At 32.6% G+C, this 55282-nt stretch overlaps 2 protein-coding genes across 2 annotated transcripts; one reads left to right on the top strand and one right to left on the bottom strand.

Moving 5' to 3' along the window:
- Positions 1–1606: 1606 nt before the first annotated feature.
- On the bottom strand, positions 1607–33095 carry LOC139489304 (uncharacterized). The gene is made up of 6 exons (XM_071275588.1): positions 32776–33095; positions 30214–30551; positions 27262–27497; positions 25144–25696; positions 8417–8443; positions 1607–6942 (listed from the first exon to the last, which is right to left on the bottom strand). The coding sequence occupies exons 2-6, from the start codon at positions 30413–30415 to the stop codon at positions 3977–3979; spliced, it is 3984 nt and encodes a 1327-aa protein (XP_071131689.1). The 5' UTR covers positions 30416–30551; positions 32776–33095; the 3' UTR covers positions 1607–3976.
- Positions 33096–39297: 6202 nt separating this feature from the next.
- Positions 39298–54859, top strand: LOC139489303 (BUB3-interacting and GLEBS motif-containing protein ZNF207-like). The gene is made up of 9 exons (XM_071275587.1): positions 39298–39405; positions 45397–45523; positions 46150–46276; positions 46795–47028; positions 47617–47632; positions 51668–51815; positions 52389–52637; positions 53727–53796; positions 54410–54859. The coding sequence occupies exons 1-9, from the start codon at positions 39365–39367 to the stop codon at positions 54487–54489; spliced, it is 1092 nt and encodes a 363-aa protein (XP_071131688.1). The 5' UTR covers positions 39298–39364; the 3' UTR covers positions 54490–54859.
- Positions 54860–55282: the final 423 nt, after the last annotated feature.

Raw genomic sequence — 55282 nt, 5'->3', positions numbered from 1 at the left:
AAGAATCTGGTGCCATCTCATACTTTCGATTAGACCTGCTGAGTTATTTATTTTCAAGACATTGCAAGTCAGGTAATTTATTTTAAAACTACCACAGAACAAACCATTTATTTTTTTGATTATCAAGACCAAGTTATTTATTTTCAAAATCCTCCTGCCCCCCCCCCCCCCCCCCTATAATATCAAATGGTCGTCCCCTTACAACAATTGTAAATAAACATATCCGCTATCAACTGTGAAACGGATATCCCTTAACAGTCAACAAACTTGTGATGATTTCCGTAAAATTAATAAAGGGATATGTCCTGGTCAGGTTACGTTATGTTCAGAAAATAAAGTATGTATGTTGGTAATGTATACAGTTAAAATGAGATTTAAAAGGAAAGCAAGCATTATCACTTTCCTTTGTTTAAACATGAGATATACAAGGAAAGCATTATCACTTCTCTTTGATTAAACATGAGATATACAAGGAAAGTTTTATCACATTTTTTTACCGCAATATTGATGTAAAATCGAAATACATACAAATTTAAAGGTTTATTCAATTCAGACAATACTATCATTTTAGAAAAAAAAACGTCAGTTTATAAAGATAATAATGGTGAAACCATTAGTTAAATTTGTTGCATATTATCAGATTATTACATGGCATTTTTCATATCGCATGTATCATCAGCCCTAGGTTCAATATCAGCCCAAGAGCCGCATGGCTCAAGGGCTGATATTGACCGAGGGCTGATAATACATGCGATATGAAAAATGACATGTTATGATCTTTTTATCATATGCTTCAACAATGGAGAAAAATCACAGATTCATATATTGATCCTTTTATGTGGTAACCAAATAGAAGTTCAAAGAGTGAAAAGTGAAATATCGATATCAGCCCTCGAAATCCATATCAAGCCCCCGAGTTTTACTTCCGGTAAACTGTCAATCAAAGACTATTTGTAAACAAGTTGTACACAATGAAAAGAAATTTAGAAAGTTACGAATCTGCTGTAGAAGAAAAAAGTAGAAATCAACAGTGAAAATCACAAAAGTTCCCGTAAAATTTTGACGTCATAAAGAATTTATAAAATATATGACGCCACACTGGAATGAGTAGCGATATAGGATTCTTCTTAAGCATTTTTAACATTTGTAATGTAACATTTTAAAGTCGTTTAATATTTGCAATTCTTAGAATTAATATATTTATTGTTAATCATTTCTGAAACTTTTCACAAAACGTTGTTTACCTACTGTGATACGAACTTTTTAAAACTCACAGTGATACATTTTTTATTTTATTTTCGTTAAATATCTTTTTGATTTTTGATGAAATATCAAACATAATTTGGTGTAAGCTATTTGTTTTCTCTTGCTTAAAAATATGTGATAAATAGATTATTACATGTCATTTTTCATATGGTACCTGGTATCAGCCCACGGAGTCTAGGGCTGATACCAGGGCAATATGAAAAATGCCATGTAATAATCTATAAATATACATAATTATGTGCAATTGTATGTAAATATGCAGGACTCAAATCTATGGCAGATTCCTAATCTGTGGCAAATGTTATGTTACAAACTTCAAACAAATCAAATCTATGGCAGATTTTTGTTTTTTTTTCCAAATATATGGTAGATCTTGAAATTGTACAATTTTCCGGGGAAAAAATTATCATAGAACGTCACAGTTGAATAACGCCATATTACACCATCACCGCTGCTAACGATGGCGGAACCAATAGATCAGTAGGCCTTTTCACAATGAGTTTCACAAGAAAATCCGGTTCATTGATCTATGATTAAAGAAAAGATATATAAGAAACGGATTTAAAATTATTGTTTGAAAATACAATTTCCCTTACCTTTCTCATTAATTTGCAATTACTGACCTATGCTAATCGAGAGGTTTTAAAGATAACTGTAGCTAATCAAACTTAAAACATGAGTTTAACTCAAAACATCATGTATCTCGGATTCACGTTTGAATATCACATCTAAAAAAAGATGGAACATGAGTATCCTAATTGAAATTATTTAATATTTAAACTAAGGGACAAACTGTTGAGGTTAAGTTGATCTTATATGGTTTGTGATATTTAAAGGTCTATTTTGTTTGGCTTTATTTTTTAAGTGTTCTCGATGTTTAGCGATTCGAAAACAACACATCTATAAAGTATTATTTTTCTTTACAATACAAAACCTTCTTTCAGATATAAGTGTAAGAAACATATTTGTTAATGCTTATTTGAGATCGAAATTTGATTGATATTTACAAATAACAATATATTTAATATCCCTGAACTACGTTGTAAAAAGATGTTTTTTCAATACCAAGACCAGTACTGATCCAAGTTTGTACATGATATTCACACTATCATTCATACTAGGATTATTAATGAGATTTGTTTTAGACATTAAACAAAACAAATTGGCGTCCTCGTTCATCAACTGACAAATGTTAATATTCTTTGCTATTCTTTTTCCAAACGTAACCTTTTCAATTCCACCGGACAATCATCACTGCTTGAGGATTCGTTGATGTGTAGAGTGTCTTTGAGCATTTTTCTATTTTGATCATCGTATATTTGTTGCCTTCGTTGCTTTTTGTCTTCTTCAGAATTTAACAGTGCACTTTCAGATTTACGTATCCTTATCTGATTTATGTTTTGTATGTATTGTATCCAGTTTCTCAGTTCATCATACATACCGGACATGTCTGGTGGAACCTCTGTTATGGCTTTCAATACAGTGTCCATTTCAAACATCTCTATATCCTGTACGTAGTGCCAAATCAAAGCTAAACAATGCTTTTTAACGCTCACAACTGAACATTTGTCAAAAGATCCGGATATCGTATCCAGTTCTGTGAGTTTACATTTTTCTGTACACTTACATAACTCAAACAAAGCGGATTTAATGTCTAGTTCTGCCTGCTCAATATTTTCTAAAATCCACTGAACTAGTTTTACATGTCCATGTCTACATGCTTGCTTCATAAGACTCTTCATGTCCATGTTTTTACAACATCCTTCCTCTAGAAAGTACAGTATAAGATCATACCTGTTCTCAGCTATTAAGTCATTAAATACAATGGGAACATTTGATTGTTTATCACGTAACCTTTTAAACAAATAATCTACAAGCATTCCTTTATTTCTTTTTATTCTACAAATTATAGTCTTATTGTATTTCCTTAATAATAGCCTTGTAAATATAGTTTCAAATGATTGATACTCTGAACATGAACTACATGCCTGGCGGAGTGCTTCTTCTATGTCAAGCTGTCCATTATTCTCCTTATGTATATTAAATATATACTTCACGTGATTGATTTTACCTTGTTTACAACAAGCAATCAACAGTTTGTTTGTTGAAACTTTATCATGCGGAAGATTTAGCAGAACCCATGTCATACAATTGTTACTGATACTTTTTGCCTTACACACTGTACTCACTATTATATTTATGTCATTGGAATCATGGTCAAATTGTTTCCAAAAAAGGTCCAAACATGCAATTTGATTATCATAATAAGTTTTGGAGCTCAAAGTATTTGAAGTGCATGCATGTATCATTGCTTGATGCATGTCCAAAGAACTAAAATAATTAGTAAGCAATTTAATTGTTTTAATTTCACTTCTCATACAAGCTGTGTTCAGAATGTTTTGTTTATCAAGTAGGCAAGATATATCGTGTTGAAGAAACCAATTAACAAGTTCATCACGTCTCTCTTGAGATTTGCAAATCATTAATTTAATATCCTCTTTACTTGGACAAATGGGATAATTTTCCAATATATAAACAACTAGATTAAAGATTTCATCTGTTAGTTCCTGCATGAAATATTTATCATGATTCAACAACTTTAAAACACCTGATTTTAGATTCAGCGGGTTTATTTTAAAAGAATTAAGGATCCATTTTACCATGTCACAGCGTTTAAGATCTATAGCTAAATCATTAGCACATGCTAACATCAATAATTTTCCTTCATCGATGATGCTAGACTAAAATTACGAAATACCCACTTTGCTACATCTGTCCTGCAATTTTCACTCGCTGACATTAATAGTTTTCTTGCATCTATAGAAACATAGGAACAGTATTTTTCATGAATCCTCATCAATAACTCAAAGTCTTTTCTTTCATACGCTGTATCTACCATTTCCTCAAATTTTAACTCTTCCTTATTCTCTGTACCCTCCCAAATAATGCTTACTATTTCTAAGATTGTAGTAGAACATTCTACAGTATAATGTTCAGTAACACATTTGAAAACTTCCATTTTATCTAAACTTGCTATATCAGTCTTGGTCATTATATATTCTAATAGGTCTGACTGTTTCCCGATTAAAGCTGACTTTATTATGAAGTACACATCCAACATAGTTATATCAATGTTCTGAACAAACCATTCTATAATTTTAAAATATCCAGCATTATATGCATGTTGACATACAGTTTTCAAATCAAACTTTCCATATCCAAATTTTCCAATAATGTTTTTAACTAATTCTAATTTCTCAAATTCCATATGTACGTACCGCATCAGACTGTATACTGAACACTTATTGCATTTCCCCTCTGTTTTCATACATGTTGCAATAAGAGCTGACTGAATGTCTACATTTTGACCCTTTTCCATTAGCAGTGTTGCAAAATACAAATGTGCATTCTTGCATGCCAAAGTCAATATATCTTCATTATTTAGACATAATTGAATGAATGCGTCAAATATATAGTCAGGGACGTGCATTCGCTGTAAAACTAAAATGACAACAGGAATCAAATCTGTCGACGAACTGTCAGTTTTAGAAAGAAGAAACTCAAACAAGTCTTTATCACATGTAAAGTAATCACAAAATTGCTGTTCATCATTTACACCTAGAGATATCTTTAGACAGAAAATTACATCAAAGTTAATACACAATGATGCAAGATACTCTACCGTATCAAGCATCTGTAACTGGCAAGCTGTTCTTAATAAGCATTCAGTATGAACTAATTCTATGTCTGCAAATCTATCTATCATCCATTTAAGTTGTTTAAAAGATATCAGTGACCTATCAGATATAATACCATTAGGCTGTGTTCTTTTCTCGAGCCAATAATTTACATGTTCGTTCCTATAAATCATCTCAAAAAATGAATTAACATCAAACGGAGTCCGATTGTACTTTGAAAGTAAGAACTCCAACACAGGTACATTAAATGCTTCATATGCCTTCCATATGCATAATGAAAGAAAAATACATCTAGCATCACTTAAATCATACTGATATTCGTCAAAGATTATTTTAGTCAATCCGATATCAACAAGGTTTATAGTACCTTGATCAAGTAAGACAGGTATCTTGTTTTTTTCTACTAAATGAAATATGGATTCTACGCTTCTTAGATCTTTTGTTGAACAGCTTTCATACATAGATGAAACCAAAGCAGCTTTCATAAAATCAATGGAGAAATGGTTTTTGCTTGTCTTGATTTCTTGGTCGAATTTCTGCAGTATGTATTTAGACTGTTTTAGGTTCACTAAGATGGCTATGAACATATTTGTTCTCTTCAAGTGTGAAAAACAACTAAACCATGCATTAGATTTGATCATATTTTCAGTATGTTTATTTTTGTAATCTTCTTTTTCTAAAGCATCTAGGAAATACATCAGTAGAATACAATCGTCTTGTAAGCATATTTCTGTATTAATGAAACAATAAATAAAGAGTTTAGCATCAACTATATTGTTCCATAATTTTGCTTCATATATAGTTACTAATCTAGCAGCCAATAATTCAAAACTGTTAGTTGGAATTCTTAATACAACCTCTCCCTCCTTTTCTTTGTAATCATTGGATTTTACCATTTTCAGGAAAAATGACCAACTGAGTAAAGGTATGATCTTTTTTAAATTTTCGTCATCAATCTGAGCAAAAGATAGGATTACACTCTCTTGAAGTGTTGTATGGTGGAACCTGTATGATCTTTGATTTGGAATATTTACTAAATAACTTCCTAAAAGGTACTTAACTGAATCTGATATATTGCATTTTTTCAATTTAATGGATTTTCCATAGATTGCATCGATAATTTTCACAACTTCGAAAGTATTTGAGCCATCACCAGGGTTAATTCGGTTTTCATTAACCGCTGTGTAGACCATAACTGCATACTGTATCATACATTTCTTGTCAATTTCCCCCTTTCGTCTAAGTTCATTAATTTCTTCTAGTATGGCTTCGGTTGGCATAACAAAAAATTTGCTTCCAAGCTGGAAATATTTGTTATTATGTACAAACTGATACACTACAAGTGGAAATCCTTTGACGGGAGTTTCGGTTATAATTTGCCGAACCTCAGCGCAACGTAAGATTGTAACGCCATTACAGTCTGTAAATCCTTCAGCTTCGAGATAATTTGATTTTTTAACTGTTTTCATGTATATAGTTAGAATATCTTGTTTTTCTTCATTGCTAAGTTTATACTTGTCTGAGCTAAGATCAATAAAGTCAAACTTGAATAACCTATGATTTTCAAACACCTCCCGACATTGACGTGTGACTGTATCTCTGATCGTTATAATGAGTTTAATGCTACCTTTACGTACATATGCATGCAATTTGTCCAGAATTGGTGTGTCAGTCTCTCTATCATAAATACAATTTGTTTCACCAAAAATGTCATCAAGTAAAACTATGACTTTATTTTGTCTACTGACCATATTTTCCCATTCCTTTAAGGTGTTTAACTTGATACATTTGTACGAGTTATTCTCCTTACAAAATAGATGAAGAATATGACGACCGATCCGACTTTTCCCCGTACCTGCATGACCAGTCATCAATAAGACTCCGTTCTGTTTTAGCATTAATAATCCATCGCTAACTGCTTTTATGGTTACAAATGTGCCCTCTCTTATATCGTCATCAATAAGGGCGTGTGTGTCATCTGAAACATATTTAACATTTTATATGAATAGAAGTAACAGAGTATTACACAATATATTTTAAGTAACAGAGTATTACACAATATATTTTTAACCATACAATATTCAAAAGTAAAATAATGAAAATACCTAGCTCAAACGAAAATGCAAAACGGAAAGTCTTTTATTCATTGACAAAATTAAAAGCTCAAGCACAGTACACGAATAGGAAACAACTGTAATATACCTAATAATTTAGATCAGACATGTCCTTGTGTAGAAAATGGTGTATCAAACTTGGTTGTATACTTAGCAAAACCTCTCACTTGTATGATAGTCATATAAATTCCATTATAGTGATGACAGTGTGCAAACAAAATAAACAGACATAATAGGTAAACATGTCAAATAGAGTTCCAGCAGTCAACATTGTGTTATATTCTTAATCACTATACAAGCTTACAAAATGTAAACAAAGAATAACAAAATGGCATTTAGCATAAAGCAAAATGAACGACAAAAATATAGCAATGACCCCAGCAATTGCAGAATGCATAAGTACCGAGCTGTAACTGATTTCAGAAAAAAACAAAAGAATTATAACAAGAACCTTCATTCAACAGGATCATATGTATATATTTATCTACGAGGAAGTTGATTCAATTTGTGCAAACTGTAGAACTCAAGTTGGAAACATTTGTGTCACTTTAACTTCATATTATCCGTTACTTATAAATATCATGGAGCGATTGTTAGAAGTTGCGCATGTTTGTCATTTTCTGGTATATCACTGAAATAATTGAGGTTATCCACTTGAAATTTTGGTACAAGGCATTGTTTTTTGTATATTATATTGTGGAAACTGCTAAATTTAGAAGATAATTTCGATTGACGACGGGTGATTTTTTGTTTAAAATTGATAAAATTCGGTTCTAAAAAAATAAGTTCTGGTCACAAGATCTGTACCAGTAAAACAAAGATTTCTTTTCGAAATCCACTTTCGAGTTCATCCATCACCGGAAAAAAACTCGTCAATTATACGCGTCTTTATGACGTCATTTCCCAGATAGAGGGAGTCGCCTGTATCCCTTCACTATTAACGTTCATCAAGCGTCTTTGTGATTGTCATTGTGCAGGATAAACTAGAAATAATGATTGTTTTGTAGGTTCTTAATGACAATTCCCTAATGACAGTAGTGCTGATTGTCAATTTTGAGAATTCAATTTGCCGAATAATTCGTACAAAATAGAATTATAGTTTTCCAACCACTCGCTCAACATTAAAATTGAAGTGACGACGCCCCTAAACGCACAAATGACGTTCACTAAAACCAAATCTTTTGACGGAAATGCATCGAACTCGAAAGTTGTCTATTGAAATTAAATTGATAACATAAAAGTCATTTATAAGTTCAATGAGTCCTATGACTAACAAATAACTGAGAATATGAGGTCTGTATCCTCACTAATAATTTGAAACTAAAATTGAATAATTACCTTCGATTAATTTCTGTTTACTTTCACCTGGAAATATATACATTAAGTAATACCATGAGCTTTTAATTTAATTTACGACATGTTGTAAAAGTAAGGTTTGTCAATATATATTTTTATAAAGCGATTGCAAAACACTTTTTTAGCAACAACTTCTGTTTCTCTTCCAGGTTATTCTCATTTTCTAAAACGTACCACTAAAAATGTAAGGACCTGAATCACTTGTGCACCATGTCAACTTCCATTTTTGGTTAGATGTTTAACTGGTGATTAAAATACCACGCACATATATGTATTTATTGATATAAAATTGAGAATGGAAATGGGGAATGTGTCAAAGAGACAACAGCCCGACCAAATAAAAAACAACAGCAGAGGGTCACCAGCAGGTCTTCAATGTAGCGAGAAATTCCCGCACCCGGAGGCGTCCTTCAGCTGGCCCCATAACAAATATATACTAGTCCAGTGATAATGAACGCCATACTAATTTCCAAATTGTACACAAGAAACTAAAATTAAAATAATACAAGACTAACAAAGGCCAGAGGCTCCTGACTTGGGACAGGCGCAAAAATGCGGAGGGGTTAAACATGTTTGTGAGATCTCAACCCCCCCTATACCTCTAACCAATGTAGAAAAGTAAACGCATAACAATACGCACATTAAAATTCAGTTCAAGAGAAGTCCGAGTCTGATGTCAGAAGATGTAACCAAAGAAAATAAACAAAATGACAATAATACATAAATAACAACAGACTACTAGCAGTTAACTGACATGCCAGCTCCAGACTTCAATTAAACTGACTGAAAGATTATGATTTCATCATATGAACATCAGGCACAATCCTTCCCGTTAAATATTTATTCGTCTATAAAATTGATTTAGTGCAGGATGAGATAAGCTTCAAAAGAATATGCTATTTTCCAAATGTGTCCTTAATAAAGGCACCAGTAGTATACGAACATGTTTTAAGATAGAATCATCATAGATACCTTAATTAAATTTTGTATTTACGACGGACGCGCGTTTTGTCTACAAAAAAAATAAAATCTCAAAAATACTGAACTCAGAGGAAAATCAATTCGGAAAGTCCATAATCACATGGCAAAATCAAATAACAAAACGCATCAAAAACGAATGGACAAGAACTGTCATATTCCTGACTTGGTACAGGCATTTTCAAATGTAGAAATGGTGGAATAACCTGGTTTTATAGCGCTAACCTTCTCAAACGACTCATCACTGAAGATCTTATCCAAAAAAGTTTAAAAGGCCGATTAAAGTACGAAGTTGAAGAGCATCGAGGACCAAAATTCTTAAAAGTTTTGCCAAGTACAGCTAAAGTATTCTATTCATGCTATTCCTGAGGTAGAACATCTGAGTATTTGAAAAAATCTAAAGTTTTTGTAGACAGTTTATTTATAAATATGACAATATCAATGATAATTCATGCCGGATATAATCTTCAAAAGAATCTGATATTTTCATCATAGATACAAAGATTAAATTTTGTATTTACGACAGACGCGCATTTCTTCTACAAAAGAATCATCAGTGACGCTCGAATCCAAAAAAGCTAAAAAGGTCAATTAAAGTACGAAGTTGAAGAGCATTGAGGACCAAAATTCCTACACGTTTTGCCAAATACCGATAAGGTAATCTATTCATGCTATTCCTGAGGTAGAAAATCTGAGTATTTAAAAAAATCAAAAATTTTGTAAACAGTTAATTTATAGGCAGTGTCTGCGCGTACCCGCATGTGGGTACGAATAGTCAAATTGCCGTTCTGGCTGCACGTACCCACATCCGGTTTTCTATTAAAATGCCATCGGATCGGGAATGAAACGTGAAATATATACGGAAATTATCGATAATATGGGGATTTCGTGTAGAAAGAGTGAAGATTATGAAAAATAATATTTTTAAATTGTATTTATTAAATAATGATACATAATAAACATTGCAAAATTAAACTCAATGATGTAAAATGAAACTGTACAGTCCCTGTAAAAGAAAAACATGATAGAAATTAATACTATTATAAAATTTAAATGAAAATTTAAATAATAACATTTTAATAATTTAAAAATATACCCATATGATATTTTAAAATAATCTTTTAGTAAAATGTAAAACAGAAACTGAAATTTCAAAATATATAAAACTACTAAAATTAAAGCTCGAGTTTATAAAAATTAAAGAAGCAAGTAATAAATCAATTTAAACCAATTATAAAAGATTCATGTAACTGACTAGTTAAGATTTCGAACAAATTTTACATATCCAATATGATTGTTTTGGCACAGATTTCAACCCTGCACATTTCAAATGTTGCCAGTCTAAACAGCATTCCATTTGGAAAGTACTGAAATTAGACATATCCTTAATTTCAAGAACGATTTACAATACAAAAACTAGAAATAATCGACATAAAAAAAAATGAAAAGAAACGCAGCAAATTCGATTAAAAACTACAATTTAAAACAAATACCTTGTATTCGGCCTTTTTCTGTCGAATTTGTTTGGAATTTTTTCCCACCATGAATGCAGGAAAAATTTATTCTGTTATACTTTAAATCTTCTTTAATTTGTGTGCTCCCGGTTCTTCTTTTCTCTGCGGCTGCTATAGACTGCGAATTTCTTTTATATAAATGTATGAAATTTAACGCCTGAAAGTTCTGAAGTTCTGTACAAATCTTTCTAATTCATTATAAGTCTGAAATGTCTTCCCTACAGTTATAATATCACTCTCTTCCATTTTAAGAATATTTACTAACTGAGAAAAAACTGTTTACTTGTCAATATATATATGTGTATATTTATAAAAATTCTGAGTAGGTTTTAATCAATTTATTCACTAATTGCAACAAATTTCGTATATATTTCACGTTTCATTCCCGATTCGACGGCATTTAATTATAAAACCGGATGTGGGTACGTGCAGCCTAGAAAGGCAATATGACTATTCGTACCCACATGCGGGTACGCGCAGACACTGCCTAATTTATAAATTTGACCATAATATGAGGCAGGCATTACCTGTAAATGGGGACGAAGTTTGTTTAAATTAATTTTTGTAACTTAAATATTTGTTAAAAAAAGAAACGGACATACCGTAACGTTTCCGATTTTGGTTCTGTTGTTAGGGATTTTACTTGTGACGTTATTTAAGTTATGACGTCATGTTCAATGTAAACAAAGAAACGCAATGGCATCATGCATCATCAGGTAACGTTTATTCATACCAAAGACAAAGAATGATTAACAAGTGAAACTGCGAGCTACTGCTCACTGATGATACCCCCGCCGCAAGTGGATAATATTAATAGTGTAAAAATATGCAAGTGTTCGGTAAACAGGAAGTTGTCGAGTGATGAATCTGAAAACGCATCACACGGTATAGCTGACTTATAAAAATCCTGAAACCAAATTTCAGAAATCCTTGTATTGTAGTTCCTGAGAACAATGTGACGAAAATTTTTAACTTGGTTATCATGTGTAAAATCATACAAGTGTTCGGTAAACAGGAAGTAGTCGAGTGATGAATCTGAAAACGCATCACACGGTATAGCTGACTTATATAAATCCTGAAACCAAATTTCAGAAATCCTTGTATTGTAGTTCCTGAGAAAAATGTGACGAAAATTTTCAACTTGGCTATCATGTGTAAAATCATACAAGTGTTCGGTAAACAGGAAGTTGTCGAGTGATGAATCTTAAAACGCATCACACGGTATAGCTGACTAATATAAATCCTGAAACCAAATTTCAGAAATCCTTGTATTGTAGTTCCTGAGAAAAATGTGACGAAAATTTTCAACTTGGCTATCATGTTTAAAATCAGACAAGTGTTCGGTAAACAGGAAGTTGTCAAGTGATGAATCTGAAAACGCATCACACGGTGTGGCTGACATATATAAATGTTGATACCAAATTACAGAAAGGGTGGATGTGTAGTTCCTGAGAAAAATGTGACGAAAGTTTCATGGGACGGACTGACTGACTGACGGACGGACTGATGGACGGACGGACTGACAGACAGAGGTAAAACAGTATACCCCCCCCCCCTTTTTTAAAGCGGGGGTATACAAATGAAATATATTGGTATTGTGTTCCTTGAGTTCCTATATTTTACTAGACTAATCAAAGTCTCACGACAACAAGACCGGAAGAAGGAAATAGAGTTATGTGTTCTGCGCAGATCCGGAAATTAAAAAACGCGACAAAAAAAAAATGAACGATTTTGAGTTCATTAGTACAATGAAAAATTCGGGAAATTTTCCCGATTTTTTTTTTATTATTGAATTTTCTACTGTAATAGGGGACTTCGTCCCCATATCAATGATAATTCGTGTCAGCATAGAAGTGCTGATTACTGGGCTGGTGATACCCTTATAATAGTAAACAACGCAAGAAATTGATCAAAAAAAAAAAACGTCATCAAAAGGCAATAGCTCTTATAAAGAGGCGACTGACAGTTTCGGCCTTGCAAACTTATTCCCAGATCTTGTCTAAATTAAAATGTTTACAACTTAAAGTTTCTTTCGATATGATATAGGTTCAAGATAATTAATAGCAAAAATATAATAATATTGTAAATGGTTTTTTTTTCATTTTAGGGCAAAAACTTCTATACACAAGGAAAAAAGTATTGCAATACCAAATTCAAATTCAAATTAAAAAAACTCTTTTTATTTTTTTGTTAAATAATTTGTTGAAATAGAACTAGTTAAACATTATTTAAATTTCACCTGAGTTAAATCAATAAATATCGACTCTATCAGTTCTTATTTGCACATGCAGCTACTGTACTCGTAAACAATAAAACAGATGTTTTATCCTCATTGTTTTCAACACTTAAAATAACCAAGTTTAAAAATGTATGTTATTGACACCTTGTAATTGGTCATCCACAACCCATACTTGCAGCAAGATAGCAGATATCCAGCATGAGGGAAGCAGGTTTGTCGCTGTGATAATTGCACGTATTGTTGGTCATCACCATTCCACTATAAGTCGTTTTGAGAATAAAAATCAGGCAAGAAACGATGTTAAAGACCTTCCAAGGTCAAGAAGACCCCCTATAACATCTGCTAGGGTAAATAAAGCATAATGAAGGTTGGTCAGAAGGAAACCCATTGCAAACAATACAATCCTAGAAAGAGAATGATGACCATACAGGAGCCTTTAAACAAGAACTGTTCGAGATCGGCTCATCGCTACTGGTTATCGTGCGATAATACCATTTCAGGGACCTTTGCCTACGAAAAGACACACAGATACCCGTATCCAATATAGTGCAGAGCTCACCAAAGTTGGAAATTAGCGTCGTCCAATGGAATTCGGTTTATCTTCCTTGGCCCAATCGTAGCCCGAATTTGAACCATATCGACCATATATGGGACACTAATGGGCGTAAACTGCACAAAATAACACCCCAGTTCAAACACGTCATGAAATAAACAATACCCTTCGTCAAGAATGGTTGCTGCTAGCTTAGCAACAAATTAGTCGACTTACGGCAGGAATCAGAAGACGTTAAGATGCGGTTATTTGTTTGAATGGAGGCTGAGCACAAAGTGCTAATTCTTTGGCGTATAACGATCAACCATGATGTGTACAACCATCTAAAGATTAATTTTGAAATGTCTGACATTGTAAAGTTCGACTACAGTAAAAGTTGTAAAATGCCTTTTTTTGTACAAAAAACACTTCATTTTGTTATAAAAATTTTGGTTAGATAAATCTTTTTTTTTCATACATTTTTTTTTCGTACTACGTTTCAATATTATTTTACAAATATTTTATTTTTTTGTTTTTGTATTTGTTTGGCTTTTTAAGTATTTTGATCTGAGCGTCACTGATGAGTCTTATGTAGACGAAACGCGCGTCTGGCGTATAAAATTATAATCCTGGTACTTTTGATAACTATTATCATATTCCATCCAAAATAAGAGACTGATTTTTCAAGTTTTAAATAAATCAAGGTGTTGCAATACTTTTTTTCATGTGTATATATATAAAGTCGTCTGACAGTTTTGATGTCAATTAACAATTCGTAGAGCTCAACATATTTTCTATATTTATGATGTTTTCAAAGTTATAAGACAAAACTTGCATTGTTCCCCTGTGTTCTATTTGTAGCAATGTCATTTTGGTTGGATGGCGGCGTCATCGGACACATACATATCCCAATGATGATTGCGACCGAGTTAAGTTAAAGCTCATTTGGCCCTCTGGGCATGGCAAATAGATATCCTATAAACAATTAAAAACCAATTATTCAGAAAATAATTGAAGGTCTTTCCACCTCGATAATAAGAATGAAATTTAAAAAACGATGTTAGAAAATGTCACTCAGTGTTAATGTAATGTGGTAAATCAAACTGATTTGAAAATAATAAGATTAATAGATTTATACATGTTGTATACAGTAAAATTGCTTAATAATGAACCAGAATTTTTTTTTAGCAAGGTCAAAATATAGAACGTCAAATTGACCTTTGACCTTGACCTCAATTTTGAAGTAATAGGTCAGTTATCTCAAATCAAAAGACCTCAGGTCAATCACTTGTATGGTTGTGGACAAATACTGATTTCTAATACATAAGGATAGAAAACTCCTATAAGGGTTAACCAAAACTCTTCAACTTAATAGGTTGAAGTTGCGCCTTATTGTAAACAATTATTTGGCAAACACATCATATCATTAACTGTAACAGCTTCAAATGGACCAAGGACTTCATATGAAAAAAGTAAAAACACAAAAATACTGAACTCCGAGGAAAATTCAAAAAGGAAAATCAAAAATCAAAAGGCAAAATCAAAAGTCCAAACACATCAAACGAATGGATAACAACTGTCATATTCCTGACTTGGTACAGGCATTTTCTAATGTAAAAAGTGGTGGATTGAACCTGGTTTTATAGCTAGCTAAACCTCTCACTTGTATGACAGTCGCATCAAATTCCATTACATTGTCAAAAGACTATAGGCCTCTACTAGTTATACCGTATGAATTCATCCAACATATCGCCTATCTTAAATTTTCAAAGGGAAATAACTCCAAAAAGATGTCTTCCGATCACTCCAGTCAAAATTAACCGAATCATTCATAAGAGTAGACGAACAATTTGGTGAAAACAGTTTGTTAAAAAATCTTTTACCGTTTTCGAGATATAGCGATAACAAGAAAAGAGGAACACGGGGATATAACTCCTATAAGAATAAGTGTTTGGTCATACAGGGTGAGTTTTGAAACCTCCATTACTGTACAACATCATTAGCCAAACATCCACTCGATATGTTGTAAAACAAAAAAGCATCTCAGACGATAGAAAAAAAATAATTAAAAACCAATTGTTCAGAGAACAATTGAAGGTCTTTCCACCAAAAACAATGTATTTTAATATGAAAGTTGTAAAATGTCATTTCAATCGTCAAATGATAGCTTATTGTACGCTGATTCCAAAAACATATGGTTTCTATACAATATGTTTTGAATAAGGGAGATAATTTATTAATTCCGGTTTGAAAAATGTAACTTCCGAAAATATTTGAATATTTACTTGACACTGATTCCAAAAATATCTGCTTCTATATACTTTTATATCAATAAAGTACATAAAATAGCTATTTCTGGTTTACATAAGGTCACTTCCGGTTGGTGTTTTAAGGTTTAATGGTTTGATATCTTTTGCCAAATTTCTCATGGCTTTATCATGTATACATATGAGGTAAAAGCAAAGGTCAAAATCTAGAACGTCAAATTAAGATATGACCTTGAGAACAATTTCAAGGTCATAAACCAGGAACCTCAAATCAAAAGGCCATATGTCTTTATTATATTTGGTTAATGAGTTATATCACCATACACAAATTTTTAAATACAAGAGGGGAAAAAACTCCCTTTTTTTATGCCAAATTCAAAAATCAGAATATGACCTTAACCTTTTACCTTGACCAAATTTTCATTTTTTTGGACCAAGGACCTCAAATCAAAAGATTCTAGGTCTCTAACGCTTATGGTTTATAAGATAGAAATGCATATCACTTATATCAAATACATAAGGGGAAATAACTCACATATGGAGCATTCATATTGCTTTGGTCGAAATTGGACAAATCATGAGAAGGATATAATGAGCAATTTTATAAAATAAATTTGTCCTAATCTTCTTCTGTTGAGAAGGAGTAGTGGACACAAGGAAAACAGTGTTTGGGGAGATAACTCCTACAAAGAAAAGTATTCGGTTACGCAGGTTAAATTTCAAAAGCCCATAAACTGTTTGATATCATACCAAATATCTTAGCGACATATTGCAAAACAAATATTTATCTCAAAAACAAAATTAGGCGAAAAAAATAAATAAAATAAAAACCAATTGTTCAGAGAACAATTAACCAATTGTTCAGAGAACAATTGAAGGTCTTTCCACCAAAAACCATGAATTTTACAATAAAAAAGTAGTAAAATTAGGTTTAAAATGTCATATCCATGGTCAAATGATAGCTTATTGTACACTGATTCTAAAAATATATGGTTTCTATACAATATTTTTTCAATAAAGGGGATAATTGGTTACTTCCTGTTTGAAAAATGTTACTTCCAATACTATCTGAATTGCTTCGGTCAAAATAGGACAAATCATGTGAAGGATATAACGAGCAATTTTATAAAATAAATTTGTTGTTATCTTTTACAGTTGCGAAGGAGTACTGGACACAAGGAAAACAGTATTTGGGGAGATAACTCCTACAAAGAAAAGTTTTCGGTTACACACGTTAAATTTCAAAAGCTTACAAACTGTTAGATATCATATACCAAATATCTAAGCGACATATTGCGAAACAAACATATATCGCAAGAACAAAATTAGGCAGAAGAAAAAAAAAATAATCAGAAGAAAAACAATAGGTCTTTCCACGTCTTTCCCCAGAAAAGTGGAAAGACTTAATTAAAAACCAATTGTTCAGAGTTCAATTGAAAGTCTTTCCACATCAAAGAAACTATAAAAAGAAGCAAGTTTCCTCATACTGATTTAATAAATGAATGGTTTTCATAAACTTTCTGAGTTAATAAAATTAACGGTATCAATTTTCTTGCACCAGATGCGCATTTCGACAATACATGTCTCTTCAGTGATGCTCGTGGCCAAAATATTTGAAATCCAAAGCTTATATAAAAGATGAAGAGCTATAATCCAAAAGGTCAAAAAAAGAGTTAAATAAGGGAGATAATGTGCTACATCAGGTAAAGTTAAAGTCCCTTCCAGTCTCATGTGATAGCTTCTTTAACAGTAATTCCAAAGATATCTAAAATTTCTATGTACTTTTACCTTTTAACCAGAAGATAATTGGCCACTTCCGGTTTATCAAAAGTCACTTTTAGTCTACAGTAGTATAAATGTATTTAGATTACAAAATATATGAATTCCGAGTACTTTTTCATGAAAAATGTGCAAAAATAGCTACTTCAGGTTTTCTCAAGGTCACTTCCGGTTGGCATTTTTCAAGGTCATATGCCACATTAACATTTTGGTAAAGGTCATATGGCTATATAATGAACAAAGTTGAAGTAATAATCAATAAACCTGATAATTACACATTTCAGGGGCACTTACTCATATAAAATGCCATTAGATTGTTTCAGACCAAATGTAACATATCTATTTTACACAATTAAGCCAACATTTTGCACTTGACTAAAGATATGTATAAAAGAACAAGTTGTTCTTTTATACATATCTTTAAAGATGTTGGAGAAAACAAGGAAAAGTCAACATAAAGAACTTGACCTTGACCTTTGACCTTGACCTAAATTTCTAAGTAAGAACCCAGGGGCCTCAAATAAAAACATTCCAGGGTTATACGGTTAATGGTTTATGAGTTAAAAAAACATACCAACAAATTTATTTGGAAAAGGCAGATAACTCCTATAAAGTTTCATCGAATCGCTTTGATCCAAATTAGCCAAAAATTTCTGAGGATGTTACGAACAATTTGTAAAAACAACTTTGTCGGTATCTTTTTTTGTTACAAAGAAGATGCACTCTGATGATAAACAGTGAAAAGAGAGATAACTCTTACAGAGAAAATTGTTCGTCTTAGCAGGGTGAAATTTAAAAGCGCATACACTGTACGATACAACATAAAAATATCTAAGCGACATATAGCGAAATAAATGTTTATCGCAATAACAAAATTTGGCAGAAGAAAAAAAATTAATTATAAACCAATTGTTCAGAGAACAATTGAAAGTCTTTCCACATCAAAGAAATTTTGATAAGATAGTTTCTTCATACTGATGCGATAAATAATGGTTTAATTATATTAATGAGTGATATAAGGAAGATAATATGCTACTTCCGGTGAAATGAATGTCACTTCCTGATTCCAAAAATATATAGTTTCTATATACTTCTGTATATAGAATGGGAGATAATTGGCAACTTCCGGTTTGTTGGAAGTAATTTTTAGTCTATAGTAATCAGTTAATTGAGAACTTGACCTTGACCTTTGACCTGACCTCAATTTCTAAGTTAGGACCTAGGGGCCTCAAATAAAAATATCACAGGCTTATACGGTTTAAGGTTGATGAGTTGAAAACACATACCGACAAATTTATTGTGTAAGGATAGATACTCCTATAAAATTTCATCGAATCACTCCGATCCAAATTAGCTAAAAACTCCTGAGGATGTAACGAACAATTTGTAGAAAGAAATTTGTCACTATCTTTTTTTGTTACGAAGAAAATGCACAGATAGTAAACAGTGAATAGGGAGATAACTCTTACAAAGAAGATGGTGCGCCTTAGCAGGGTGAAATTTGGCGGAAGAAAAAAAAATAATAATCAGAGCAAATACAATAAGTCTTTCCACAGAAAAGTGGAAAGACTTAATAATCAGAAGAAAAACAATAGGTCTTTCCACAGAAAAGTTGAAAGACCTAATAATAATAATCAGAACAAATACAATAAGTCTTTCCACAGAAAAGTAGAAAGACTTAATAACCAGAACAAAATCAATTCTTCAGAGAACAATTGAAGGTATTCTCATCTCGATAACAAGAATGAAATTTAAAAAACGATGTTAGAAAATGTCACGGTTGATGTAATTTGGTACTTCAAACTGATATAAAAAAAATAAGATTAATAGGTATATGCAGAAGACTTAATTGTTTTATAATGAACAAGACAGAATTTTAATCAAAGGTCAAAATCTAGAACGTCAAAGTGACTTTTGACCTCAATTTCAAAGTAATAGGTCAGTGATCTCAAATCAAAAGACCCCAGGTCAATCACTTGTATGGTTGTGGAGAAATACCGATTTCAAATACAAAAGAGGAGAAAACTCCTATAAGGGTTGATCAAAACACTTCAACTTAAATGAGTTGAAGTTGTGCCTTATGACATAAACAGTTATTTGGAAAACACATCATAATATTAACTGTTACGGTTTCTTTTGAATAGAAATAACAAGCAAAATTCAAAATTTAGAACATGACCTTGACTTTTTACCTTGACCTCAATTTCCGCCAAATGGACCAAGGACTCCATATCAAAACACTTTAGGCCTCTACGACTTTATAATGTGTGAATTTATTCAACATATCGCCTATCTTAAATTTTCAAAAGGAAATAACTCCCATAAGATGTCATCCGATCACTCCAGTCAAATAAACCAAATCATTCTTAAGAGTAGACAAACAAGTTGGGGAAAACAGTTTGTTAAAATCTTTTACGGTTTTAGAAACATAGCGATAACAAGAAAAAGGGGACGTGGGGAGATAACTCCAATAAGAATAAGTGTTCGGTCACACAGGGTGAGTTTTGAAACCCCAATTACTGTACAACATCATTGGCCAAAAAATCCATTCGATTCGTTGAAAAACAAAAATGCATCTCAAACGACAGAAGAAAAAAAAAATAATCAGAAGAAAAACAAAAGGTCTTTCCACGAAAAGTGGAAAGACCTAATTACATGAGCAAAAATAAAAGACAAGAACACAAAAATGATCATAGAACGATAGTCAGTGGTAGGATGTATAAATTACGAGCCACGCAGAAAGTATTTTATCAAAATTGATTATACTGTTAAGGTTAAAAATATACAAATTAGATTAATAAATCTAAAGGCTCTTAAAAGCCTGTGTCGCTCACCTTGTTCTATGTGCATATTCAACAAAGGAAACAAATGGATTCATGACAAAATTGTGTTTAGGTGATGGTGATGTGTTTGTAGATCTTTCTTTACTGAACATTCTTGCTACTTACAATTTTCTCTATCTATAATAAACTTGGCCATTTAATTACAGAGGTAAATATTTTGTAAAAATTTACAAACATTTACTGAATTAATGAAAATTGTTAAATATTGACTATTAAGGGCAATAACCCCTTAAATGTTCAACTGACCATTTGGGTAGTGGTGACTTATTTGTAGATCTTGCTTTGCTGAACATTATTGCTGTTTACAGTTTATCTCTATCTATATATAATAGTATTCAAGATAATAACCAAAAACGGCAAAATTTCTTTAAAAATTACTAATTAGGAGGCAGCAACCCCACAACCAGTTGTCCAATTCATCTCAATATTTCAGGGAAGATAGATATGGAGTTGATAAACAATTTAACTTCATGCCAAATTTGCTCTAAATGCTTTGGTTTCAGAGTTATAAGCCAAAATCTACATTTTACCCCTATGTTCTATTTTTAGCCTTGGCTGCCATCTTCGTTGGTTGGATGGGTCACCGCACACATTTTTTATACTAGATATCCTAATAATGATTGTGGCTAAGTTTGGTTAAATTTGGCCCAGTAGTTTCAGAGGAGAAGATTTTTGTAAAAGTTTACAAAAATTCACGAAAAAATGAGAAAAAAAAATGACTTTAAAGGGCAATAACTCCTTTAGGGATTAACTGACCATTTTGGTCATATTGCCTTATTTGTAGATCTTACGTTACTGAACATTATCGCTGTTTACAATTTATCTCTATCTATAATGATTTTCAAGATAATAACCAAAAACGGCAAACTTTCCTTGAAATTACCAATTTAGGGACAGCAACCCAACAACCAGTTGTCCGATTCATCTGAAAATTTCAGGGCAGATAGATCCTGACCTGATAAACACTTTAACCTCTGTCAGAATTGCTCCAAATGCTTTGGTTTCAGAGTTATAAGCAAAAACCTACATTTTACCCGTATGTTCTATTTTTAGCCATGGCGATCATCTTGGTTGGTTGGTCGGGTCATCGGACACATTTTTCAAACTAATTACCCAAATGATGATTATGGCCATGTTTGGTAAAATATGGCCCAGTAGTTTCAGAGGAGAAGATTTTTGTAAAAGTAAACGACGACGGACGACGACGGACGACGACAGAAGACGACGGACGACGGACGACGGACGACAAGTGATGAGAAAAGCTCACTTGACCTTTTGGGCCAGGTGAGCTAAAAATACAATAATAAGTAATAAAGGGCAACCGATACAGTTACAAGGTATGTAACATAAACCATCACGACGTCAAAGTGCGAATAGTCGGTATAAGATACACTTTTCGAGTGATTTCAATCGTTATCTTGAAAACGAGTACATGGACTGTTCTTTTTTAAATTACATTTTACTCGATACTGAACGAAAATTTCTTTTTTCCCTAAGACTTTGGAAATTTAATCATAAGTTATAAAGATTTTTTACACAAATTAAGGGGATATGTTCCGTATGTTTACAAAAATCTGCATGTATATGACTTTGAAACAAAAAGAATAGAAATGTCCAAGAAACCGATTTTGAGGTAAATGTATTTCGATCGAACCCCATTTTACGCTAAAATTAGCATCTGAAAGTATGTTTTTTGAATGACATATTTGAATTGACCAAGTGAAAATATAAAATTTTCATAAAAAAAAAATTCGTGGCATCTAAACTGTATCGATTGCTCATAAGATGACAAATGACGTCATTACCTAGAACTTATACTTAAGACTATATAATGTGTTATTTGTGAAGCTGATATGGAATATTTATCAACAAGGTCTTGGTATCTTCCAATGACATTTTTTTAAAAGGACGAGACTTTCTTTGACATAACTTTGATTCGTCAACTTTCACTGCAGATACTGGTGACATTTTCTAAAGTTTGAGTAGTTTCTTCAAACTCTTGAATGACAAATGAACAATTCCTTTGCAGAACATGCAGATGATCCGTCGTTGTACTTATATGGAGTTTTTGAATCTTATGTTTCCAACACCAACAAAAGTTCTTAGTGTTATTGTTCAATGTAATATTCATTTAAGCCATAAAGTACTTAAAAGAGGGATGAAAGATACAAGAGGGAAAATCAAACTCATAAATTTATCGAAAATAAAATGACAACGCCATGGCTAAAAATCAAAAGGACAAACATACAAACAATAGTACACATGACACAACATAGGAAACTAAAGAAGAAGTATCACGAACCCCACCAAAAACAAGGGGTGATCTCAGGTGCTCCGGAAGGGTAAGCAGATCCTGCTGCACATGTGGCACCCGTCGTGTTGCTCCTATTATAACAAATCCGGTAAATAGTCTAATTCGATAGTTCTTAAATAAAAGATTAAGAATAAGACTTAAGGTTCGTCCAAATATCTTGTGTGTGGGTTTACCAGAGGGCTCAGTTATTTTTAATTCTTTTATAAGAGACCTGATTGTTTTTGCTAATTCTGACAAGGCTCAAATTTTTCTCGTTTAACCCATGCTCTGGTGTAGTCATCACCACGGATGTGCTGAGACCAATTAAAGGCATGTAAACGTATACCAGATTGCTTATATATCTTTTTGATTGCATTCACTTGCAATTTATTGAATGGGTAATTTTCTTATGTTGTGATAATATTGTGGGCATGCATTTTCACGTTTCCGATAAATTTCTAATCTTTTTTCGACTTTTAGACACTTAAATTTTCGAGAAAAAAAAATGCTCGTCCGATCTATCAAATCGAAGATAATGAATGAAAACAAAATTCACCAGTTACGGATATTTTTTCTAAATGTTTATCACAGTTACCATGGTTACAGATATCAGTCTTTTCAGTTACCCATATTATCGATTTTTTTCAAACGACTTATTTCTTCATTTAGCGGTTGAAGTATGAAAACAACCGCTAGAATTTCAGTTTAAAATTTAGTATTACGCAAAAAAAGACACAAATAACAAAGTATAATACATTATTACGAAATCGAAAAAAAGAAAAACTTAGCAGAAACATCGTCCACCATCTTTTGATATACGTGACTGCAGTTACGGCAATCACATTTTCCCCAGAAAAAGAAAATTTTAACAAATATTATTTATTTTAACAATTGTAAAAGAGGGACGAAAGATACCAAAGGGACAGTCAAACTCATAAATCTAAAACAAACTGACAACGCCATGGCTAAAAATAAAAAAGACAAACAGAAAAACAATAGTACACACGACACAACATAGAAAACTAAAGAATAAACAACACGAACCTCACCAAAAACTAGGGGTGATCTCAGGTGCTCCGGAAGGGTAAGCAGATCCTGCTCCACATGTGGCACCCGTCGTGTTGCTTAAGTGATTACAAATCCGGTAAATAGTCTAATTCGGTAGGTCATATTCATGAAAGGGAAGGGGATTGTAGTTACGACGTAAGGAACATATCCGATATCATTTGTGAAACGCTTATTCCATAACGGTCAACCAACTCGTGATGGCGTCCGTAAAATTTACGAAGGGATGATTTCAACTTCACCATTTGGAACTCTTGGTTTAATAGCTTCCTTGTAAGCAGCAAACCTCTATCAAGAAAATCATGATAGGAAATGCAAGCACGGGAATATCGTATCAATTGGGAGATATATACCCCGTATGCAGGTGCTGCTGGAATGTTGCTACTTAGAAATGGAAAGTTCACAATTGGAAAGCTGAAATCATCTCTTTTGTCGTAAAGTTTTGTTTTCAACCGACCCTCATTGTCAATTTCTAGATGTAAGTCAAGATATGAAGCCGACTTAACTGTATCTGTAGTATCCTTTATCTCTAGTTCGATTGGATAGATGCGTTCCACATAGTCACCAAATTTTGAATTGTTTAGTGAAAGAACATCATCTATATAGCGGAAAGTAGAGTTAAAGGATATTGCTAACTTCTTATCTTTCTTCCTAAGAAGTTCCTGCATGAAGTCAGCCTCATAATAATAAAGAAACAAGTCGGCGAGTAGAGGGGCACAGTTTGTTCCCATTGGAATGCCGACAGTCTGTTGAAAAACACGTCCTCCGAACGTAACAAATATGTTGTCAATCAAGAAATCAAGCATCTTGATAATATCAGTTTCAGAGAATTTTTTGTTTGAATCAGAGTGATTCTTTACAAAGTAGGATTTATCCCTCCCTAAGACAAGATACTTGTATCTACGTTGGCCATTCTTTTTTATGAAGCAAAGTAATATCAACTCTTTCAATTTGTCTTTTAGTTTGGAATGTGGAATACTTGTGTACAGGGTAGAAAAGTCAAATGTTTTAATACTGTTACAAGATGAAAGAGAGTTAGATTGTATGTACTCTAAAAGATCTTTTGAATTTTTAAGTATCCACATCTGATTCACGCCACCTCTAGAATAGGCAGTTTATATGTATTATTTGTAATATGTCCTTTGCTATATTTTGCAGCAATAATACTAAAACATTACTGAATAATAAACCAATATTACCTGATGTGACATCCTCATTATGATGTTTCTTCTTAATATCATCAATCTCTTTTCTACAAGTTGCCAACTGTTCATCAATTTCTTTAAACTTATTTCCAAACTTAAACTCTAATCTGAATAACTGATGTGTATAATCACCAATCAGGTTCTGTTTGTCCATAGATTTTTCTTGTATCCCTTTAATTAAAAGTTCCGCTTTGTCTATTTCTTTCTTACAGTGTTCAATCTCCTCTGTGCATTTTTGTATGGATCCTTTGTATTCGGACAATTCAGAAGTAACAGTTTGTGTCTGAGACTCTCCTTTTTGAATGGAATCATTCAGCTCCTGAATTTTATTTTCATGCTGTTCTTTAATGGTCTTTTGATTGTCAATTGTAGTCTGAAGATCATTGATCATGATGGTGTGTTTCTCTTGTGATACATGTAGGTCCTGAATATCTTTTTCATTATTTCTTATCATATTCAACATTTCTTTAAGGGATTTGTCCAAAACAACATGTTGTGCAGACTGTGATTCCTTCAGCATTGATGGTCCACCTAATCGTCCAATGGCCTATATAATTGATAATAAATGTATAGGTTTAGTATTCAAGTAAAATCATGTTCTTATACTTAATTTGTTTTTTACTATATAAATGGACAAAATAACTGGAATACTGTAGATTCGTGATCATTCGCAGTGCACTAGATTTTTTGTGGATGTATTGTATTAAGATGAACGAGAAATATAAGTGTTCAAGCTACTTGTGAAGATTGGTGAAGGTGATGAATATTTTCAATGTATCTGCTCGTGAAAAAATGGCAATCTGCGTTATTCATGAACTTATCTTCATTGTGTTTTTATTTTTTTATAAACAAGTATGCATATCATCTACTCAAAACTATTTGCATTGCTTCCTTTGAAATCTTTGCACAAATTATGTTTTAAATCCAGTATTAAACATCAACATCTAATCAATACAAACTAACAGCTATCAAAACAACCGGTTGGCATTGAAATAATGTATGCCCCACCTACGATAGTAGAGGGGGATAATGTTTTCTGGTCTGTGTGTCCGTTCGTTCGTTTGTTCGTTCGTTCGTCCGTCCTTTTGTCCCGCTTAAGGTAAGTTTTTGGTCTAGGTAGTTTTTTATGACGTTGAAGTCCAACCAACTTGAAACTTGAAACTTCAACACATGTTCCCAATGATATGATCTTTCTAATTGTAATGTCAAATTATATACCATATAGGAGGGAAGTTTTGCTAGCGATGAAGCCAGGTTCAACCCACCATTTTTTTCTTAAAATGTCCAGTTCCAAGTCAGAAATATGGCAATGGTTATTAAATAATCTGTTTCTAATTATGTTTGCGTTTGTTTTTGTTGCAGTTCAGTGTTTCTAATGTTCCGCTTACCCGAGTTATGACTTTTGAACAGCGGTATACTACTGTTGTCTTTGTTTACCTTACATATATTTTTTCTCAACTAGGAAAACATGTTGCATGTTCTCAATATTGATGACTTCAAGTCTATGTTCTCAATATTGATGACTTCAAGTCTAAACCTCCTAATAAGACATGTTCAAGTTACCTATGCAAATATAGTTGGGCAACCACCTATACATCGTGTACATTGTCAACAATATCGAGGTAAAGGAACGAAAATAGTATTGTAGGTAATTATCTGTTATCTGTAAACATAACTTTAAAGTATTGGCCAACAAAATCATCAAGATGAAAATCGGAGAATAAAGATGGAGATGTTCTTTTCAAATTGGCAAAGGCTTTCAAATCGTCATTACAAATGAGCATTAAAAACTGAATGGGTGATGCTTAACATGTCATGTCTTGATTACCTTCATGACGAAAATGTCGTTATCCCCGCAGACAAAGTACGAAAATAATATTATTATTTTGTGCTTATAACCACTTGGTTCTACTCGATTACCAATAAATATGTCGTTTTTTTATGGAACTTGTATTCACATGTCTGAACTATTGGTCTAATGTTTCATTTCTGATTCATTGTCAAGTGCATGTTCTCTAATTAGAGATACGCATTTATTCCGGATATATGTTTCCCAATAAAGTTTTTATTGGAAGTAATTATTTTAAGTGTGATTAAGATCTGTAAACTTACACCTTCTAAATCTCCCCAATACTGATTGTAATCCGTATGAGACAATTTTCCATCCTCATGGTGTGCCAACTTGTTTCTGTACCATTTAAATCTTGCAAGGTCTGCACCTGTACTTTTATCACTTGAGTGTGGTAAGTCATCCCAGCCGGTAACAGGGACAGATTCAAGTGGGGGTAAATTCCTTAATAGGCAAACTATCAACGTAGTATCAAAGTGTTCCGACTTTACATTACTTGCTGTAACAAATATTATATAAATACATTCTAAACATACCGGAAATTAAGTGTATTGCTATATACAATATAATGATATGCTTATGTTTTGTGCATATTGAAGACGGTAAGTCCTAGATTTCTACAAACATTGAAGACAGGTCTAAAGGGTGCATAGCCTGGACAAAAGAGAACTAGTTTAATCTGTTTAGTCATCCAGTTAATAAAGATAAATTAAAACACCTAAACTATCTAATTTTTTATCATAATATGTATAGAATTACATAGGAATTTACAATGCTGATTTATAATATTAACGGTGTATGTTTTTAGGTATAGAGTATTTATCTCATTACTTTGCCGTCCTGAAAACAGCTTTACATATCATAGGTACTCATAGATATGCTCTGTATCCAAATGGTGATGCATAAAAAGGCAGAACTTATTTGAATTAAAATGATGGAACATTTATATACTAACTGGGTTTTTATTTCTTCGTGGATACAATGTTTTTAAACGTTTGGGTTTCTCTGGTTTGTCTACATTGATATGTATCATAAAAATGAATATTTCGTTTGGTTCTTTATTTCGTCACGTGACTTCTTCTCTTCTCTCATCCATAATATCTGAAATCCATTTGTCATTAATGATACTACAGTAATTCACAAAATGGAATAACATATAGAAACTTTTAACTTATATATTATTTCAATATAATGGTACCAGAAGACATGGAGCAACTAAGGAATGATAAATTTTGTTTGGATCAACTTTGGGACGCATGTTCTTATAACTCAACAAAAGTTTTGGGATAGAATACCCGGTTCAGCTAAAGTGTAAAAATATAACACTCTTCAATTTCCCTAAAGCAAGTCATATCCAGACTGAAAGTGGTCACTAGATCCACGGCTAAAGAATCCAGACCAAATAAGCTTTTACTAGATAACATTTTTGTTCGCTTTGGAGATTCCGTATATCGTCAGGTTATTGGAATTCCAATGGGGACTTACTGTGCACCACACTCATTGCGGACTGTTTTTGTATTGCTATGAGTTAGAATTTATGACAAAAATGAGAAAAGGACCATCGAAACAACATCTGATACAAAAATTTAAAAATACTTTTAGATATTTGGACGATAGTTTGGCTCTCAATTATGACGACTTCAGTATGTATACTTAAAAAATTATCCTGTTGAACTTACTTTAAATAAAGCTAATACTAACAATGACCACTGCCCTTTCCTCGATCTTGATATCTATGTCATTAACGGGAAGCTTAATACTAAAATTTATGATAAAAAAGATGATTTTTCATTTCCTATCATTAATTATTCATTTTTAGATGGTGACGTTCCCTTGTCACCATCTTACGGTGTTTATATATCTCAACTTGTATGATTCGCTCGTGTATGTAACAATGTTTTAGATTTAAACGAGAAAAATTTATGAATTACTGAAAAATTATTACAACAGGGTTTTCGATATCACAAACTGGTCAAAACATTTACTAAATTGTATCATCGGTATAAGAAATAGATCACCATGCAGATTTCTTATACGTTCAGGTATTTCACATCAAATTTTTTTTTATGGAAATATTCTTTTTAAAGCACAAAAATGTTAGTTTTCACCCCAGAAGATACCAAAGCCTTTAAATAGACTTATTTAAGACGTGATATAGTTACAATGCTGTTGTCGAGTCATTAAAGATTGCATATTTTGGCGTTAATATTAATTCACTTATAGGGTCTTTGCATCGGAACTTAACACATTTATTTAAAAACCAGTTGTTGGCATGCCACGGGTTATTTCCTTCTCATATATGTTATGATAGTATGATATAAACCCCTAACGTGAAGGATTGTGTCTAATATGCATATGATGAAGACATAATCTTTCAATCAGTTTAATTGAAGTCTGGAGCTGGTATGACACTTAACTGCTAGTAGTCTGTTGTTATTTATGTATCATTGTCATTTTGTTTATTTTCTTTGGTTACATCTTCTGATATCAGACTCGAACTTCTCTAGAACTGAATTTTAATGTGCGTATTGTTATGTGTTTATTTTTCTACATTGGCTAGAGGTATTAAGGGGGTGAGATCTCATAAACATGTTTAACCCTGCCGCATTTTTGCGTCTGTCCCAGGTCAGGAGCCTCTGGCCTTTGTTAGTCTTGTATTATTTTTAATTTTAGTTTCTTGTGTGAAATTTGTAGTTTAGTATGGCGTTCATCATCACTGAACTAGTATATATATATATATTTGTTTAGGGGCCAGCTGTCCACGCCGCCGGTGTGGGAATTTCTCACTGCATTGAAGACCTTTTGCTGACCTTCTGTTGTTGTCTGTTCTGTGGTCGGGTTGTTGTCTCTTTGACACATTCCCCATTTCCATTTTTAATTTTATTTAATGAATCAAATAAGAGAATAGCTTTGAACTCAGTTTGACCAGGAACTCAGAAATTGAATCACCTATTGTAATGTAGTAAAGACCTTGATAAATGCTTTTATACAATTTGCTAACAATAAAAGTCATGACACAGTACATTTAGACATTGTTATGCTCTGTAAAACCTCCAATGATTTGATTTTATGAGCATCCACCATATATTTCCATTTCACATTTCACTTTTGTCCCTTCCAAGTGTGTCTCATTAAAGTTAACATTTCCATTATATCCTTTTTGTTTTCGTTTCTTCTTTACCGCCAACAAATAAATAATATAACTAATAACTTACCAGGACTTGGGTATAATGTATTGAGTTGTTGTTTCGTTATAAATCGCAATCTTTTTAATGTTGTTGAAATAGAACTAAGTTCTCCTGCAAGTCCACCTGGTGGATGGACAGAATCAAAATATACTCTTACAGCCTTTGAAGCAACCTTCAAATTCAGGAAGTAAAATCTCAGGAAGTTTGACTCTTCTCCTGGCAGACTCATGTTGGTTCTTAATGTAGGTATATATCCTTAATTTGTATCTTTAAACAGTGTATACTTGTTTCGGTTCCATCCGACAGTGGTCTCATCTAACAGCACTGTAGTCACACTGATTCCAAGTCTCAAACTACATGTTCACCTACAAGCAAAATTACTAAAATTATGTAGTTTAATTATTTCTGGGTCAGAATCTCTATGATCTTGATATAATATTCACACGTTGTGTCACTGATGAGTCTTGGGATCGTGTTGTTTATTCTTTAGTTTTCTATGTCTGTTTTTCTTTTTCATTTTTAGCCATGGCGTTGTCAGTTTATTTTAGATTTATGAGTTTGACTGTCCCTTTGGTATCTTTCGTCCCTCTTTTGTAGACGAAACGCACGTCTGGCGTAAACATAAAATTGCAATCCTGTTATCTATGATGAGTTTATTTAGACAAGTTTTCACAGCAAATTTCTTTAAAAAAAAGTGTTAAATCCTACACGGTAGATCGTTTTAATTTCAGAATTCAATTGTCTATCTAAATACAGTTCACTGTAAACTTGTATTTACATCTAGTGGTTGATCTTTTTCTTCAAAACTTTAAATTGTTTTTGTTTTAAAAAGTAAATCACAAAAATACTGAGCTTAGAGGAAAATCAATTCGGAAAGTCCATAATCACATGGCAAAATCAAATAACAAAACGCATCAAAAACGAATGATGAGTTTGTGCGGTGTTAGATCTTTAGATACGAGTGTGCACCATTCCCGATTGTGACTGAGTGTCAATTACCATGGCTGGTGATGCATGCAAATCAGGAGATGTTTGCCCAGTCTCGTGCAATTTTCTCAATTTTACTTTGAGCACAGGCAAACCTTTAAATAATTACCGTTACTGCACCGAGATCTAAGACCGCACAAACATGTAACTAGTGAGTTGAGACACCGACGCGTCATTAAAAGAGAATATTATATGAAACCTTACCTGACTTGAAAAAATAAGTAAAGTTATAGCAACGTAAACATGTAAAGATGTAACTCCGGTCCAGTAACGGTAATTATTTAAAGGTTTGCCTGTGCTCAAAGTAAAATTGAGAAAATTGCACGAGACTGGGCAAACATCTCCTGATTTGCATGCATCACCAGCCATGGTAATTGACACTCAGTCACAATCGGGAATGGTACACACTCGTATCTAAAGATCTAACACCGCACAAACATGTCAATAGTGAGTTGAGACACCGACACGTCATATCGGTATTAGAATATTATAAACTTATGTATTGTCGATTTCAGTCGTTCTTCTTCATAACTCAATTGGAGCAGTTTATATGATGTAATAACCAGTGTCATATTTATCAATGCATGATGGGGGGGGAGGTGGCACTTAGTATACTAACCAACTATGAGTGATAGGAATGAGCCGCTGGAATATGTCACTATTTCATGCTCCATGAAATATGCATGAAAAGGGTGAGCAATTCAGATTAAATATATCAATAGGTTGATAGTATTACTTGCTTGATTATATCATAAGTATCTGAAACTAGTCAGATGTCTGTATTTAATTTTGATGCGGTTAATCCTCAGTCGTAAATGCATCAGCTATTTGTCAAACCAATTAAACTCTATTGTTCCAATGTGGTATTTCCACTGATGCCAGATATAGATGCTTTAAATCAGACCATTTTGACTTTTGCACATAATTAACATTCAAAGGTGTGTATACATGAAACACGAAAACAACTATTCAAAGGAATTCCATAGTGACAATAAGTGTCAGCGTCCTGTAAGAGGGAACGGCAATGCAATTTTTTATTAATTTAACTGAAATGTTTTGTAATGAAAGATGTAAAAGGGGCAAATAGAGGAAAGTGTGTAAGATGTGACGAATTTATTGGAAAGGCAGGGTTTGATTATTACGACTGCGTTGCTTCTAAACAAAAACGGTATGCATGATGAGCGGGACCAAAATAAAATCTATATATACTTCATTTTTTTTATATTATAAGGCCGTTAGTTTTTTCGTTTGAATTGTTTTACATTGTCATAACGGGGCCTTTTATAGCTGACTATGCGGTATGGGCTTTGCTCATTGTTAAAGGCCGTACGGTGATCTATACTTGTTAATGTCTGTGTCATTTTGGTCTCTTGTGGACAGTTGTCTCATTGGCAATCATATCACATTTCTTTTTTTATAACTAGTGTATCAGAAGATTAGAACATTTAAATATATCTATATGAGTGTCTGTTTTTTGTTAATTGATATATTGCAAGGAATATATAGTATATTTTTTTAATAAACAAAATATATGGGTGGGGTATTTGATGTCTCAGCTGTTCACCACTACCAAAAACAATTTGAAGTATTCGACCAGGGTACGTTATATGTAAATGTTCTTACCGACCGTTCGAGTGTATTTTAGATCGTTGTTAATTCCACCAACAGTTTGAATCCAAGTATTTACATTTTACGATATTTATAAACATATACGCCTCACTGGTTACATGTTAACATTTATATATTTTCCACAATAAGTGTTGCACTACTGAATGGAAAATAGATTACCTTTGAAACTATACAATAAAAAAAATCTTGATTTCAAAAAATAAATCTGTGTTTTCCTATTCGTCTAACAGTGCAGACCTCGTGCAGACAAATACTTCATGTTTGTTGTTTGTTGTGGAATCACCAAGGAATATTGGAAATTCCGATGTCTTACTTTCCTTTTACGTATGTCGCTGTACAGGTTTAAACTTCCAATTGTTTTGGAGCACTCCCGTGCACTTGCCGAATATGGCCTGGTTTTTTTTTCGTCACAAAGCCTCATCTCAGTACAGGCAAATTGATGATTTAGGAAAGTTTTTCTGGATATAAAAGTAAATAAAAAAAAAGTAAAACCAGAAAAATACTGAACTCCGAGGAAAATTCAAAACGGAAAGTCCCTAATCAAATTGCAAAATCAAAAGCTCAAACACATCAAACGAATGGATAACAACTGTCGTACTCCTGACTTTGTACATGCATTTTCTTATGTAGAAAATGGTGGATTGAACCTGGTTTTATAGCTAGCTAAGCCACTCACGTGTATGACAGTCGCATCAAATTCCATCAATATCAACAACAACAAATGAACGATGCATGAACAAAACAAAAAGACATAATAGCCTATTAAATAGGTAAAAGTGTTAAAAAAAATAGGGGTACAGCAGTCAACATTGTGTTATAATCTTAATGACAATAAAAACAAACAAGCACAAAAAGGCATACATAAAATTTAACAACCTAATTCGTTGCTTACTTAGTTTAATTTGTATTTTATTTATGTATGTTAAATCCACCCATAAAAGATTGAAAGATTTTAAGTACTGGGTCCGAATGGTTAGATTAACAAATTAACTCTTACGCAGAATCGCGTGTTTGACGTCAGAATATAAACGTCACACAGGTAGACGGTTAAAAATGAGTTTGTCGTTCAAAATATACAAAAAATTATAACAGAACAATAACACAATGGCGGGATGTTTAAGTACAGAGCCACGTCATATGTATCAGAGAAACACAGAAAGTAACAAGGACAAAGCACATATTTAAAGCAAAAATGAAAGATAATACAAACAACACAATGACGGGATGCATAAGTACAGAGCCACGTCGAATTGATATCACCAAAAACAGACCAAACAGTAAAAATATTGATAAAGGAATCTGATGTTCAAAAGTTGTCTTTTGTTGATGACGTTCATAAGTGATTCTCGTTTCTCGTTTCACGTTTTTTTATGTAGATTATACCGTTGGTTTTCCCGTTTGAATGGTTTTACACTAGAATTTGTTTGGGGCCCTTTACAGCTTGCTGGTCGGTGTTATCCAAGGCTCCGTGTTAAAGGCCATACCTTGACCTATAATGGTTTACTTTATAGATTATGACTTGGATGGAGAGTTGTCTCATTGACACTCATACCACATCTTCCTATATCTAAAGTAAAGAACAATATAGCAAGTTATTAAGATGATAAACAACGTCAGTATATACAGAATCTATACTTCAAGACTGTAACGTGTAACCAGGCGTTTATATCTGAAACGAACGTTCCAGTAAATACTTGGATCCAAGTTGTCCACAAACAATACGTCAATACCAAAAACTATATAGCTATCTATATTATTCACAATGTCGAACCAAAATATATATAGTAGCTCCTTGCCGATACAAAGTAACAATAAACAATAATTATATATATAGATATAGGAAGATGTATACACAAATATAATTATGACACAGCCTGTCCTCCTAATAGAACAATCTGTCCTATACGACAGTACGGACTGGTACAGTATGTTACTACCAGACAGTTCGGACTGGTCCAACTTGTCCTCCTAGAAGAACAGTCTGTCACTACCAGACAGTGTGGGCTGGAACAACTTGTCCTGTGAGTGGGACAGTCTGTCACAAACAACTAATGTGAACTATTGCAGTCTGTCCTCCGAGTGAGACAGTCTGCTCTACCAACTTTCAATGTTAGACCAACTTGTACCCAGTACAAGTTGTCCTCCTATCAAACTTACAGCTATGTAGCGTACTCACTCTTGTAAGCCACTGACTCTCCCGCCAAACGTCTATTAAAGCTACACAACGCTTCCTTCTACATGAAATATGCATATATACAACATGATTCTTCGTGTTTGTTAACTAAACAACCAATTACATTACAAGACCATCGTGTATTATTTGTATAAAATTGAGAATGGAAATGGGGAATGTGTCAAAGAGACAACAATCCGACCAATCACCATAGACTAGAGCAGACAACAGCCGAAAGTCACCAAATGGGTCTTCAATGCAGCGAGAAACTCCCGCACCCGGAGGCGTCCTTCAGCTGCCCCCTAAACAAATATGTATACTAGTTCAGTGATAATGGATAAATGTGTGCATTTAATGTTTCAGAAAATTAAAAGCTGAGTATATTATCTGGATTGATCAATTTTTTTCCCGCTTTGCAAAGACTGCAAATAGACAAACACTCGAGTTTCAATCGATACTGTCCACACAATTACAATCAACTAAATGCTATTATTGTCCAAATTTCTAAAACCTTTTTATGAATTTAGTTTATTTGTTTATTTTGCAGGAATTAATCAAAATAAATAGCAAAATCCACTTGATTTTTTTTTAATTTATTTATTATTATTTTATTTTTTTCACTGATATTCCGAACCTCAACTGGATTTAGATGTTATGTATCTAGCATGTCTCGGTCTAGTCATGCTTTAAAATTTGTTTTTATAGTATGTGCATCATTGGCTGATCCGGGGGATCGAGGGGTTGGAACCCCCCTTTTCAATGCATTTGAATGGAGCCATAAAGCTGACCCCCCTTTTATTAACCTGGGTTGGGAACCTCCCTTTTTTTAAGTGGCTGGATCCGCTCCTGTGCATATGTTTGTCTACACTCGGATTGAAATTCGTGGTGACGGTAAATACGGCCATATTTGCCAAAGTTGTCCAGTGCTATTGTTTCAGAAAAAGGGAGAAGGTTTGGATCCATTAAAACGTTTAATCCCGCTGCAAATGTTTGCACCTGTCCTAAGTCAGGAATCTGATGTACAGTAGTTGTCGTTTGTTTATGTAATATATACGTGTTTCTCGTTTCTCGTTTTGTTTATATAGATTAGACCGTTGGTTTTCCCGTTTGAATGGTTTTACACTGGTAATTTTGGGGCCCTTTATATAGCTTGTTGTTCGGTGTGAGCTAAGGCTCCGTGTTGAAGGCCGTACTTTAACCTATAATGGTTTACTTTTTAAATTGTTATTTGTATGGAGAGTTGTCTCATTGGCACTCACACCACATCTTCCTATATCTATATACTATGTGAAAAGAATGCTTGAACGATTGACCTGTTTGAAACTGAGATGTATAAAGATAAGACGTATGGTGTCACTAATGGCAACATTCTGAATTGGATATTTCTTTTCAAAGTATATAATATTCTTTTTTTATCTTTTTTTTTTGTGCGGTGAGCACGACAAGCACTAGTCCAAATAATAATTATGACGTCTTGGAAGGCTATTTTAATTTTTACTTTGACGCCTTCCTGCAATATCATAGCCTTTCAAGAAGTCATAATTATTTGGATTAAACAGCACTAGACAGTTGTTATCCATTCGTTTGATGTGTTTGAGCTTTTGATTTTTCAGATGTCTGTCGTCACTGAACGCTTTATCATCGGGAAACAAGACGTTCCGGTCATGGAACCGGTTCGGCCTGGCTTGATTCTGCCTAAGTCGATTCGACCATATACATTAATGATTTGAGAATGAATGCATGATATAATGTAATTTTATTCTTTTATTCACAATATATATATATGTTTTTTGGCTCTGATTCTGACCAATGCTAATATACTAAATATATATTTACATGTGCTCTGTGACCTTTATTGTTGTAGTTACCAATTATGCGGTCAATCAATTGTATCTGATTTTATGCCCTTTTTGGGCCCTGTAATTAGGGAAATAAAATTTCTATTCTATTCTATACCTTTTATAACTGATTGACTGGGCAGGCATATTTTATGCTATAAGAGCATTAATTTTAATAGTCTGAAGCAGCTATACGTATATCGCACAGGCACTTGTCTCAGAATTTTTTTTCCTATATACCTTAATATAATTTATATTAAGGTATATTGGGAAAAAAAATTCTGAGACAAGTGCCTGTGGTATATCGGGTGATGCATCCAATATAACAGGGGACACTTACCATGTTGGCCTGGGGCACCTTTATCATATTTATTTGTTTATTTGTCTCATCATGGTCAATTTTCAAGATTTTACATTCGTTGCTAATGATGCATTAAAGATGTTAAATCGTCCGATTGAATAGATCCAAGAGAATTTTTTGTGCAGTAAAGAGGATAATTTACATATACTTTTGGATCATAACTGGACACGAATATGTATGGCGAAACCAAGGCCTATAGTTAAGGAATCTGTTTGACACATTCATGAACCTTTATTTCAAGTAATTATTATAGTAAAAATTCCTCTCCTGTATCGGGCCGAGTTAATTCATCTTTGACAGAACTTTGCTCTTTGGTTTATTATTGTTCTCGCTTAAATATGCGTGAAATATTTGCTTCTGAATGGAAACAAACAACAATCAGTCAATAAAAAGCATACATATTTTTCTCTGTTTGATATCACAATTATGAAATCTGTTTTTAATATAGATTTTCTAAAAATTCGTCAGTTCTATTTTACTTTTTGTCGATTCTATGAACAGTTTGTAATTCTACCTTTATGACAGGCCGAGATCATAAAATTACATAGCGAGCTGTACAAACTTTCCAATCTCGTTTTGGAAGATAAACTCAATTTACCAAATAATTATTTATTTTCTTTGCGATATCATGATTGTGTTTTGGTCTAACCGCCGCTGCATCTTAATATAAATTTAGTATTCTTTTCTTTTTATTAACAAATTACCTGAAACTGAACATCAATTCGTTTAATTTTGTTTTAAAATTTCAGTCATTTTACAAAATAACTGAATATTTTTGGTCATTTTAGACAATGCGTCAACTTTATGCATTTTATGGCCTAAAAAAGCTTGCAACCAGCTGGTAACATATGTACTGAAATAAGCAAATAAAATAATACTGTTCATGCAGATAAATTACAATATATCATAGCGAACTAATTTTAGAATAAAAGCAGCAAAAAAACGAGTCAAGCTTAGCTCAAATGACAAAGCACTAATTGTATGCATTTTATTAGCATGAGCTGCCATTCCAGGTCTGTATTAGATGGAAAATTGAGTTCGAGAATTTTCCCATCTTATGTGGTTTGGTAACTCATTTCATAATTATGCAGCACTGTAACGAAATGATTGTAGCCCATATCTTATAATTTTTACTCTCGATATAACAGCTATATCCTTAGATCTAAAAATTATAAAGTTGAGTTTTAATATTCAGTATTATTATGAAGATAACTCGGACTTTTCTTGCGTACAATGTTAAATTTTTCAATTCCAATAGTTTCAAGTCTGCGAATTAATAAAGATGGAAGTCAAGACAAAAGTGTTTTTTTATAGCTGCATATATAAATATAATAGTCCTCAAATATGAAACGGAGAGCTCTTTTATGATTTTTTTGTCAATTTAATGTGTGTTTTGTTCACTACGTTAATGCCAAATTACCGGACAATAATTAAAATTTGAACGGATGAAAGAGTAGTAATTAAGCTGTTGTATATATAGACGTCCGGGGCCAACCTGTTTAGATATTTGCCATAGCTTTTTTTACAAATTTGTGAGATATGTTCATCAAAATTTAAGTTCAACGTCTATCGTTACACCAAGGAGTTTAACATCTCCATCACATACAAGTTTACTGTCTTATTAATCAAAAGTTAAATTATAATTTTATGGCTTTTTCCCCAATAGCGCCCGGGTGGCCTAAGCCCTTGAACCTGGCCCGATTCGCATTCATAAAAGTTTGGGAAAACTATTTTATAAACTTTTTTCACTGTCAATTTCAAGTGTTTTAATTACAGTATCGACATTATTTTCACAGTAAGACCGGATATAATCATCTACATAGTTATAAATCGTACTGTCTGAACACGGTAGAAAACATCGACAATAAAGACAATTACGGAACAACCTGACAGGTCGACCTGGCAAGATTCGACCTTTGGCCCCGGGACCCCCAGTATTTCCCAGTCACTGAAAACATTGATATATATAGGCATCACTCAGATAAAAAAATAAATAATGAACCGAAATGAACCAAGACCGAATAGATATATGGCCGTATGTACGGCTGGGTTTCTGGCCGAAACGTCTTCGGCGAAAGCAAAATTTTTGTGTCAATAGCCGCTACCAATAAATCAAGGGCAGATAACAAAGAAACGCCATACACAGTTATCTGCCTTTAAAAACATACGCCATATTGAAAAACAAGCAAAATGGGACGAAAGAAAAAGAAGCAATTAAAACCTTGGTGTTGGTATCCTTTTTAGTCAGTACCATGTTTTCTGAGTATTTTTAAAGTTTCTCAATTAACTAATAATTCGTTTTTGGTGGTTTCTTCACTACATCTACTACAGATAAATTGAGCTTACAATTTGGCTCTTAGTCTTACGACTAAACATTCATTTTTTTGGTTTTTGTTTCCTTGTTCTGTAAATACCAAAAGTCCCAAAAGGTAAATCCTTGGAAAACCGTTTTAGTCCTGACTAAGACTAGACACGGTAGTCTCAGGTCCTGAGCTACCTTAAAATTTAGGCTTTGGAATGTCAATACACATAATTTATACGAAGCAGGTTAACTCGTACCAAAAAAGTAAAGTCGTACCACTTGGAATTCGTACAAGTCAGAAGTTGTATCACATTAAAAATTATTAAAAAATATGAATGTTTAATGGTGGTTTTTTTTTTACATTCATGAATGTTATTGAAATTTGGTAGATAAATCAAAATGATAGTATTCTTTGTTATTCTGCCAACACTACCATTAGGCCTACAGTACAGGTCATTCACAATACCATTAGACACATCATTAAAAAAGAGGGGCGAAAGATATCAAATAGACAGTCAAACTCATAAATAGAAATAAACTGACAACCCCATGGCTAATAAATAAAGAAACAAACAGACAGATAGTGAGATAACAGTACACAAGACACAAATTTTTATAGAAAACGAAAGACTATATATATATAGCTAAGCAACACGAACATAGAGTTTAATTTTTACAACCACATTCACTTTTATAAGCTTTAGTTTGCAGATGTATCCTTTAGGTAAATCATTGGAAAATCAATTAAACACCATTTAAATGCATTTAAAACAGTTTTACAAGTTTGCATTTGTACAAGTTTTTTTTAGTGGTACGAGTTGACATTGGTACGAGTTTACAATGGTACAGGATAACTATAATTCATTTATACACCTTATTGCTATTTGTCCTCAATTTCTGGACATCACACAAGTTTGGGTAACACAAATGACCAAATAACACTTGAAATTTTAATTTTAGCACATATTGGTGACTTTTAAACATTGATTATTTGAGGAATGACTGTAATATTTTTTCTGTCTTTAGTGTCTATGAAGAAATAACATAAAAAATGTGGTGCACACTGAATAACACACGTAGCAGGTTATTTTAAAGTGTGCACCACACTTTTTATGTTATTTCAAATCTATAGACAGAAAAAATATTACAATCATTTCTTATAATTTAATTCTAAATTCCATTTTAAACTGGTGTAAACTATGAAAAAACATTGATGAAGTCAGTCAGATGACAAAATTATGTATATGAGCTGATAATCAAAACATCATCAGCCAATCAGAAGACCTGTTACATCCAAAATTAAATTATTAATTAATATTTAAATATATTATAAGTGTATTTGATAACTTAAAAATGATTTACAGCAGGTAAGTTCATAAAGATTGTTATAAATATGGTGTCATGAATAAGCTAAGTGTGTACATCCAACATTACGACCATGTCACATGGTATACTCTATATCGCGTTATCCTTCGTTGCCATGTTGGAATTGAACACTACATGTATATTTATAACGATCTTTATGAACTTACTGACTTTTTATGCCCCACCTCTGATAGTAGAGGGGCATTATGTTTTCTGGTCTGTGCCTCCATTCGTCCGTCTGTCTGTGCGTTCGTTCGCTTCAGGTTAAAGTTTTTGGTCATGGTAGTTTTTGAAGAAGTTGATGTCTAATCAACTTGAAACTTAATACACATGTTCCCTATGATATGATCTTTCTAATTTTAATTCCAAATTAAAGTTTTGACCCTAATTTCACGGTCCACTGAACATAGAAAATGATAGTCAGTGTACTTGGGACACATTCTTGTTATATATCATTTTAACCGGATTTTTGTGACAAAAATGTCGGTTATTGATTTGGGGATGTACGTCGGGCGGACGGGCGGGCGGCAATCAAATGTTGTCCGTGCATTAACTCATGAACCGTTCAACCAAAGCTTTTAAAATTTTAATATGTTGTTACTGACAACTAAATGAAGGTCAAGTTCAATAATGGCGATTTTGACTTTTACCGTTCAGGAGTTATGGTTCTTGAAAGATTGAAAAATGGAGTTTCCAGTTGTATCCGTGCATTTACTCATGAAATGTTCTACCTAAGCTTCCCAAATTTTACTATGTTGTTACTGATGACAAAATGGAGGTCATGTTCAGTAATGGCGATTTTGACTTTTACTGTTCAGGAGTTATGGTTCTTGAAAGATTGAAAAATGGAGTTTCCAGTCGTGTCTGTGCATTTACGCATGAACTGTTCTACCTAAGCTTCCCAAATTTTAATATGTTGTTACTGATGACAAAATAGAGGTCAAGTTCAATAATGACGATTTTGACTTTTACCGTTCAGGAGTTATATGGTTCTTGAAAGATTAATAAATGGTATTTCCAGTCGTGTCCGTGCATTTTCTCATGAACCATCCAACCAAAGCTTTTGAAATTTTAATATGTTGTTACTGATGGCAAATTAGAGGTCAAGTTCAATAATGATGATTTTGACTTTTACCGTTCAGGAGTTATGGTTCTTGAAAGATTGTGAAATGGCGTTTCCATTCACGTTGTTGCATTTACTCATGAACCATTCAATCTAAGCTTTTCAAATTTTAAGATGTTGATACTGATGACAAAATGGAGGTCAAAATTGATATTGACGATTTTCACTTTCACCATTCATCAGTAATGGTTCTTGTGATATTGCCAGGACACAAATAAATATTAATAAATCCGGTTTGCTGTTGTTGTGACAGCCTCTTGTTAAGTTATAAAACCTTTATAATATACAATTATTTAATAATCAATGTTTAAAAGTCAAGCATATGTGCTTTTCAAGTGTCATTTTTGTTCATGAAAGAAATTAAAAAAAAATATGTTAAGGCCACACCAAATTAATTAGTAGTTCTTTGGAAAACCCGCACCTAAATTGCCGAAATTAAAATAAAAAAATAAAAATAAATTTCCCGCACCTCACCTGCCAAAACCAAAAAATAAAAATAAAAATAAAATTCCCGCACGTCGAAAATAAATCCGCATTTTCGACGAACTCGATTCCGGTATTAAAAAAAAATCTTTATCAATTAAGCGTTTGAAAATATGCAGTGTTTGTCATTTGTCAAGCATATTTTTGATTCTGATCAAAACAGTTGCAAAGATGGAAAACGTGCTGATTGTTTCTGTGGTGAAACATTCAGACAAAAATAACAACAAGGCATACATATTAAAAAATACGGCAACCCAAACAAAATGTCGGACATTCAGCCAATCAGGGAACTATATCAAGAAGCCATTGAACGATGTAGCGGTGCACAAAGTGAGATTATTAATATGGGGACGAAGTCCCCAATAACAGTAGAAAATTCAATAAAAAAAAAATTCGGGAAAATTTCCCGAATTTTTCATTGTACTAATGAACTCGAAATCGTTCAATTTTTTTTATGTCATGTTTTGAAATCCCGGACCTGCGCAGAAATGTACAATATACTTCCTTTTTCCGGTCTCGTTTGTATGAAACTTTGAGTAAAATATATATTTATCAGTCTAGTATAAAATAGGAAGAAACGCGCAATACCAATTTCATTTTTAATAATTCCTTGATATGAAAAAACGTTACCTGATGATAGCGTTTCTTTGTTGACATTGCATATGACGTCATAATTTAAATAACGTCACAACTAAAATCCCTAACAACAGAACCAAAATCGGAAACGTTACGGTATTTCCGTTTCTTTTTTTTTGACAAATAATTAAGTTACAAAAAAATAATTCATGCAGACTTCGTCCCAATTTACAGGTAATGCCTGCCTCATATTATTAAAACCATAGACAAATAAGTAAGTCGAACAGTTTCGATGATTCTAGTATCGAAATATCTGACGAAAATATGGTATGGTCAATATGTAATGACCTAAACTTTAAATATGTGCAGTTCACAATTGACGATGGATCTACTGCTACTAAAGATGCATCAAATTCAAAACCAAGTGGAATTAATGCATTTTCGGTACTCATGAGCTCACAAAATGAGTTACACATGCCTGACTTTAGTGGCTTAAATCAAAGCTTAAAAGGGCCTTATTGCAATTATGTAGATATATTGCTTGTAGTTTCTAATACTTTGGTTATAATTGGCCTCACAATTAGCCCAAAATATGGTATTTTTGCCTTCGCAAGGAAAAAGGCCAAATTTTTTATTTCTAAATGGTCATAACTTTTGAACCGCTTGACCGATTTCAAAAATTTTGGCACCAATGAATTTCTTTTGTTGAACTCTTTCAAGAAAATGTTGTTTTATGCACTTTCTCTATACTTCATATTTTGACTGACCTCCCTACTGATAAACCTGTCCCCTTGTCTGGGAAACAGCTGTTGGTATGTTTTGGTGTAATTTATTTTCTGATATTTAATTGTAAAGTAGCACTAGCTAGAACCCCCAGTTTCCACTGCTTGGATTGACTGGTTAGTGATCCATATGCATAAACACAAACAACACACCATGCAGTTATGTTACAAGAAGCTAGCTAGCATACTACAGAGGGTTTCTAAGGACCAGTAGGTGCATATACTACAGATGAAAGCAGTGCATATTAAAAGCAGATAGCCATATAAAGTTCATGCATAAAAAAACATGTTCAAAAGTGTATATTTGTGCAGTGTTAATTATACAAACAACAAAACAAAATGAAAAAGAATGCAGAAAGTTGAAATACATATAAAAAGGGAGATAATTTAATTATATCAAATTATGTCCCCTTTCAATTAAGTGAGTTGAAAATTCAGTTGCTTCTTTTAGGTAAAAGATATAAAAATTGAGAGAAAAAAAATATCGCTCGCTCCATATTTCTTCAAAATTTGAGGCGAAGAATTTAAAAATATAAATTTGAATTTCGCTCGCTCGCCCCATTTTTTTTGGGTAAAATCTCAAAGAACTATTAATTAATTTGGTGTGGCCTAAAATTAAGGTTTTCAAGTTTTTTTAAAGAAAAATAATAACAAAACTGAATTTTGACTTTTTGTCATACATTCAATACCTTGAAATGAAATTATGAATTATAGTCCTATGAACATGGCTGGTACAAGATGTCTGCCCTAAGGGGCTTGGTTTATATTTATCAATGATGTCCATGTGAAAATTGCATATGATATAATGGTTTCAATATCACAAATCATTTCACCATGTATCAACCCTCAACAAAAATAAGAATCTAGCTCCTTGTTTCTCAAGTTAAAATGTAAGTGTTGATCATACAGGCAATGACAGGTGTAAGATAGAAAAAAAAACCACATAATATCTTATTTGATCTAATAAATATTTAAAATTACATAATTTTCATTGATATTGATCATTTCACTTATGTAGATGTGATACTATTTAAGCAATACATGTATAGTGTATTGTTTTTTATGCCCCACCTACGATAGTAGAGGGGCATTATGTTTTCTGGTCTGTGCGTTCGTTCGTCCGTCTGTCCCGCTTCAGGTTAAAGTTTTTGGTCAAGGTAGTTTTTGATGAAGTTGAAATCCAATCAACTTGAAACTTAGTATACATGTGCCTTATGATATGATCTTTCTAATTTAAATGCCAAATTAGAGTTTTGACCCCAATTTTACGGTTCACTGAACATAGAAAATGATAGTGCAAATTTCAGGTTAAAGTTTTTGGTCAAGGTAGTTTTTGATAAAGTAGAAGTCCAATCAACTTGAAACTTAGTATACATGTTCCCTTTGATAAGATCATTCTAATTTCAATGCCAAATTAGAGAATTTATCCCAATTTCACGGTCCACTAAACATAGGAAATGATAGTGCGGGTGGGGCATCCGTGTACTGTGGACACATTCTTGTTTTTAAATGAAATTGATTGTTTCACTTATAAATGTAGATGTAGATATGATTTAATATATTGCATTACAATTCCTTGACAATGTATAAGGTATTGTAACAGAGAGTTTGATGATGAGAAGATACTTATACAGCACCAGAAAGCAAAGCATTTCAAGTGTCATATTTGTCATAAAAAGTTATACACAGGACCTGGTCTTTCCATTCATTGTATGCAGGTAAGCAACAAAAAACTTTGTACCTAAGAGTTTGTCAGACATGGTTCAATATAATATTTTTCTCAGTCAAGTTAATTATCAAATACTGTAGATATTGCACATTCTCATCAGATCTGATTATTATACATGTAGGTTGCATGATTTGCAGCATATCTGCTAAGATAACAGACAGATCTTTTCTTCAGATTTTATGTACGTTAATTTGTCTATCAAGTATCATGATCATGAATATTGGAAATAGGTCTCAATAGTTCCACAGTTGTATCCCAACAAATTTCATTTCACAATTTCAATTTTTGCCTCTAAATATGAAAGCACCACATCCATACCTCAATCTGAAATAAAGGTACAGTGTAATACAATGTATATATGAAATTGAGAATGGAAATGGCGAATGTGTCAAAGAGACAACAACCCGACCATAGAACAGACAATAGCAAAAGGTCACCAATAGGTCTTCAATGCAGTGAGAAATTCCCTCACCGGGAGGCGTCCTTCATATATATACATAAATGTAAATTGTAAACAAGTATTTATAGAAAGAAGATGAAACTTGTAACTATGTATCTTTTACATGTAAAGATGACTACATGCATGTACACTACAGCTTTATCATGTTTATTTAGGTACATAAAGAAAAAATAGATAAAGTTCCCAATGCATTACCAGGAAGACAGAATACAGAGATAGAAATATATGGTATGGAAGGAATACCAGAGGAAGATCTTCAACAACATGAGAAGCAAAAATTAGGTAACAGTATATGAAAATTAAGAGATTAAGTCATTGATTTAGATAAATGATAACCTATATTATTTTTGTGGTAATGTAGGATAAAAATACCTTTGCAATTTTTTGTAGTGTAACATGTTGGATGTTGTTTCAATTACTTGAATTGATGTAAACCAATTTTCGATTAATCTTTCAAATTTTTCAAGGTGTCAAAATTGAAATTTGGTATGATTGTCAATGAGACAACTATGCTCCAGAATTCAATGAAAAGGATGTAAACTATTAAGGGCCACTGTAAGAGTTTCAACAACCAGAAATTCACATACTGTATAGTGTATAGTTATCTATATTCATATATATAAACAATTCCAAGTGTAAAACAACGGCTTCATTTCTAAGAAAACAATTTACAAAACGAAAATATGACAAGACAGAAACCAACCAAAACCAAGGAACATGCCCTGAACTGGGACATGCACCTTAAGAATATGGAGGGGTTAAACATATTTGTGAGTGCTCATTTGTATTTCTTTCTTCAGACCATCCAGCTAAAAGGTTAAAAGATGACAGTGATGATGATGACAGCAATAGTGGCTTTCCTACAACTAGTACTAGTAATAACATGCCACCGATGCCACCTGTACCTATGCCACCATTTGGTATGCCAGGGCCAGGAATGCCTCCTATGCCACCTGGACCTATGGGTCCTGGACCAATGATGGGACATATGGGTCCAATGGGACACCACATGGGTGGACCAATGCCTCCAATGGGTAGGTTGGAACTAACAAATTGTTTATATTATTTCTTTCAGAATCAGAAGCTAAAATTAGAAAAAATGTTTTGTCAAAGGAAGATATTTGATGCTTCACAAAAGAATCTATGTAAAATTCATGGAAATCTGTCAACCAAATATTAAGAAAATAAAAATAAACAAACTGATTTAAGATAAAATGGCCATATCCATGTTTTAGTATGGGAAACCACAATATTTAGTCGGATTTAAATTTAGAAACGCAAATTTTTGCAAGTTGGGTTGAATTCGTAGACCTTTTCAAGATCACTAACAGTAAAAATAATTTTCTGGTTAGGTATATTCCAGTATTTAAACCCAGAGGGGAGTATTAGGGAACCATTACCTTGATTTACAACTATTTTTTAGTGACCCTAACTAAAGTAAGGAAAATAACAAGGTTTTTAATCCCATTTGATTATTTTTCCTGGACAACTCACTGAATATTACATTCAGAGATAAGTGGCTAAATCTAAGAAGTTTACACAAGTTATTTTCCTATTGTTTTATTTGTTATTACTTTGATAAATACATATATCATGTATATATACATGTTTATTTATTGCAGGCATGGGACCAATGGGGTAAGTTTTTATGTTTGTTATTTATCAATATATACTGAGTGCCAATGAAAACGCAACACTTTTGTTTTTCCAAAAAATCTTATAATTTTTATTTTATTTATATTAGAACTTTGTATAGTTGGTTGAAAATGACTTTTAGGACAATTTTCGACAACTTTACGGTTGAGTGATTTTTGGAACAAATGCGAAGTAAGGGTTATTTTGAACGAACAAAAACCGAGTTCACCGCTTTTCAACATACGCACCATTTTCACGATTTTGTCATTTTAAGCTTGGCTAATGTCATGAATTTTCCCGCCCTTATTGTTAGGAAACTGCAATAAACATCTGAGTAAATGCCAGGACTTTCCGATAACCAGCGACATGCAGTTTTGGGCATAATCCAATGAAGCCTTTCACAGCATACAATTACAAGAAGACTGAAGTTGTAGCCTCTACAATAACCCAAATCATCCACAAATTCAACCAAAATGAATCATTTAATGATAAGCCACATCCCGGGGTACAAAAAGCAAGAAACGCTCAGCAAGACCGATACATTTGGTCTTTCACATATCCGATATCGACTATGATGGCTGTCCAAATGTCAAAGAGTTCAATGGTGGTCACGGTAGAACCTTTGGAGCAATTCAGTTGAAAGCACCATTTGCGCAGAAATTGTTTAAGAGCACCACAGTCTTTCCTTAGTGACATTTAAACGGCCGTCTGGCGTAAATATCGAAATCTGTAGACCAAAAATCATTCATTTATCATTATGTACAAAAAACGTCAATGGAGGTTACATAGACATTTGGCACCCGCCTTGGTTAAAAGTCGGATTTTGGTCCGATCGACCAAATTTTGCATCAGATTTGACATGTTTTAGATGATGAAAACCACCTCCAATATCATAAAGTCAGCTCGAGTTTGCTTTGCGGGACAAGTGGAATAACATTCCTCGGGATCACATTAAACGTCCGGGATGATCAATTCCACGGCGCTGTCGAGATTGCGCTGCACCACGGGGTTGTAACATTTTTTGTTAGGACTGTTAGTTGATGATTCGACATTGGATGTTTCGTTTACCTATTGCGCCCGAAAGATGACAAATTAAACATTTTTGTTTGATATCGATCTATTGTTAAAATAGTTAATTTTCAAGAACAATTTATTTTGAGAGATTATCATTTCTTATATAAATTTTATTTTTGAAAAACCAAGTGTTGCGTTTTCATTGGCACTCAGTATATATGTTTATATAACTCATCAAAATATCCTTGCTTTTTTGCATTGATTTTTGTAACAAAATAAATTTATTGAGCAATTTTATTGTTCCTTTAATTTACATTAAGTACTGAAATTATTCTGAGGAAGGAAGTACACTGTACGTGTATTGATAAAAAACAAGAAGATGTGGTAGGATTGCCAACGAAAAAATTATCAACTAGAGACTAAATAGAAAACAACTATTGATCACTGTACATGCTGTAAGTACTTGAACAATAAGCAAAACAACTGCCTTATAGTAAGCTACCGGTAGTTATAAAAAGACCTTGACAAGACAAAATGTGAATTAATTCAAGAATTATTTTTTTAACAACTTGAATTATGTACAAAACAAAAACTAGATATGATAGACAGGAACTCACTTAAAATCAGTAACACAAGGATTTCTCATCATATCCTTAAAATATAACATGACTAAAGTGACAAGAGTACCGATTTAAGAGAACTATTAGTACTTTCAGTTACCAAAAGCTAGCTTCCAATTACAACTAATGAATCAATTATGTTTCCCAAACTGCTTGTGTAAGCTATCAATCAGTACACATGCAGTGTGAAGACATCAAAACACTATAACTTTGGTAAATGCCATAATATGAATATAAGTAGGATTTAGTGTAATAACGTTCTGAACTGTCTAGCAATCTGTGTCATACATCATAGTTAATTATGGTTTAATAGCTTTTGTGAGCTCGAATTATTTTTATACAACCGCAAAAATTTAATTTTTTGGTCGTATATTGCTATCTCGTTGTCGTCGTCGTCCGAATACTTTTAGTTTTCGCACTCTAACTTTAGTAAAAGTGAATAGAAATCAATGAAATTTTAACACAAGGTTTATGACTACAAAAGGAAGGTTGGGATTGATTTTGGGAGTTTTGGTCCCAACATTTTAGGAATTAGGGGCCAAAAAGGGCCCAAATAAAGTTTTCTTGGTTTTCGCACTATAACTTTAGTTTAAGTGAATAGAAATCTATGAAATTTTGACACAAGGTTTATGACCACAAAAGGAAGGTTTGGATTGATTTTGGGAGTTTTAGTTTGAAAAGTTTTGGAATTAAGGGCCAAAAAAGGGCCCAAATAAGCATTATTCTTGGTTTTCGCACAATAACTTTAGTATAAGTAAATAGAAATCAATGAAATTTTAACACAAGTTTTATGACCACAAAAGGAAGGTTGGGATTGATTTTTGGAGTTAAGGTCACAACAGTTTATGAATTAGGGGCCAAAAAGGGGCCCAAATAAGCATTAATTTTTGGTTTTTGCACCATAACTTTAGTATAAGTAAATAGAAATCTATGAAATTTAAACACAAGGTTTATGACCATAAAAGGAAGGTTGGGTTTGATTTTGGGAGTTTTGGTCCTAACCGTTTAGGAATAAGGGGCCCAAAGGGTCCAAAATTGAACTTTGTGTGATTTCATCAAAAATTGAATAATTGGGGTTCTTTGATATGCCGAATCTAACTATGTATGTAGATTCTTAATTTTTGGTCCCGTTTTCATATTGGTCTACATTAAGGTCCAAAGGGTCCAAAATTAAACTAGTTTGATTTTAACAAAAATTGAATCCGTGGGGTTCTTTGATATGCTGAATTTAAAAATGTACTTAGATTTTTAATTATTGGCCTAGTTTTCAAGTTGGTCCAAATGGGGGTCCAAAATTGAACTTTGTTTGATTTCATCAAAAATTGAATAAATGGATTCTTTGATATGCCAAATCTAACTGTGTATGTAGATTCTTAATTTTTGGTCCAGTTTTCAAATTGGTCTACATTAAGGTCCAAAGGGTCCAAAATTAAACTAAGTTTGATTTTAACAAAAATTAAATTCTTGGGCTTATTTGATATGCTTTATCTAAATATGTACTTTGATTTTTGATTATGGGCCGAGTTTTCAAGTTGGTCCAAATCAGGATTCCATATCAAGTATTGTGCAATAGCAAGAAATTTTCAATTGCACAGTATTGCACAATAGCAAGAAATATCTAATTGCACAATATTGTGCAATAGCAATTAATTTTCAATTGGAGTTATCTTTCTTTGTATAGAATAGTAGTTGATAATATATGTTGGAAATTTGCCAGACATGACTATGATGTCATTTTCTATTTTTATTTGCCAATAACTTTATGTAAATAACTTCATTGGAAATTTGCCAATATAAAATGTTGCTGATGAAGCTTTTTTTCCTTATCTTATCTAAAATGTTTTTAGATAATGTATGTTGGACATTTGCCAGACATGACTACATGTATGATGTCATTTTCTATTTTTATTTGCCAATAACTTTATGTAAATAACTTCATTGGAAATTTGCCAATATAAAATGTTGCTGATGAAGTTTTTTTTATTGTTTTATACAATAAACAATGTATATAGAAAAGGGAAACAGGGATGTGAAAAAAGGGGGGGGGGGGGTTAAATTTTTCTCATTTCAGATTTCATAAATAAAAAGAAAATTTCTTCAAACATTTTTTATTCTGTGTCAGAAACCTATGCTGTGTCAACTATTTAATTTTAGATTTAAAAAGTTTGAAGAAGAAATCTTTAATTGATTTGTAAAATCTTGACATTTGTTTTGTGTAAAAAAAAACCATGTAATGTCAAAAATTTGATCACAATCCAAATTCAGAGCTGTATCACGCTTGAATGTTTTGTCCATACTTGCCTCAACTGTTCAGGGTTCGACCTCTGCTGTCGTATAAAGCTGTGCCCTGCGGAGCACCTGGTTTAACAATGACAAAGTTTGACTAATCAATTTTTTTTTTCAGTATGCCACCTAGACACCACCCAGGGATGCCAATGCCACCAAGGCCACCACCATTCATGCATGGAGGTCCACCACCAGGTCCAATGATGGGAGGACCAAGCATGCCAATGTCAGCTCCATCTAAACCATTATTCCCATCAGCTGTTCAGGTATAAAATAGGTTTAGGGAAAACTAGTTGTATTTGAGTTGGTGCTGATCAATTTAAGGTTTGATCTTTTTTTTAAAGGAATAAATGTATTGCATTGCAAGTAAAAATTACCATTTTTAAAATCTCACAGTTATTAATGATTAGTAAAAAAATGTCAAACATACAGAAAACAGAAACTTGGTCATCAATTTTTTGTAGGGAGAAAAAAAAAGAATGTTTAATGGTAAAAAAATATTTTACACATTCAGTTTATTGAGATGAAAACATTAATAAATTTTTGATACTTATTCTTAAAGAAAGATATTAAAACTGTACAAAAGACATGAAAGAGGGACGAAAGATACCAGACGGTCAGTCAAACTCATAGATTGAAAATTAACTGACAACACCATGGCTAAAAAAGAAAAAGACAAACAGACAAATAATAGTACACAAGACACAACATAGAAAACTAAAATCTGAGCAACACTATAAAATCATTCTTGTTAACTATTTTTCAATTATCAAATGGAAACAAAAAGTTTTCTCTCATTATATTTTCACCATCAGTATTATTCTTTTTTTAATTTACAGACATCAACTGCTCCATCATCAGTCTCATTATCACATTCATCCAATCCTGTAACATCATCTGGTCCCCTGTTCAAGACAGCACCAGCTACAAGCAGTGCTCCACCCAAGCCTACATTCCCATCAGCGGCAGCAGTTTCAGCCTCTCCACCCTCAAGTGCAACCATCACTGGAGCACCACAGATTAAAAAACCAGAATCTAGTTCAGGTTTGACCTCAAAACTAATGCATCCAGACGAAGATATATCTTTGGTGAGTTAAAGATCTATTTTAAGGTTTTTACCAAACCGCAGGTAGGAGAAATCATTCAATTTTCATGTATTTGTTTTGTCATTTCACTATTAATACATGGAATTTTAGTATGTTAATCTGTTTGTAATGATCAATGCAGATCTAGAAACAGAAAACAAAAACTCAGTAGGAGAATTTGAATTAAACATCCATTAAGCTGTGTAGACCATGATGAAGTTCATGCAGTTAGAACTCACATATAAATCTGTAGTAATTAATGCATTATAAAAGATTGTTTTTTAGTTACTGATATCTTTTATTTACCCGTCTTGACAGGGAAAATGATAGTTAACCAAATAAGAATAATTTCCCCCTTTAACCTCATAGTAACCCATATTTAATTGGATTATATACAAACACAGTGATTGTAAAAATTAATTTAAACTTGCAACTAGCTTGATTAGTTTTCATGTCACAATCAGCAGGTTGAACTATTGGTAGATATTAAAATCAGTATTACTCAGGCGGCTCAGATCTACTTAGACTTACTCAAGTCCCATAGGAGTAGTTTTGATTTCAAAAATTGATTTGTATAGAACAGCTTTTAGAAATTACAGAAAAAAATTATTTATTCATGCATGTTTTATGCTCTTAATCCGTAGTTTGAAAAGTTCAATTAGTTTTGTATAAAAGTAATGATTTTGCAGTCTTCGAACATTTAATTTGATTAACAGAGACATTAATGTTGATTGTGTAAATAGCAATGAACTATTGTACTTAGTATACATAGTACATGCTTGATAACATGGATAATGTGTGTTGCTGATGAAGGAATTTTAAAATTATCTACTGTAAAGTGGTTTAATTTCACGGGATGAATATTTTTGCGGATAGAACAAAATCGCCAAAATATATTCCAACAATTTACATGATTTAATAGTGCACATGAGAAAGTGTTGATAAAAGTTTTGAAAACGCTAAAATATTTCGTATACCTTATCCAGTGAAAATTTCAAAATTTTACAACCGTGAAAATAACCCGCTTTACAGTATTTATTGATACACCAGTAATTAATTTGTGGGATGTGTTTTTTATCTTGTTATTTATAGGAAGAGAAAAGAGCAAGCATGCCCAGATATCAGAGTATGATGAATCCTGGGAAACAGCAACAGCCACAAGGTATTGGTCAATCTTCAGAACTAAGTGTGTTCGAAGGAATAAAATTTTCAATAATTTGCATTTTAAATTTATCTTTCAAATGATGTTGGGTCTTAAAAACACTTACAGCAGAAGCTTTTCATACAAAATTTTGTAAAAGTATTAAATTCTTGAAGGTTGTGTCATAAGCTTTTTAGACGATTATGAAAAGTTAGAAGTTTCTCCAAAGTAATTGAAAATAACATCCTTGCATAGCTTTCTTTAAAAAAAAAATATCAATAAAAACGAGTTTTCTGATAGAAAAAAAAAACATAGGAGAAAACTGTTTTTGAAATCAAAATTGTAACATGCAGAATTTGCATAAATCTTCACTGGTAAATAAAGTTGTACTTCATAAATCTGTAATAGTTAAAGTAGGTGAGATTTAAAAAAATCTCTTATGGTAAAATCACCTAAGTGAACATTTGATTGCAAGGAGTTCAGTATCACATTGGTGAAATATGTTCTGACTGGATCTAAAATTATTGACTCCTGATGTGGAATACTCAATTAATTGAATATTTAAGTTTTATATGCTTTAAACCTTATATTTTAAGTTGAGAATATAGAATAATTTGTGTTGATTGTGTTGTAGGAATGATGGGGATGTCTTCTAACAATATGTACAATCAAGGTGGCTACGGACCTCCACCTGGTGGCAATAGACGATACTAAAATCATGGATTATCAACAGAAACTAGTGCATCATCTTTTTATTGGTTTTAAATGTTGTTCTTTTATTTATATTTTATAGAAATGTAATTTTGTGTTGAATAATGGGACAAAAGCTGGAAATGTGATTCGATACATACCTGTTTAAATACAGGTAAGCAAAGTCACATGTTCTTATAAAACTCACATTGTTCCACAGACTCCTATGATAATTATAACTGGTAAGTGAAATCAAATAAAAGAGGTCAATTATCTCTAGGGACATGTAAGGTTTGTAATTTTATTGTATTTGTACATTATGGAAAATTGTCAAATATTTCCTTTTAATAAAGATCTTGCATTGTTATGACATTAAAAAAGATGTTAGTATTTATTGAACTCGTGTGGTATTTATTTTATGCATTCGCAAAATAACTTAATAGTTTATATTTGATATAAACTTGTAACAAAAGCGTGAGTTGTCTCCCATTTGTTTAAGAGTTACTGTTCTTGATTATTTATCCAAGTTATAAAATATAAAACATTAAAGCTGTAGGTTACATCAAAACATTTTTTTTTAAAAGAAGATATATGAATAAGATTGTTATTCCATGTCAGTAAAGAATTTAATATCTGTCCAAACCTGATAAAGTTGAAAGCATTTGATAATATTTTCTTAAAAAGGTATCATATATATAGGATCAAAATTAATATTTTTTGAACAGCTTTGTGAGAAATTTGAGGACCTCAATTATGAATATCTCCAACTCTAAAGGAAGATAGAAAAATTAAAGATAAGGAATTGCTAAAAAAAAAC

This window comes from Mytilus edulis, chromosome 9, assembly GCF_963676685.1.
Source record: "Mytilus edulis chromosome 9, xbMytEdul2.2, whole genome shotgun sequence".
Classification (NCBI taxonomy): Eukaryota; Metazoa; Mollusca; class Bivalvia; order Mytilida; family Mytilidae; genus Mytilus; species Mytilus edulis.
Note: the sequence above shows the minus strand (reverse complement) of the source record. Positions and strands in the feature narration are given on the sequence as shown.

What these genes read in the sequence shown, in the direction of transcription:
- LOC139489303 (XM_071275587.1), top strand. Translation starts at nt 39,365, where the DNA reads ATGGGACGAAAGAAAAAGAAGCAATTAAAACCTTGGTGTTG. An exon ending in TTTCCATTCATTGTATGCAG is followed by an intron (nt 45,524 to 46,149) that starts GTAAGCAACAAA and finishes ATGTTTATTTAG; the next exon opens with GTACATAAAGAAAAAATAGA. An exon ending in CAGACGAAGATATATCTTTG is followed by an intron (nt 52,638 to 53,726) that starts GTGAGTTAAAGA and finishes TGTTATTTATAG; the next exon opens with GAAGAGAAAAGAGCAAGCAT.
- LOC139489304 (XM_071275588.1), bottom strand. Translation starts at nt 30,415, where the DNA reads ATGAGTCTGCCAGGAGAAGAGTCAAACTTCCTGAGATTTTACTTCCTG. An exon ending in TACATTATACCCAAGTCCTG is followed by an intron (nt 27,498 to 30,213) that starts GTAAGTTATTAG and finishes TATTTGTTACAG; the next exon opens with CAAGTAATGTAAAGTCGGAA. An exon ending in TAATGAGGATGTCACATCAG is followed by an intron (nt 8,444 to 25,143) that starts GTAATATTGGTT and finishes ATATATTTCCAG; the next exon opens with GTGAAAGTAAACAGAAATTA.